Raw genomic sequence first — 72,089 nt, 5'->3', positions numbered from 1 at the left:
AGGAGAGGTCGCTTGCTGTTTTATCCCATGGTGATACATATTCACATATTCATAGTTAACCTGTAGGTCCCATAGAGCTCTGGTCAAAAGTGGTGCACTTTGTAGGGATTAGGGTTCCATTTGGGAAGCATACCAGTATTTACATGTTGACTTACAAGGATGGTGGGTATTTACAGAGGAGCATTTTAACATTCAATATTTATGAACATATGAACTACATCTATTAATAGGATAATGTATTAAAGTAAACCAGATTATGAGGAGTTTATATTTCTAAAGCCCAAACCCATCTCCCCTGGTCGGTGGCACTGTTCCGCTCTGACTGTCTGTGTCCAAAATGGACCCCTATTCTCTATTTATAGTGCAGTTCTACTAACTGGGGCTCATAGGGCTCTGGTCAAAAGTAGCACACGACACAGGGACTATAGTGTGCTATTTGGGTCGCAGACTGATTATACGACAAGACAACCAACAGCACATTGTCAATCTGATAGTGTGCGAGAGGTGTAGTGAAGACCTGGCTGTTCCCAGCGGGGTGTGGGTTCTCTCCTCTCTCATCTCTCCACTCTCTGTCAGTCCATTTGTGACGGGCTGATTTCCACACGCTATGAAGTGGTCCTCTATGACTCAGTTAGTAGAACAAGGCGTTTGCAACGGCACGGTTGTGTGTTCGATTACCGGTGGGGCTGAAACCGATATATAAAATGCACGTACACAATCTCTGTAAGTCGCATTGGATGAAAGCGGCTGCTAAATTCGATATATTACGCCCTGAATGCAGCCAGAGACAGACATCACGCTGCCTCATGATGATAGAAGTCTCTCCTCTGGTCTTTGAGAGCGTGAAGATGACTTGATGACGGCGTGTTCCATAGAATCAGAATAGAAAATAGATGGTATTGATCTATGATGGGGTGTTCTGTCGTCTCAAGGCCTCCTCTCATCTCAGACTTTCATCAATAGCTGCTGCTATCTCCTCAGAAAGATAATCTTTCGGATCAGGGACTTTCTCGACTACTTTCATAGGGTGTGTCCGAAATCGCATCCTATTCCCTATTTATATATTTGAGCCCTATGGGACATGGTTAAAAGTAGTGCACTATATAGGGAATAGGGTGCCACTTGGAATGCAGAAACACTCCCGTCACTGTGACAGTCAGGCTTTCATAGATAGTCCTATTAGCCTGATGTGGGAGTTCTGTTAAATTGGGTCAATCAGATCACACTCTGTGCACACAGCGCTGGTATTCATGATCCTCGAAGAGACCTCCTACAGAGCACAGAGTAGTCTCAGTGGAATTAAGGAGATTAAGAACACATGCCAAATGGTACCCTACTCTCTATATAGGGCCCGATAGTCCCCTTGGTCAAACATAGTGCACTCTGGGTAAAGAATGCCATTTGGGATGCGGGACTAAGCCTGTTCATGGTTCTCTACGGTGTTGTCACCAGGCTGTTTTCACACCAAGCCCTAAACGCTGGACTGAAGGTTCTTCTGAATCAGCATAATAAACGCTATAATCTGTTATTGCTGATATCCACTCTTGAGGTTTTTTTATTCTTCTGCATTGCTTTTGCCGTCTGTGAATAGTGTGAAATAATGGGATGGCTGACTGGGTGTTATAATGTAACATATTGTTAAACCCCCACCTTAAAACATATTACAATTTACTACATACTATAGAATTCTGCAGTACGCTGTAATATACTGTAGAATACTACACTACACACTGATATATTCCTCAATCATGTGTAGTACTTACTATAAAATGTTGCAGTATACTGTAGAATACTATAGTAAATACTACAGTAGTGTCTTTTTTTAAACTATAGTAAATCATACAGTAGTGTCTGCAAAAAGACATTACACTTTTTTTAACTATAGTAAATACCACAGTATTTAATATACATACAACCCTGCCCATTCCCTTCCCCCATAATGCAGTTTGTGCCATCCATAAGTGAGAAACCTACATGCCAAGTACAGACCATATAATGTGTTACCTACAGGTTTTAGTAAAGAACAGAATCTCTGACCTCTGCATTCAGACCCCAGTCCTGCCTACCTACAGGTTCTAGTAAAGAACAGAATCTCTGACCTCTGCATTCAGACCCCAGTCCTGCCTACCTACAGGTTCTAGTAAAGAACATCATCTCTGACCTCTCCATTCAGACCCCAGTCCTGCCTACCTACAGGTTCTAGTAAAGAACAGAATCTCTGACCTCTCCATTCAGACCCCAGTCCTGCCTACCTACAGGTTCTAGTAAAGAACATCATCTCTGACCTCTCCATTCAGACCCCAGTCCTGCCTACCTACAGGTTCTAGTAAAGAACATCATCTCTGACCTCTCCATTCAGACCCCAGTCCTGCCTACCTACAGGTTCTAGTAAAGAACAGAATCTCTGACCTCTCCATTCAGACCCCAGTCCTGCCTACCTACAGGTTCTAGTAAAGAACATCATCTCTGACCTCTCCATTCAGACCCCAGTCCTGCCTACCTACAGGTTCAAGTAAAGAACATAATCTCTGACCTCTCCATTCAGACCCCAGTCCTGCCTACCTACAGGTTCTAGTAAAGAACAGAATCTCTGACCTCTCCATTCAGACCCCAGTCCTGCCTACCTACAGGTTCTAGTAAAGAACAGAATCTCTGACCTCTCCATTCAGACCCCAGTCCTGCCTACCTACAGGTTCTAGTAAAGAACAGAATCTCTGACCTCTCCATTCAGACCCCAGTCCTGCCTACCTACAGGTTCTAGTAAAGAACAGAATCTCTGACCTCTCCATTCAGACCCCAGTCCTACCTACAGGTTCTAGTAAAGAACATAATCTCTGACCTCTCCATTCAGACCCCAGTCCTACCTACAGGTTCTAGTAAAGAACATAATCTCTGACCTCTCCATTCAGACCCGAGTCCTGCCTACAGGGTGAAACAAAACATTAGGCCAGTGTTCTTAATGTTTTTGTTACCCTCAGTGATAACGACACTATATATTGAATGGGGTATGTTTGACACTCAACCATTCCATTGAACGTACCGTTTCCCAGACCTTGAACGCATGGCTGTTGTATAACTATTGTGGGTTGATTGCTTAGCAGTCCACACACCAGCTTAAACAACTTTACAACATAGCTTAAACAACTTTACAACATTAGCAAACGTTGTACAGTTTAATGTTTTGATTGTTCCCATGAAGATGAAATATGTTGACTTTTGTGGAAACATGTTGTTTCTCCACATTGGCAATGTGTTTTTTGTTGTTGTTGTTGTTGATGATGTTGTTGCTGGGTTTTTGTAGCGATTGTTATAAAAATTCCTAATTTGCATTATACATGTCTGTTCCAGCCTTTTGACAACAGACAAAAAAGAAACAATATACATATTCATAAAGACAGGCAGACAGGCAGCTGGATTAACTGATCTTGGGTAATTTCCATCAACCCTTGGCTTATTCCAAACACAATTAACCTTTCCAAACAAACTGCACTTATCAGGGAGAATTCGCCAGGCAGACGGGAAGGGTGGAATATAAAAGAGACCACATGTTGCGTTTTGCAAAATGAGCCTGGAGCTGTGTTGACATTACTAAAATATATATATATCTGCTTTGAAAGAAACTCTGCAATCAATATGTTGTTGTTATTGTAAAAAATATATATATAATGTATTCTAAATGACTTGCTTGGTTAAATAAAGGCAAAATAAAACATGTACTGTCGATAATGGAGTTGATGTGACGTAAGTATGTTTAGTTATAATCGGTTATAAAGGTGAGTTAACTTTAAACGACATGAGTTGTCTCAACTTGACATACTGACGGGCTGCTTCCACGCTGTTTCTGATACAGTTTTGAACATGTTTGATTTGTATTTATTTGATGTATTATAATGGCCGTTATCTGACGCCTACGACAACAGCTCGTCTTACTGGGGACCGACACATCGACCAAAAGACATTACTAACAAAACACTTTGGAGTTGACATACATTTAAAAAACGTAGACGTCCACTGTGTGTGTGTGTGTGTGTGTGTGTGTGTGTGTGTGTGTGTGTGTGTGTGTGTGTGTGTGTGTGTGTGTGTGTGTGTGTGTGTGTGTGTGTGTGTGTGCATCTGTCTCAAACATAATGTCTGTTAACAAGGCAAATACCCTCTTCTACATAGATCCAGCCTGAATAGACCTGAGCCAGTAGATATGAACCAATAGATATGAGCCAGTACATTGAGCCAGTAGATCTGAACCAGTAAATATGAGCCAGTAGATATGAGCCAGTAGGTATGAACCAATATATATGAGCCAGTACATTGAGCCAGTAGATCTGAGCCAGTAGATATGAGCCAGTAGATATGAGCCAGTAGATATGAACCAATAGATATGAGCCAGTAGATATGAGCCAGTAGATATGAACCAGTAGATCTGAGCCAGTAGATATGAGCCAGTAGATATGAACCAATAGATATAGGCCAGTAGATATGAGCCAGTACATTGAGCCAGTAGATATGAACCAATAGATATGAGCCAGTACATTGAGCCAGTACATTGAGCCAGTAGATATGAGCCAGTAGATATGAACCAATAGATATGAGCCAGTAGATATGAGCCAGTACATTGAGCCAGTAGATCTGAGCCAGTAGATATGAGCCAGTAGATATGAGCCAGTAGATATGAACCAGTAGATATGAGCCAGTAGATATGAACCAGTAGATATGAGCCAGTAGATATGAACCAATAGATATGAGCCAGTAGATATGAGCCAGTAGATATGAACCAGTAGATATGAGCCAGTACATTGAGCCAATAGATATGAGCCAGTAGATCTGAGCCAGTAGATATGAGCGAGTAGATATGAGCCAGTACATTGAGCCAGTAGATATGAACCAGTAGATATGAACCAGTAGATATGAACCAGTAGATATGAGCCAATAGATCTGAACCAGTAGATATGAACCAGTGGATCTGAACCAGTAGATATGAGCCAATAGATCTGAACCAGTAGATATGAACCAGTAGATATGAGCCAATAGATCTGAACCAGTAGATATGGACCAGTGGATCTGAACCAGTAGATATGAGCCAATAGATCTGAACCAGTAGATATGAACCAGTAGATATGAACCAGTAGATATGAACCAGTAGATATGAGCCAGTAGATCTGAACCAGTAGATATGAACCAGTAGATATGAGCCAGTAGATATGAGCCAGTAGATATGAACCAGTAGATATGCACCAGTAGATCTGAACCAGTAGATATGAACCAGTAGATATGAACCAGTAGATATGAACCAGTAGATATCAGCCAGTAGCTGAAACACAAAGTGTGCATACCCTTTTCCCTTTGTACGCTGGTCTAAATTAGTGAACTACAGTATATAGGTATAAGGTGGTCTTTTGGATAAAACCCAGGGTGCTGAAGAGTTAACTGATGTGACCACCTCACCGTCTCTCCCAGGAGCCTCACACACAGTGCCGGACGACTGGGTTTCATGTAGTTGGGCTGCCTTTGTGCCGACTCACTGCCCAACCCCGTCCCTTACCAGTAGCCTGGTCCCAGATCTGTCTGTTTGTGTGTTTCTGTCTGGATAACTAAATGGTTATTGTCACGCTATGTACAACTGAGGATCCCGTTCCTCCTAGGGCCCAACCCTGCCCCTGTTTGACCTGCAGGATATGTCTGGTAACTTACCCTGTCCCTGTTTGACCTATAGGATATGTCTGGTAACTTACCCTGTCTCTGTTTGACCTACAGGATATGTCTGGTAACTTACCCTGTCTCTGTTTGACCTACAGGATATGTCTGGTAACTTACCCTGTCCCTGTTTGACCTACAGGATATGTCTGGTAACTTACCCTGTCCCTGTTTGACCTACAGGATATGTCTGGTAACTTACCCTGTCCCTGTTTGACCTATAGGATATGTCTGGTAACTTACCCTGTCTCTGTTTGACCTACAGGATATGTCTGGTAACTTACCCTGTCTCTGTTTGACCTACAGGATATGTCTGGTAACTTACCCTGTCCCTGTTTGACCTACAGGATATGTCTGGTAACTTACCCTGTCCCTGTTTGACCTACAGGATATGTCTGGTAACTTACCCTGTCCCTGTTGTATGACCTACAGGATATGTCTGGTAACTTACCCTGTCCCTGTTGTTTGACCTACAGGATATGTCTGGTAACTTACCCTGTCCCTGTTTGACCTACAGGATATGTCTGGTAACTTACCCTGTCCCTGTTGTATGACCTACAGGATATGTCTGGTAACTTACCCTGTCCCTGTTTGACCTACAGGATATGTCTGGTAACTTACCCTGTCCCTGTTTGACCTACAGGATATGTCTGGTAACTTACCCTGTCCCTGTTTGACCTACAGGATATGTCTGGTAACTTACCCTGTCCCTGTTGTATGACCTACAGGATATGTCTGGTAACTTACCCTGTCCCTGTTTGACCTACAGGATATGTCTGGTAACTTACCCTGTCCCTGTTTGACCTACAGAATAATCTGGTAACTTACCCTGTCCCTGTTTGACCTACAGGATATGTCTGGTAACTTACCCTGTCCCTGTTTGACCTACAGGATATGTCTGGTAACTTACCCTGTCCCTGTTTGACCTACAGGATATGTCTGGTAACTTACCCTGTCCCTGTTTGACCTACAGGATATGTCTGGTAACTTACCCTGTCCCTGTTTGACCTACAGGATATGTCTGGTAACTTACCCTGTCCCTGTTTGACCTACAGGATATGTCTGGTAACTTACCCTGTCCCTGTTTGACCTACAGGATATGTCTGGTAACTTACCCTGTCCCTGTTTGACCTACAGGATATGTCTGGTAACTTACCCTGTCCCTGTTTGACCTACAGGATATGTCTCGTAACTTACCCTGTCCCTGTTTGACCTACAGGATATGTCTGGTAACTTACCCTGTCCCTGTTTGACCTACAGGATATGTCTGGTAACTTACCCTGTCCCTGTTTGACCTACAGGATATGTCTGGTAACTTACCCTGTCCCTGTTTGACCTACAGGATATGTCTGGTAACTTACCCTGTCCCTGTTTGACCTACAGGATATGTCTCGTAACTTACCCTGTCCCTGTTTGACCTACAGGATATGTCTGGTAACTTACCCTGTCCCTGTTTGACCTACAGGATATGTCTGGTAACTTACCCTGTCCCTGTTTGACCTACAGGATATGTCTGGTAACTTACCCTGTCCCTGTTTGACCTACAGGATATGTCTGGTAACTTCCCTGTCCCTGTTTGACCTACAGGATATGTCTGGTAACTTACCCTGTCCCTGTTTGACCTACAGGATATGTCTGGTAACTTACCCTGTCCCTGTTTGACCTACAGGATATGTCTGGTAACTTACCCTGTCCCTGTTTGACCTACAGGATATGTCTGGTAACTTACCCTGTCCCTGTTTGACCTACAGGATATGTCTGGTAACTTACCCTGTCCCTGTTTGACCTACAGGATATGTCTGCTAACTTACCCTGTCCCTGTTTGACCTACAGGATATGTCTGGTAACTTACCCTGTCCCTGTTTGACCTACAGGATATGTCTGGTAACTTACTCTGTCCCTGTTTGACCTGCAGGATATGTCTGGTAACTTACTCTGTCCCTGTTTGACCTGCAGGATATGTCTGGTAACTCACCCTGTCCCTGTTTGACCTACAGGATATGTCTGGTAACGTACTCTGTCCCTGTTTGACCTACAGGATATGTCTGGTAACTTACCCTGTCCCTGTTTGACCTACAGGATATGTCTGGTAACTTACCCTGTCCCTGTTTGACCTGCAGGATATGTCTGGTAACTTACTCTGTCCCTGTTTGACCTACAGGATATGTCTGGTAACTTACTCTGTCCCTGTTTGACCTACAGGATATGTCTGGTAACTTACTCTGTCCCTGTTTGACCTACAGGATATGTCTGGTAACTTACCCTGTCCCTGTTTGACCTGCAGGATATGTCTGGTAACTTACTCTGTCCCTGTTTGACCTGCAGGTTATGTCTGGTAACTTACCCTGTCCCTGTTTGACCTACAGGATATGTCTGGTAACTTACCCTGTCCCTGTTTGACCTACAGGATATGTCTGGTAACTTACTCTGTCCCTGTTTGACCTACAGGATATGTCTGGTAACTTACCCTGTCCCTGTTTGACCTACAGGATATGTCTGGTAACTTACCCTGTCCCTGTTTGACCTACAGGATATGTCTGGTAACTTACCCTGTCCCTGTTTGACCTACAGGATATGTCTGGTAACTTACCCTGTTGTTTGACCTACAGGATATGTCTGGTAACTTACCCTGTCCCTGTTTGACCTACAGGATATGTCTGGTAACTTACCCTGTTGTTTGACCTACAGGATATGTCTGGTAACTTACCCTGTCCCTGTTTGACCTACAGGATATGTCTGGTAACTTACCCTGTTGTTTGACCTACAGGATATGTCTGGTAACTTACCCTGTTGTTTGACCTACAGGATATGTCTGGTAACTTACCCTGTTGTTTGACCTACAGGATATGTCTGGTAACTTACTCTGTCCCTGTTTGACCTACAGGATATGTCTGGTAACTTACTCTGTCCCTGTTTGACCTACAGGATATGTCTGGTAACTTACCCTGTCCCTGTTTGACCTACAGGATATGTCTGGTAACTTACCCTGTTGTTTGACCTACAGGATATGTCTGGTAACTTACTCTGTCCCTGTTTGACCTACAGGATATGTCTGGTAACTTACTCTGTCCCTGTTTGACCTACAGGATATGTCTGGTAACTTACTCTGTCCCTGTTTGACCTACAGGATATGTCTGGTAACTTACCCTGTCCCTGTTTGACCTACAGGATATGTCTGGTAACTTACCCTGTTGTTTGACCTACAGGATATGTCTGGTAACTTACTCTGTCCCTGTTTGACCTACAGGATATGTCTGGTAACTTACTCTGTCCCTGTTTGACCTACAGGATATGTCTGGTAACTTACCCTGTCCCTGTTTGACCTACAGGATATGTCTGGTAACTTACCCTGTCCCTGTTTGACCTACAGGATATGTCTGGTAACTTACTCTGTCCCTGTTCGACCTACAGGATATGTCTGGTAACTTACTCTGTCCCTGTTTGACCTACAGGATATGTCTGGTAACTTACCCTGTCCCTGTTTGACCTACAGGATATGTCTGGTAACTTACCCTGTTGTTTGACCTACAGGATATGTCTGGTAACTTACTCTGTCCCTGTTTGACCTACAGGATATGTCTGGTAACTTACTCTGTCCCTGTTTGACCTACAGGATATGTCTGGTAACTTACTCTGTCCCTGTTTGACCTACAGGATATGTCTGGTAACTTACCCTGTCCCTGTTTGACCTACAGGATATGTCTGGTAACTTACCCTGTTGTTTGACCTACAGGATATGTCTGGTAACTTACTCTGTCCCTGTTTGACCTACAGGATATGTCTGGTAACTTACTCTGTCCCTGTTTGACCTACAGGATATGTCTGGTAACTTACCCTGTCCCTGTTTGACCTACAGGATATGTCTGGTAACTTACCCTGTCCCTGTTTGACCTACAGGATATGTCTGGTAACTTACTCTGTCCCTGTTTGACCTACAGGATATGTCTGGTAACTTACTCTGTCCCTGTTTGACCTACAGGATATGTCTGGTAACTTACCCTGTCCCTGTTTGACCTACAGGATATGTCTGGTAACTTACCCTGTCCCTGTTTGACCTACAGGATATGTCTGGTAACTTACTCTGTCCCTGTTTGACCTACAGGATATGTCTGGTAACTCACCCTGTCCCTGTTTGACCTGCAGGATATGTCTGGTAACTTACCCTGTCCCTGTTTGACCTACAGGATATGTCTGTTAACTTACCCTGTCCCTGTTTGACCTACAGGATATGTCTGGTAACTTACCCTGTCCCTGTTTGACCTACAGGATATGTCTGGTAACTCACCCTGTCCCTGTTTGACCTACAGGATATGTCTGGTAACTTACCCTGTCCCTGTTTGACCTACAGGATATGTCTGGTAACTTACCCTGTCCCTGTTTGACCTACAGGATATGTCTGGTAACTTACCCTGTCCCTGTTTGACCTACAGGATATGTCTGGTAACTTACCCTGTCCCTGTTTGACCTACAGGATATGTCTGGTAACTTACCCTGTCCCTGTTTGACCTGCAGGATATGTCTGGTAACTTACCCTGCCCCTGTTTGACCTACAGGATATGTCTGGTAACTCACCCTGTCCCTGTTTGACCTACAGGATATGTCTGGTAACTTACCCTGTCCCTGTTTGACCTACAGGATATGTCTGGTAACTTACCCTGTCCCTGTTTGACCTACAGGATATGTCTGGTAACTCACCCTGTCCCTGTTTGACCTACAGGATATGTCTGGTAACTTACCCTGTCCCTGTTTGACCTACAGGATATGTCTGGTAACTTACCCTGTCCCTGTTTGACCTACAGGATATGTCTGGTAACTTACCCTGTCCCTGTTTGACCTACAGGATATGTCTGGTAACTTACCCTGTCCCTGTTTGACCTGCAGGATATGTCTGGTAACTTACCCTGTCCCTGTTTGACCTACAGGATATGTCTGGTAACTTACTCTGTCCCTGTTTGACCTACAGGATATGTCTGGTAACTTACCCTGTCCCTGTTTGACCTACAGGATATGTCTGGTAACTTACCCTGTCCCTGTTTGACCTGCAGGATATGTCTGGTAACTTACCCTGTCCCTGTTTGACCTACAGGATATGTCTGGTAACTTACCCTGTCCCTGTTTGACCTACAGGATATGTCTGGTAACTCACCCTGTCCCTGTTTGACCTACAGGATATGTCTGGTAACTTACCCTGTCCCTGTTTGACCTACAGGATATGTCTGGTAACTTACCCTGTCTCTGTTTGACCTGCAGGATATGTCTGGTAACTTACCCTGTCCCTGTTTGACCTACAGGATATGTCTGGTAACTCACCCTGTCCCTGTTTGACCTACAGGATATGTCTGGTAACTCACCCTGTCCCTGTTTGACCTACAGGATATGTCTGGTAACTTACCCTGTCCCTGTTTGACCTACAGGATATGTCTGGTAACTTACCCTGTCCCTGTTTGACCTACAGGATATGTCTGGTAACTCACCCTGTCCCTGTTTGACCTACAGGATATGTCTGGTAACTTACCCTGTCCCTGTTTGACCTACAGGATATGTCTGGTAACTTACCCTGTCCCTGTTTGACCTACAGGATATGTCTGGTAACTTACCCTGTCCCTGTTTGACCTACAGGATATGTCTGGTAACTTACCCTGTCCCTGTTTGACCTGCAGGATATGTCTGGTAACTTACCCTGTCCCTGTTTGACCTACAGGATATGTCTGGTAACGTACCCTGTCCCTGTTTGACCTGCAGGATCCGGTGCCACCTGGGAGGGCCTGATAGGACCCATGCTGCCAGCCCAGTTTGCTCGGGTGACATCACTGTCAGCGCCAGGTGTTGCTCTCATGACCGGAGACTGGAGACCCCACTCAACATCAGGTTTGGCCCTGTCAACCAATCAATCAATCAATCAATCAATTCATCAGGTTTGGCCATGTCAATCAATCAATCAATCAATCAATTCATCAGGGTTGGCACTGTCAATCAATCATTCAATAAATTCATCAGGTTTGGCCCTGTCAATCAATAAATCAATCAATCAATTCATCAGGTTTGGCCCTGTCAATCAATCAATCAATTAATCAATCAATTCATCAGGTTTGTCCCTGTCAATCAATCAATCAATCATTTTTGGCCTGTCAATCAATCAATTTATCACGTTGGATATGTCAGTCAATCACTATATCAATTAATACCCGGTTTCATGTTTTTGTACATACTGTATATTCATGTCTTTATGAAAATATTGTACTGCATAATACACTCGTAGAGGCCCCTTTTATATTTGTCAGACTGAATAGTTGGTGCTTGAAATAAGCATTTAGTCCTACACTCTGTGAAGAATATATTTGAACGTAAATAATGTCATCATGGTAAGAAGCGTTCCTCTTTCTTCCAGTAGGAGAACAGATCTAGTGAACCGTGGGCTTCGTAGGCCTTTATATCTCTGTTTTCGGGGAGGTTGTCATCTCCACATCAAATCATCAAATCAAATCAAATTTATTTATATAGCCCTTCGTACATCAGCTGATGTCTCAAAGTGCTGTACAGAAACCCAGCCTAAAACCCCAAACAGCAAGCAATGCAGGTGTAGATGCACGGTGGCTAGGAAAAACTCCCTAGAAAAGCCAAAACCTAGGAAGAAACCTAGAGAGGAACCAGGCTATGTGGGGTGGCCAGTCCTCTTCTGGCTGTGCCGGGTGGAGATTATAACAGAACATGGCCAAGATGTTCAAATGTCTTCTTTCATCCTTCCTCATGTCTGGATAACGGCTGAACCAATCTGTCCGTCATTGATTTACAGTGTCCCGTGTAAAGAGATGTATCACTGTGGTGAGACAGACAGCCCTCCTTCACTCCACTCTCAGTCCAGTAAACAGACAGTGGGGAGAACTAGTATTTGCTACACTGCCGATTTTGCAGGTTTTCCTACTTACAAAAGCATGTAGAGGTCTGTCATTTTTTTTAATCATAGTTACACTTCAACTGTGAGAGACGGAATCTAAAACAAAAATGCAGGAACTTGTTCTCCCCACTGTATCTCCTATGAGTACATGCATCTCCCATGAGTACTGTAGAAACAGACTGTGGTCCTGTGTGTGTGTGTGTGTGTGTGCGTGCGTGTGTGTGTGTGTGTGTGTGTGTGTGTGTGTGTGTGTGTGTGTGTGTGTGTGTGTGTGTGTGTGTGTGTGTGTGTGTGTGTGTGTGTGTGTGCAAGTGTGTGTGTATGTGTGTGTGTGTGTGTGTGTGTGTGTGTGTGTGTGTGTGTGTGTGTGTGTGTGTGTGTGTGTGTGTGTGTGTGTGTGTGTGTGCGTGCGTGCGTGCGTGCGTGCGTGTGTGTGTGTGTGTGTGTCTGTGTGTGCAAGTGTGTGTGTGTGTGTGTGCGTGTGTGTGTGTGCAAGTGTGTGTGTATGTGTGTGTGTGTGTGTGTGTGTGTGTGTGTGTGTGTGTGTGTGTGTGTGTGTGTGTGTGTGTGTGTGTGTGCAAGTGTGTGTGTGTGTGTGTGTGCAAGTGTGTGTGTATGTGTGTGTGTGTGTATGTGTGTGTGTGTGTGCGTGCGTGCGTGCGTGTGTGTGTGTGTGTGTCTCAGACTCTAGTAAGGTATCAGATCATCTCAGTATACATTATTACATCTGTTTGTTCATCATCTACAGTCCTTGAGTGCAACATCTTTACATTTTAACATGTTTGAGCAAGTGGAAAGTGCTGTAAAACATATTACCTCAATTACCTCGACTAACCAGTGCCCCTGCACATTGACTCTGTACAGGTACCCCTTGTATATCGTCTCGCTATTGTTATTTTACTGCTGCTCTTTAAATACTTGTTACTTTTATTTCTTAATCTTAGTTGATTAAAAAAATTTTAAACTGCATTGTTGGTTAGGGGCTCGTAAGTAAGCATTTCACTGTAAGGTCTGTTGTATTCAGCGTTTCACTGTAAGGTCTGTTGTATTCAGTGTTTCACTGTAAGGTCTGTTGTATTCAGCGTTTCACTGTAAGGTCTGTTGTAGTCAGCGTTTCACTGTAAGGTCTGTTGTATTCAGTGTTTCACTGTAAGGTCTGTTGTATTCAGCGTTTCACTGTAAGGTCTGTTGTATTCAGCGTTTCACTGTAAGGTCTGTTGTATTCAGCGTTTCACTGTAAGGTCTGTTGTATTCAGCGTTTCACTGTAAGGTCTGTTGTATTCAGCGTTTCACTGTAAGGTCTGTTGTATTCAGCTTTTCACTGTAAGGTCTGTTGTAGTCAGCGTTTCACTGTAAGGTCTGTTGTATTCAGCGTTTCACTGTAAGGTCTGTTGTATTCAGCGTTTCACTGTCAGGTCTGTTGTATTCAGCGTTTCACTGTAAGGTCTGTTGTATTCAGCGTTTCACTGTAAGGTCTGTTGTATTCAGCGTTTCACTGTAAGGTCTGTTGTATTCAGCATTTCACTGTAAGGTCTGTTGTAATTCAGCATTTCACTGTCAGGTCTGTTGTATTCAGCGTTTCACTGTACTGTCTGTTGTATTCAGCATTTCACTGTAAGGTCTGTTGTAGTCAGCGTTTCACTGTAAGGTCTGTTGTATTCAGCGTTTCACTGTAAGGTCTGTGGTATTCAGCGTTTCACTGTACGGTCTGTTGTAGTCAGCGTTTCACTGTACGGTCTGTTGTAGTCAGCGTTTCACTGTAAGGTCTGTTGTAGTCAGCGTTTCACTGTAAGGTCTGTTGTATTCAGCGTTTCACTGTAAGGTCTGTTGTATTCAGCGTTTCACTGTAAGGTCTGTTGTATTCAGCGTTTCACTGTAAGGTCTGTTGTAGTCAGCGTTTCACTGTAAGGTCTGTTGTATTCAGCGTTTCACTGTAAGTTCTGTTGTATTCAGCGTTTCACTGTAAGGTCTGTTGTATTCAGCGTTTCACTGTAAGGTCTGTTGTATTCAGCGTTTCACTGTAAGGTCTGTTGTATTCAGCGTTTCACTGTAAGGTCTGTTGTATTCAGCGTTTCACTGTAAGGTCTGTTGTATTCAGCGTTTCACTGTACGGTCTGTTGTAGTCAGCGTTTCACTGTAAGGTCTGTTGTAGTCAGCGTTTCACTGTAAGGTCTGTTGTATTCAGCGTTTCACTGTAAGGTCTGTTGTATTCAGCGTTTCACTGTAAGGTCTGTTGTAGTCAGCGTTTCACTGTAAGGTCTGTTGTATTCAGCGTTTCACTGTAAGGTCTGTTGTATTCAGCGTTTCACTGTAAGGTCTGTTGTATTCAGCGTTTCACTGTAAGGTCTGTTGTATTCAGCATTTCACTGTAAGATCTGTTGTATTCAGCGTTTCACTGTAAGGTCTGTTGTAGTCAGCGTTTCACTGTAAGGTCTGTTGTATTCAGCGTTTCACTGTAAGGTCTGTTGTATTCAGCGTTTCACTGTAAGGTCTGTTGTATTCAGTGTTTCACTGTAAGGTCTGTTGTATTCGGCACATTACATTTACATTTAAGTCATTTAGCAGACGCTCTTATCCAGAGCGACTTACAAATTGGTGAATTCACCTTCTGACATCCAGTGGAACAGCCACTTTACAATAGTGCATCTAAATCATTAAGGGGGGTGGTGAGAAGGATTACTTATCCTATCCTAGGTATTCCTTGAAGAGGTGGGGTTTCAGGTGTCTCCGGAAGGTGGTGATTGACTCCGCTGTCCTGGCGTCGTGAGGGAGTTTGTTCCACCATTGGGGGGCCAGAGCAGCGAACAGTTTTGACTGGGCTGAGCGGGAACTGTACTTCCTCAATGGTAGGGAGGCGAGCAGGCCAGAGGTGGATGAACGCAGTGCCCTTGCTTGGGTGTAGGGCCTGATCAGAGCCTGGAGGTACTGCGGTGCCGTTCCCCTCACAGCTCCGTAGGCAAGCACCATGGTCTTGTAGCGGATGCGAGCTTCAACTGGAAGCCAGTGGAGAGAGCGGAGGAGCGGGGTGACGTGAGAGAACTTGGGAAGGTTGAACACCAGACGGGCTGCGGCGTTCTGGATGAGTTGTAGGGGTTTAATGGCACAGGCAGGGAGCCCAGCCAACAGCGAGTTGCAGTAATCCAGACGGGAGATGACAAGTGCCTGGATTAGGACCTGCGCCGCTTCCTGTGTGAGGCAGGGTCGTACTCTGCGGATGTTGTAGAGCATGAACCTACAGGAACGGGCCACCGCCATGATGTTGGTTGAGAACGACAGGGTGTTGTCCAGGATCACGCCAAGGTTCTTAGCGCTCTGGGAGGAGGACACAATGGAGTTGTCAACCGTGATGGCGAGATCATGGAACGGGCAGTCCTTCCCCGGGAGGAAGAGCAGCTCCGTCTTGCCGAGGTTCAGCTTGAGGTGGTGATCCGTCATCCACACTGATATGTCTGCCAGACATGCAGAGATGCGATTCGCCACCTGGTCATCAGAAGGGGGAAAGGAGAAGATTAATTGTGTGTCGTCTGCATAGCAATGATAGGAGAGACCATGTGAGGTTATGACAGAGCCAAGTGACTTGGTGTATAGCGAGAATAGGAGAGGGCCTAGAACAGAGCCCTGGGGGACACCAGTGGTGAGAGCGCGTGGCGAGGAGACAGATTCTCGCCACGCCACCTGGTAGGAGCGACCTGTCAGGTAGGACGCAATCCAAGCGTGGGCCGCGCCGGAGATGCCCAACTCGGAGAGGGTGGAGAGGAGGATCTGATGGTTCACAGTATCGAAGGCAGCCGATAGGTCTAGAAGGATGAGAGCAGAGGAGAGAGAGTTAGCTTTAGCAGTGCGGAGCGCCTCCGTGATACAGAGAAGAGCAGTCTCAGTTGAATGACTAGTCTTGAAACCTGACTGATTTGGATCAAGAAGGTCATTCTGAGAGAGATAGCGGGAGAGCTGGCCAAGGACGGCACGTTCAAGAGTTTTGGAGAGAAAAGAAAGAAGGGATACTGGTCTGTAGTTGTTGACATCGGAGGGATCGAGTGTAGGTTTTTTCAGAAGGGGTGCAACTCTCGCTCTCTTGAAGACGGAAGGGACGTAGCCAGCGGTCAGGGATGAGTTGATGAGCGAGGTGAGGTAAGGGAGAAGGTCCCCGGAAATGGTCTGGAGGAGAGAGGAGGGGATAGGGTCGAGCGGGCAGGTTGTTGGGCGGCCGGCCGTCACAAGAAGCGAGATTTCATCTGGAGAGAGAGGGGAGAAAGAGGTCAGAGCACAGGGTAGGGCAGTGTGAGCAGAACCAGCGGTGTCGTTTGACTTAGCAAACGAGGATCGGATGTCGTCGACCTTCTTTTCAAAATGGTTGACGAAGTCATCTGCAGAGAGGGAGGAGGGGGGGGGGGGGAGGAGGATTCAGGAGGGAGGAGAAGGTGGCAAAGAGCTTCCTAGGGTTAGAGGCAGATGCTTGGAATTTAGAGTGGTAGAAAGTGGCTTTAGCAGCAGAGACAGAGGAGGAAAATGTAGAGAGGAGGGAGTGAAAGGATGCCAGGTCCGCAGGGAGGCGAGTTTTCCTCCATTTCCGCTCGGCTGCCCGGAGCTCTGTTCTGTGAGCTCGCAATGAGTCATCGAGCCACGGAGCGGGAGGGGAGGACCGAGCCGGCCTGGAGGATAGGGGACATAGAGAGTCAAAGGATGCAGAAAGGGAAGAGAGGAGGGTTGAGGAGGCAGAATCAGGAGAAAGGTTGGAGAAGGTATGAGCAGAGGGAAGAGATGATAGGATGGAAGAGGAGAGAGTAGCGGGGGAGAGAGAGCGAAGGTTGGGACGGCGCGATACCATCCGAGTCGGGGCAGTGTGGGAAGTGTTGGATGAGAGCGAGAGGGAAAAGGATACAAGGTAGTGGTCGGAGACTTGGAGGGGAGTTGCAATGAGGTTAGTGGAAGAACAGCATCTAGTAAAGATGAGGTCGAGCGTATTGCCTGCCTTGTGAGTAGGGGGAAGGTGAGCGGGTGAGGTCAAAAGAGGAGAGGAGTGGAAAGAAGGAGGCAGAGAGGAATGAGTCAAAGGTAGACGTGGGGAGGTTAAAGTCGCCCAGGACTGTGAGAGGTGAGCCGTCCTCAGGAAAGGAGCTTATCAAGGCATCAAGCTCATTGATGAACTCTCCGAGGGAACCTGGAGGGCGATAAATGATAAGGATGTTAAGCTTGAAAGGGCTGGTAACTGTGACAGCATGGAATTCAAAGGAGGCGATAGATAGATGGGTAAGGGGGAGAGAGAGAATGACCACTTGGGAGAGATGAGGATCCCGGTGCCACCACCCCGCTGACCAGAAGCTCTCGGGGTGTGCGAGAACACGTGGGCGGACGAAGAGAGAGCAGTAGGAGTAGCAGTGTTATCTGTGGTGATCCATGTTTCCGTCAGTGCCAGGAAGTCGAGGGACTGGAGGGAGGCATAGGCTGAGATGAACTCTGCCTTGTTGGCCGCAGATCGGCAGTTGCAGAGGCTACCGGAGACCAGGAACTCCACGTGGGTCGTGCGCGCTGGGACCACCAGATTAGGGTGGCCGCGGCCACGCGGTGTGGAGCGTTTGTATGGTCTGTGCAGAGAGGAGAGAATAGGGATAGATAGACACATAGTTGACAGGGTACAGAAGAGGCTACGCTAATGCAAAGGAGATTGGAATGACAAGTGGACTACACGTCTCGAATGTTCAGAAAGTTAAGCTTACGTAGCAAGAATCTTATTGACTAAAATGATTGAAATGATACAGTACTGCTGGAGTAGGCTAGCTGGTAGTGGCTGCGATGTTGACACTACACTAATCAAGTCGTTCCGTCGAGTGTAATAGTTTCTACAGTGCTGCTATTCGGGGGCTAGCTGGCTAGCTAGCAGGTTGATTGCGTTACGTTACCTTAAAAGAACGACAATAGCTGGCTAGCTAACCTAGAAAATCGCTCTAGGCTACACAATTGTCTTAGATACAAAGACGGCTATGTAGCTAGCTAGCTACGATCAAACAAAACAAACCGTTGTACTGTAATAGTTACTACAGTGCTGCTATTCGGGGGGCTAGCTGGCTAGCTACGTTAAAAGAACGACAATAGCTGGCCAGCTAACCTAGAAAATCGCTCTAGGCTACACAATTGTCTTAGATACAAAGACGGCTATGTAGCTAGCTAGCTACGATCAAACAAAACAAACCGTTGTACTGTAATAGTTACTACAGTGCTGCTATTCGGGGGCTAGCTGGCTAGCTACGTTAAAAGAACGACAATAGCTGGCCAGCTAACCTAGAAAATCGCTCTAGACTACACAATTGTCTTAGATACAAAGACGGCTATGTAGCTGGCTAGCTACGATCAAACAAATCAAACCGTTGTACTGTAATGAAGTGAAATGAAAATGTGATACTACCTGTGGAGCGACGTGGAATGTTGACCGGGTAGTTGGAGTTCAATTCGGGAGAGGTTGGCTAGCTGTTGGCTAGCTAGCTAGCAGCATTTCCTACGTTAAGGACGACAAATAGCTGGCTAGCTAACCTCGGTAAATTAAGATAATCACTTTAAGTCTACACACTCTAAACTGCACAATTATCTTGGATACGAAGACAGCGAAGACAACTATGTAGCTAGCTGACACTACGCTAATCGAGTCGTTCAGTTGAGTGTAATAGTTTCTACAGTGCTAGTGGACAGTGGATGTTAGCTAGCTGCTTAGCTAGCTGCTGGGCAGATACGTTAGGACGACGAAATACGATAATTATGCAATTGTCGTTGATACAAAGACGGCTATGTAGCTAGCTAAGAAGAAATTGCTAAGATTGCACATGTGACTCATAACATTTGATTTGATTCAGCCAACTTGACACAACTGAGGGAAGCATTGGAGTCATCACGGGCCAACATCCCTGTGGAACGCTTTAGACACCTTGTAGAGTCCATGTGCCGATGAATTGAGGATGTTCTGAGGACAAAAGGGGGTGCAACTCAATATCAGGAAGGTGTCCCTAATATTTTGTCCACTCAGTGTGTACCTCTATGCTCTTACCATATACATCCTTTTTTTCATTTTTTTTGTTGCATATCTGTATGCTCGTACTATAGATCACTCTATACTGCGTATTTCTATGCTCGTACTATAGATAACTCTATACTGCATATATCTATGCTCATACTATAGATAACTCTATACTGCATATTTCTATGCTCATACTATAGATAACTCTATACTGCATATATCTATGCTCGTACTATAGATAACTCTAAGCTGCATATATCTATGCTCGTACTATAGATAACTATATACTGCATATATCTATGCTCGTACTGTAGATAACTCTATACTGCATATTTCTATGCTCGTACTATAGATAACTCTAAGCTGCATATTAATTTGTTAGTCTCATTCCTTACTATGTTTAGTGTTTAGTAAATATTGACACAACAGGAACATGGGTAGTGGCAGAATCCAATTTGTTCACCTTTTAGACTACCCATGGTGTATTGTCCTTCATTATAGCTCTCCTCTGTGTGTGTGTGTGTGTGTGTGTGTGTGTGTGTGTGTGTGTGTGTGTGTGTGTGTGTGTGTGTGTGTGTGTGTGTGTGTATGCGTGTGTGTGTGTGTATGCGTGTGCGTGTGTGTGTGTGTGTGTGTGTGTGTGTGTGTGTATGCGTGTGTGTGTGTATGCGTGTGCGTGTGCGTGTGTGTGTGTGCGTGTGCGTGCGTGCGAATGTGTGTGTGTGTGTGACTCCTAATTAGATTGCAGAGAACTAGTATTGATTTTGCTATTGTGCTCCATCAATATTCACACCGCCATCAGGCTGCAATAAATATCCCTGATTTGTTATGTCCCAGCTGGAATACATTCAATAACATACCTGTGGAAGATATTAAAATCAGTTCAACATTACTGCTGTATCCCTGAAAGGAATGTAGAAGATACTAAAATCAGGACATTGTACTGTATACCTGACAGGAATGTAGAAGATATTAAAATCAGTTCAACATTGTACTGTATACCTGACAGGAATGTAGAAGATATTAAAATCAGTTCAACATTGTACTGTATAACTGACAGGAATGTAGAAGATATTAAAATCAGTTCAACATTGTACGGTATACCTGACAGGAATGTAGAAGATATTAACATCAGTGTGTGTGTGTGTGCGTGTTAGCAAACCTGGAGGGTTTAAAATGAAAGCTTTGACACAGACAGTAATGTAGAACATTTAACACAGACAGTAATGTAGAACATTTAACACAGACAGTAATGTAAAACATTTAACACAGACAGTAATGTAGAACATTTAACACAGACAGTAATGTAGAACATTTAACACAGACAGTAATGTAGAACATTTAACACAGACAGTAATGTAGAACATTTAACACAGACAGTAATGTAGAACATTTGACACAGACAGTAGTGTAGAACATTTAACACAGACAGTAATGCTGAACATTTAACACAGACAGTAATGTTGAACATTTAACACAGACAGTAATGTAGAACATTTGACACAGACAGTAATGTAGAACATTTAACACAGACAGTAATGTAGAACATTTAACACAAACAGTAATGTAGAACATTTAACACAGACAGTAATGTAGAACATTTAACACAGACAGTAATGTAGAACATTTAACACAGACAGTAATGTAGAACATTTAACACAGACAGTAATGTAGAACATTTAACACAGACAGTAATGTAGAACATTTAACACAGACAGTAATGTAGAACATTTAACACAGACAGTAATGTAGAACATTTAACACAGACAGTAATGTAGAACATTTAACACAGACAGTAATGTAGAACATTTAACACAGACAGTAATGTAGAACATTTAACACAGACAGTAATGTAGAACGTTTAACACAGACAGTAATGTAGAACATTTACACAGACAGTAATGTAGAACATTTAACACAGACAGTAATTTAGAACATTTAACACAGACAGTAATGTAGAACATTTAACACAGACAGTAATGTAGAACATTTAACACAGACAGTAATGTAGAACATTTAACACAGACAGTAATGTAGAACATTTAACACAGACAGTAATGTAGAACATGTAACACAGACCGTAATGTAGAACATTAAACACAGACAGTAATGTAGAACATTTAACACAGACAGTAATGTAGAACATTTAACACAGACAGTAATGTTGAACATGTAACACCGACAGTAATGTAGAACATTTGACACAGACAGTAATGTAGAACATTTGACACAGACAGTAATGTAGAACATTTAACACATACAGTAATGTAGAACATTTAACACAGACAGTAATGTTGAACATGTAACACAGACAGTAATGTAGAACATTTGACACAGACAGTAATGTAGAACATTTAACACAGACAGTAATGTAGAACATTTAACACAGACAGTAATGTAGAACATTTAACACAGACAGTAATGTAGAACATTTAACACAGACAGTAATGTAGAACATTTAACACAGACAGTAATGTAGAACATTTAACACAGACAGTAATGTAGAACATGTAACACAGACCGTAATGTAGAACATTAAACACAGACAGTAATGTAGAACATTTAACACAGACAGTAATGTAGAACATTTAACACAAACAGTAATGTAGAACATTTAACACAGACAGTAATGTAGAACATTTACACAGACAGTAATGTTGAACATTTAACACAGGCAGTAATGTAGAACATTTAACGCAGACAGTAATGTAGAACATTAAACACAGACAGTAATGTAGAACATTTAACACAGACAGTAATGTAGAACATTTAACACAAACAGTAATGTAGAACATTTAACACAGACAGTAATGTAGAACATTTACACAGACAGTAATGTTGAACATTTAACACAGGCAGTAATGTAGAAACACAGACAGTAATGTTGAACATTTAACGCAGACAGTAATGTAGAACATTTAACACAGACAGTAATGTAGAACATTTAACACAGACAGTAATGTTGAACATTTAACACAGACAGTAATGTAGAACAGTTAACACAGACAGTAATGTAGAACATTTGAGTGTTCAATTGAATCTGAATAATCTTTGGCCGCTGTTCCACTAACCGTTGTCTCCTATCATCACCACCCAGTACGTGTGTCCGTCTGTCTGCTTGGTCTTCTTGTGTTCTACACTCCTCTCAACCTCTAGCTGTAAAGACCTGCCTGAGAGGACAGGACAAGTCATCCACAGCTAGATTGATGTGATGTACCTCAGCACATTGACTGTGTACCGAAACCCGCCTGTTTAAATTGTTTGTTTTTTCCCAATGCTCCTCTTTAATTGCTTGTTACTTTTATCTTTTATTTCTTATCTGTATTTTTTGTTGTTGTTTAAACTGTGCTGTCGGTTAGGGACTCGTAAATCAGCATTTCACTGTAAGGTCTCCTCCACCTGTTGTATTCGGCGCATGTGATCAATAACATTTGATTTGATGTGATGTGGATCCTGAACATATCATTTGAGTTGATTAGATCAGCTGCAAATTCCATTGAGATAGATTTGCAATTTTATCATCATATTAAACCAACAACAACAACAATAACAACAAAATCCAGTCCACAAGCTAATTCGCTGTCTCTCTCTCTTTACTCTTGCAGAGAAGCGGTTGTCCAGGAGAAGAGCGTCATGCGCTGCGACATTGGTGCTGCATACATTGCAGGAAACAACCCAGGAGAAACACACAGAGGTAGGTAGGTGGTCGTGTTAGACCTCTAACAGCACCCTATTCCCTATGTAGTGCACTACTTTTAACCAGAGCGCTATGGGCCCAGGTCAAACGTAGTGCACTAGGTTTATAAGGAAAGAGGGGGTTTCATTTGGGACGTACAATGTTCATTAACTTACACTGAAGCTGTGGCATAACGACATCGACCAGATCTAGGCCATATCCAACCACCCCAGCTGATATCAAGGTTTTAGTGCTGTGTGCCGTAGTGAGACATGACAAATGGATCCGATGGAACAGAGGAAGAGTTCTACTTTGATAATCGATATCAGATGATGAGCAGTGGTATCATGTATTTTTTACTCCATACAAGTTCCTTGACACCCAACAGTACTCGTTACATTTTAAATCCTTAGCAGGACATGAAAAATTGAATAATTCAAGCACTTATCAAGAGAACATCCCTGGTCATCCCTACAGCCTCTGATTTGCCAGACTCACTAAACAGAGAACATCCCTGGTCTGGCAGACTCACTAAACAGAGAACATCCCTGGTCATCCCTACTGCCTCTGATCTGGAGGACTCAATAAACAGGGAACATCCCTGGTCGTCCCTACTGCCTCTGATTTGGAGGACTCACTAAAAAGAGAACATCCCTGGTCGTCCCTACTGCCTCTGATCTGGAGGACTCACTAAACAGAGAACATCCCTGGTCGTCCCTACTGCCTCCGATCTGGAGGACTCACTAATCAGAGAATCTCCCTGGTCGTCCCTACTGCCTCTGATCTGGTGGACTTACTACACAGAGAACATCCCTGGTCGTCTCTACTGTCTCTGATCTGGTGGACTCTGGTCCCTACTGCCTCTGGTCTGGTGGACTCTGATCCCTACTGTCTCTGATCTGGTGGACTCACTAAACAGAAAACATCCCTGGTCGTCCCTACTGCCTCTGATCTGGTGGACTCACTAAACAGAAAACATCCCTGGTCGTCCCTACTGCCTCTGACCTGGTGTACTCACTAAACAGAGAACATCCCTGGTCGTCCCTACAGCCTCTGATCTACCAGACTCACTAAACAGAGAACATCCTTGGTCATCCCTACTGACTCTGATCTGGAGGACTCACTAAACAGAGAACATCCCTGGTAGTCCCTACTGTCTCTGATCTGGTGGACTCACTACACAGAGAACATCCCTGGTCGTCCCTACTGCCTCTGATCTGGAGGACTCACTAAACAGAGAACATCCCTGGTCGTCCCTACTGCCTCCGATCTGGAGGACTCACTAATCAGAGAATCTCCCTGGTCGTCCCTACTGCCTCTGATCTGGTGGACTTACTACACAGAGAACATCCCTGGTCGTCTCTACTGTCTCTGATCTGGTGGACTCTGGTCCCTACTGCCTCTGGTCTGGTGGACTCTGATCCCTACTGTCTCTGATCTGGTGGACTCACTAAACAGAAAACATCCCTGGTCGTCCCTACTGCCTCTGATCTGGTGGACTCACTAAACAGAAAACATCCCTGGTCGTCCCTACTGCCTCTGACCTGGTGTACTCACTAAACAGAGAACATCCCTGGTCGTCCCTACTGCCTCTGACCTGGTGTACTCACTAAACAGAGAACATCCCTGGTCGTCCCTACAGCCTCTGATCTACCAGACTCACTAAACAGAGAACATCCTTGGTCATCCCTACTGACTCTGATCTGGAGGACTCACTAAACAGAGAACATCCCTGGTAGTCCCTACTGCCTCTGATCTGGAGGACTCACTAAACAGAAAACATCCCTGGTTGTCCCTACTGTCTCTGATCTGGTGGACTCACTACACAGAGAACATCCCTGGTCATCCCTACTGTCTCTGATCTGGTGGACTCACTACACAGAGAACATCCCTGGTCGTCCCTACTGTCTCTGATCTGGTGGACTCTGATCCCTACTGCCTCTGATCTGGTGTACTCACTAAACAGAAAACATCCCTGGTCGTCCCTACTGCCTCTGATCTGGTGGACTCACTAAACAGAAAACATCCCTGGTCATCCAGCCTCTGATATGGAGGACTCACTAAACAGAAAACATCCCTGGTCGTCCCTACTGTCTCTGATCTGGTGGACTCACTACACAGAGAACATCCCTGGTCATCCCTACTGTCTCTGATCTGGTGGACTCACTACACAGAGAACATCCCTGGTCGTCCCTACTGTCTCTGATCTGGTGGACTCTGATCCCTACTGCCTCTGATCTGGTGTACTCACTAAACAGAAAACATCCCTGGTCGTCCCTACTGCCTCTGATCTGGTGGACTCACTAAACAGAAAACATCCCTGGTCATCCAGCCTCTGATATGGAGGACTCACTAAACAGAAAACATCCCTGGTCGTCCCTACTGCCTCTGATCTTGTGGACTCACTAAACAGAGAACATCCCTGGTCGTCCCTACTGCCTCTGATCTGGAGGACTCACTAAACAGAGAACATCCCTGGTCGTCCCTACTGCCTCTGATCTGGTGGACTCACTAAACACATGCTTCGTTTGTAAATGATGTCTGAGTGTTGGAGCGTGCCCCTGGCTATCCGTAAATTAAACAAAACAAGAAAATGATGCCGTCTGGTTTTCTTAAAATAAGGAATTTGAAATGATTTATACTTTTACTTTTACCTTACCATACTGTAAGTATATTTTATCAATCATATTTACTTTTAAGTACATTTAAAACCAAATACTTTTAGACTTTTATTCAAGTCATATTTCACCGGGTGACTTTCACTTTTACATTAAGGTGTCTATACTTTTACTCAAGTATGAGAATTGGTGTCCTTTTTTCCAACACTGATAATGAGAAATCTCTCGTCGTCACAGCTGAGTAGCTGATCTGCTCCTGGCTGCTGAGATAAGCGGTTGGATCTTCCTGTTTGGAAGATTTTGGTTGATGCTGCTTTGTTCACTCTAGCTACCAGCATAAAAATGATTCCTGCTCGCCAAATTAGATGTTGGAAAGGGCACCAGGACAGAGTCGGTAAGATTTAGGGTCCAAATACCACTGCTTCATCTTGGCTCTGATAGGAAGAGAGGTCAATTTAAGTCCTCCGCCGGTAATTGTTTGCAAAATCCTCCCAGCTGTATTAATTAGTAAAACTCCCCCAGAAGGAGAGGATGTGTAAATGATTAAGTTGAATGAAGGCTGTGGGGGCGGTTCGTCTACAGTCTCTGCTGCTGCTGTTCTCGGCACACCAGCCTCTTCATTAGTCCCAAATGGATCCCTATTCCCTTTATAGTACACTACTTTTGACCTGGGCTCTGGTCAAAAGTAGTGCACTACATAGGGGAAATAGGGTGCCATTTGGGACCAATCGTCTCCCCCTCTGTGAAGGGGTTCAGTAATCGAAGGGGTTGGTCATGCGTTGCCTTGGTAATTGAACGGATCTGGCTGTATCTGGGACGGTGTTGTGGACATCACAAAGGAAAAGCATTGGTCACACTATAATCAAAACCCGTTATTTCACTATTAACCCAGGATAGAAAAAAGAAGTGAAATTAATTTAATGTTCATCTCAGTATGAATAAACAAAACTGGATGTTTTTTTTACCTTTATTTAACAAGACAGTTAAGAACAAATTCTTACTTTCAATGACGGCCTAGGAACGGTGGGTTAACTGCCTGTTCAGGGGCAGAACGACAGATTTGTACCTTGTCAGCTCGGGGGTTTGAACTTGCAACCTTCCGGTTACTAGTCCAACACTCTAACCACTAGGCTACCCTGCCGTCCCTACACTCAAACCACTAGGCTACCTGCCGTCCCTACACTCTAACCATTAGGCTACCTGCCGTCCCTACACTCTAACCACTAGGCTACCTGCAGTCCCTACACTCAAACCACTAGGCTACCTGCCGTCCCTACACTCTAACCACTAGACTACCTGCCGTCCCTACACTCTAACCAGTAGGCTACCTGCCGTCCCTACACTCTAACCACTAGGATACCTTGCCGTCCCTACACTCTAACCACTAGGCTACCTGCCGTCCCTACACTCTAACAACTAGGCTACCCTGCCGTCCCTACACTCTAACCACTAGACTACCTGCCGTCCCTACACTCTAACCACTAGGCTACCCTGCCGCCCCTACACTCTAACCACTAGGCTACCTGCCGTCCCTACACTCTAACCACTAGGTTACCCTGCCGTCCCTACGCTCTAACCACTAGGCTACCCTGCCGCCCCTGCACTCTAACCACTAGGCTACCTGCCGTCCCTACACTCTAACCACTAGGCTACCCTGCCGTCCATACAGTCTAACCACTAGGCTACCCTGCCGTCCCTACACGCTAACCACTAGGCTACCTGCCGTCCCTACACTCTAACCACTAGGCTACCCTGCCGTCCCTACACTCTAAAGCCACTAGGCTACCCTGCCGTCCCTACACTCTAACCACTAGGTTACCCTGCCGTCCCTACACTCTAACCACTAGGCTACCCTGCCGCCCCTACACTCTAACCACTAGGCTACCTGCCGTCCCTACACTCTAACCACTAGGCTACCCTGCCGCCCCTACACTCTAACCACTAGGCTACCCTGCCGTCCCTACACTCTAACCACTAGGTTACCCTGCCGTCCCTACACTCTAACCACTAGGTTACCCTGCCGTCCCTACACTCTAACCACTAAGCTACCTGTAAAGACACACTGGGTTATACATAGAAAGGATTGCGTTTGGTGTTTTAAATCATTCAGAACATTGTCCTTCCAGCGCTGCAGTTTTGCTATTCAGCTTTTGTTGATTTGTCCATATCGTTGACATTGTTGTCATACTACATTGTTGCAAATTATGCAATTCACTTTTTAATGAGATTTTCGAAAACACTTAATCTCCTCCAAAACCCCAACCCATCTCAGGCCAGACAGAGGTTTGAGACATGCAATCATCACAGTACATTAATGTAATTCAATATCTATTACAATACAGACCAATCCTACCATGTGTTCAGTGGGCTCATTGTACCATTCACTAAGAACACCTTCTCAATCAATGTGTTGTCCGAATCCAGAATAGATACAGAGATATGCACCATCATTTCCACTGCAGCTCTGACTGGTTCCCAAATCACACCCTATTCCCTATCTGGTGCACTACTATTGTCCAAGGCCCATGGGGCCCATAGGGCTCTGGTCAAAGTAGTGCACTATTTCGGGAATATGGTGCCATTTGGGATGCACATCTATATCTACACGCTGAAATCAGACCAATTTGATTTCAGGTTATTCTGTTTTGGATGCACAGATAGCAGACAGAGAGAGATACCGGACAGAGACAGAGACAGATAGCGGCAGAGATACCGGACAGAGACAGGTAGCAGACAGAGACAGACAGAGACAGGTAGCAGACAGAGACAGATAGCAGACAGAGGCAGGTAGCAGACAGAGACAGGTAGCAGACAGAGGCAGGTAGCAGACAGAGACATATAGCAGATAGCTGCAGATAGCAGAAAGAGACAGACAGAGACAGGTAGCAGACAGACACAGATAGCAGACAGAGGCAGGTAGCAGACAGAGACAGGTAGCAGACAGAGACATATAGCAGACAGAGGCAGGTAGCAGACAGAAACAGAGACAGGTAGCAGACAGATACAGGAAGTAGATAGAGACAGGTAGCAGACAGAGACAGGTAGCAGACAGAGACAGGTAGTAGACAGAGACAGGTAGCAGACAGAGACATATAGCAGACAGAGGCAGGTAGCAGACAGAGACAGGTAGCAGACAGAGACAGGTAGTAGACAGAGACAGGTAGCAGACAGATACAGGAAGTAGATAGAGACAGGTAGCAGACAGAGACAGGTAGCAGACAGAGACAGGAAGCAGACAGAGACATATAGCAGACAGAGGCAGATAGCAGACAGAGGCAGGTAGCAGACAGAGACATATAGCAGACAGAGGCAGGTAGCAGACAGAGACAGGTAGCAGACTGACACAGATAGCAGACAGAGGCAGGTAGGAGACAGAGACAGGTAGCAGACAGAAACAGAGACAGGTAGCAGACAGATACAGGAAGTAGATAGAGACAGGTAGCAGACAGAGACAGGTAGCAGACAGAGACAGGTAGTAGACAGAGACAGGTAGCAGACAGAAATAGGTAGCAGACAGAGACAGGTAGCAGACAGATACAGGAAGTAGATAGAGACAGGTAGCAGACAGAGACAGGTAGCAGACAGAGACAGGGAGTAGACAGAGACAGGTAGCAGACAGAGACCGGTAGCAGACAGAGACAGGTAGCAGACAGAGACAGGTAGTAGACAGAGACAGGTAGAAGACAGACAGATAGCAGACAGAGAGAGGTAGCAGACAGAAACAGGTAGCAGACAGAGAAAGAGACAGGTAGCAGACAGAGACAGGTAGTAGACAGAGAAAGAGACAGGTAGCAGACAGAAACAGGTAGCAGACAGAGAAAGAGAAAGGTAGCAGACAGAGACAGGTAGTAGACAGAGACAGGTAGTAGACATAGAGAGATAGCAGACAGATACAGGTAGCAGACAGAGACAGATAGCAGACAGAGACCGGTAGCAGACAGAGACAGGTAGCAGACAGAGACAGGTAGCAGACAGAGACAGAGACAGGTAGCAGACAGCGACAGGTAGCAGACAGAGACAGGTAGCAGACAGAGACAGGTAGCAGACAAAGACAGGTAGCAGACAGAGACAGGTAGCAGACAGAGACAGGTAGCAGACAGAGACAGGTAGCAGACAGATACAGGTAGTAGACAGAGACAGGTAGCAGACAGAGACAGGTAGCAGACAGAAACAGGTAGCAGACAGAGAAAGAGACAGGTAGCAGACAGAGACAGGTAGCAGACAGAGACAGAGACAGGTAGCAGACAGAGAAAGAGACAGGTAGCAGACAGAGACAGAGACAGGTAGCAGACAGAGACAGGTAGCAGACAGAGAAAGAGACAGGTAGCAGACAGAGACAGAGACAGGTAGCAGACAGAGACAGGTAGCAGACAGAGACAGGTAGCAGACAGAGACAGGTAGCAGACAGAGACAGGTAGCAGACAGAGAAAGAGACAGGTAGCAGACAGAGACAGGTAGCAGACAGAGACAGGTAGCAGACAGAGACAGGTAGCAGACAGAGACAGGTAGCAGACAGAGACAGGTAGCAGACAGAGACAGGTAGCAGACAGAGACAGAGACAGGTAGCAGACAGAGACAGGTAGCAGACAGAGACAGGTAGCAGACAGAGACAGGTAGCAGACAGAGACAGGTAGCAGACAGAGACAGATAGCAGACAGAGACAGATAGCAGACAGAGACAGGTAGCAGACAGAGAAAGAGACAGGTAGCAGACAGAGACAGAGACAGGTAGCAGACAGAGACAGGTAGCAGACAGAGACAGGTAGCAGACAGAGACAGGTAGCAGACAGAGACAGAGACAGGTAGCAGACAGAGAAAGAGACAGTTAGCAGACAGAGACAGAGACAGGTAGCAGACAGAGACAGGTAGCAGACAGAGAAAGAGACAGGTAGCAGACAGAGACAGAGACAGGTAGCAGACAGAGACAGGTAGCAGACAGAGACAGGTAGCAGACAGAGACAGGTAGCAGACAGAGACAGGTAGCAGACAGAGAAAGAGACAGGTAGCAGACAGAGACAGGTAGCAGACAGAGACAGGTAGCAGACAGAGACAGGTAGCAGACAGAGACAGGTAGCAGACAGAGACAGGTAGCAGACAGAGACAGGTAGCAGACAGAGACAGAGACAGGTAGCAGACAGAGACAGAGACAGGTAGCAGACAGAGACAGGTAGCAGATAGAGACAGGTAGCAGACAGAGACAGGTAGCAGACAGAGACAGGTAGCAGACAGAGACAGGTAGCAGACAGAGACAGATAGCAGACAGAGACAGGTACCAGACAGAGACAGGTAGTGGACAGAGACAGGTAGCAGACAGAGACACGTAGCAGACAGAGACAGGTAGCAGACAGAGACAGGTAGCAGACAGAGACAGATAGCAGACAGAGACACGTAGCAGACAGAGACAGGTAGCAGACAGAGACAGAGGCACATCAAGCCACACCTCTCTGTACTGAGCTGACCTGGTAACACATCAAGCCACACCTCTCTGTACTGAGCTGACCTGGTAACACATCAAGCCACACCTCTCTGTACTGAGCTGACCTGGTAACACATCAAGCCACACCTCTCTGTACTGAGCTGACCTGGTAACAAATCAAGCCACACCTCTCTGTACTGAGCTTACCTGGTAACACATTAAGCCACACCTCTCTGTACTGAGCTGACCTGGTAACACATCAAGCCACACCTCTCTGTACTGAGCTGACCTGGTAACACATCAAGCCACACCTCTCTGTACTGAGCTGACCTGGTAACAAATCAAGCCACACCTCTCTGTACTGAGCTTACCTGGTAACACATTAAGCCACACCTCTCTGTACTGAGCTTACCTGGTAACACATTAAGCCACACCTCTCTGTACTGAGCTGACCTGGTAACAAATCAAGCCACACCTCTCTGTACTAAGCTTGCCTGGTAACACATTAAGCCACACCTCTCTGTACTGAGCTGACCTGGTAACACATCAAGCCACACCTCTCTGACCAAGCACAGAACGGTTTATAATGGCTCCACAGTGTGAAAATGGTATCTGCATGGTGCGTTGTGTTAATCCTGCCCTCTGACCTATGTGTGTTTGTGTGTGTGTGTGTGCATGTGTGTTTTGCTCTCTCTCTGTGTGTGTGTGTGTGTGTGTGTGTGTGTGTGTGTGTGTGTGTGTGTGTGTGTGTGTGTGTGTGTGTGTGTGTGCGTGTGCGTGTGTGTGTGCGTGTGCCTGTGCGCGTGTGTGTGTGTGTGCGTGTTGTAGCAGGAGATGGTAGAGGTCCCCATGGAGGAAGAGGATGTTGACCCTAAAGACAAGCGTCCTGTAGCTTCCACCCCTGTTCCCGGATCTCCATGGTAACGTTCTCTTGCCAGGATTGGTCAATGTTTGAATAAACATGTCAGAACATTTCAGCTCTTTAGGAATCTGTCCCATTCCAGTCATCACTGAACACCAAACATGAAAAAGACGTTTGGCTAAAGGTCAGAAAAGATTATCTGCTATAAATGTTAAAGTGGAATCATGCCTCTACTTTCTTCATTTTTTCTTGAAAAACATATTTTATATCTGGTTATTGTTTCTGATCTCATAATTCTTGAAAGTCTCAGGAAAGCACTGTAATCATGGTCTTCATAACGTGAGGAATAATCAATCGCTCGCAGTATGTAAAAACACTTTTCAAAACAACAGAAAAAACGACACCTTTGATAGAAAAAGAATATCAGTCCCGACAAGGAATAACTGATATCAGGGACAATAGTTTAATGAACCAAGCTATGTCTTTCTGCAGAGTAGTGCAATCTGTTGTTTAAAATGGACTTGCTTTGTTGTTCTCCACATGTAATATCCTTTTGATCTGTCAGCGTGTGTTGATGCTGAGAGCAGACTTTAAACGCACTACATGAAACCTGTAATTTACAACACTTTCTCAGCTCAGCACCTAAACGGCATGTTCATTTTTTAAACCACGTTAAACCTTTTCCATTCATCAGCTTTTATTTTATGACAACTAGATTAAAATACTTTTTTTTAACAAAGCATATTGTAAAAAAAAAAAAAAGATAAAAAAATAAAATAAAGATTTGATAAACAAATCAAATCCAACCTATTTTGTTTGATGATTCTGATATTGAAAAGTCTCACAGTGACATATTATCCAGATATTGAAACACATTTCTGCTGTGTGAATATCATGTCATGGCTGAGAGATAGCGAGCCATACCAATGAAATATGATATCATATAACAGGACGAGTCACCACCAGATACTACCAGGAAGTAAAGCTTCACACTTCATTTGATATGGTTGAGCGTGAAGACGTATTGAATTATCCCAGGGATTCATAGACTGTAGCAGCTGTTTATACTCCTCCTGTGTCTTCAAATACATAACGTCTTTAAAGAGAAAGAGCTCTGAAGTGATGCACGACGACAACAGGAACAACTCTGCCTCAGAAACCATCAACTGAAAACACATCAACTGTTAGATTCTAGCACTTTCTATAGCGTCTTATGTCAGACTAAGTGACAGATAACTACAGTGGTTATACCCCTATTACTACATAGAGCATATATTCATCAACGTATATCTTATTTACATTATGTCACTGTATAATATACAGGTATATAATCATATATGCCATTTCAAACACACTTTTATTCAAAGTGACTTACAGTAGCGCGTTCGTACTTGTTCTTATGGGTAGGTCCAGCTGGTAGTCCCAGCTGGTAAGTCCAGTGGGTTGGTCCAGCTGGTAGTCCCAGTGGGTAGTCCCAGCTGGTAGGTCCAGAGGGTAGGTCCTGCTGGTAGGTCCAACAAATAGGTTGGATCATTTCCTGTAATACTGTTGTTTATCATGTCATAGAATACTACTGGTTCTGCCCTCCTCCCCAGATCATTTCCTGTAATACTGTTGTTTATCATGTCATAGAATACTACTGGTTCTGCCCTCCTCCTCCCCAGATCATTTCCTGTAACACTGTTGTTTATCATGTCATAGAATACTACTGGTTCTGCCCTCCTCCTCCCCAGATCATTTCCTGTAACACTGTTGTTTATCATGTCATAGAATACTTCTGGTTCTGCCCTCCTTCTCCCCAGATCATTTCCTGTAACACTGTTGTTTATCATGTCATAGAATACTTCTGGTTCTGCCCTCCTCCCCAGATCATTTCCTGTAATACTGTTGTTTATCATGTCATAGAATACTTCTGGTTCTGCCCTCCTTCTCCCCAGATCATTTCCTGTAACACTGTTGTTTATCATGTCATAGAATACTACTGGTTCTGCCCTCCTCCCCAGATCATTTCCTGTAATACTGTTGTTTATAATGTCATAGAATACTACTGGTTCTGCCCTCCTCCTCCCCAGATCATTTCCTGTAACACTGTGTTTATAATGTCATAGAATACTTCTGGTTCTGCCCTCCTTCTCCCCAGATCATTTCCTGTAATACTGTTGTTTATCATGTCATAGAATACTTCTGGTTCTGCCCTCCTTCTCCCCAGATCATTTCCTGTAACACTGTTGTTTATCATGTCATAGAATACTTCTGGTTCTGCCCGCCTTCTCCCCAGATCATTTCCTGTAACACTGTTGTTTATCATGTCATAGAATACTACTGGTTCTGCCCTCCTCCTCCCCAGATCATTTCCTGTAACACTGTTGTTTATCATGTCATAGAATACTACTGGTTCTGCCCTCCTCCTCCCCAGATCATTTCCTGTAACACTGTTGTTTATCATGTCATAGAATACTTCTGGTTCTGCCCTCCTTCTCCCCAGATCATTTCCTGTAACACTGTTGTTTATCATGTCATAGAATACTTCTGGTTCTGCCCTCCTCCCCAGATCATTTCCTGTAATACTGTTGTTTATCATGTCATAGAATACTTCTGGTTCTGCCCTCCTTCTCCCCAGATCATTTCCTGTAACACTGTTGTTTATCATGTCATAGAATACTACTGGTTCTGCCCTCCTCCCCAGATCATTTCCTGTAATACTGTTGTTTATAATGTCATAGAATACTACTGGTTCTGCCCTCCTCCTCCCCAGATCATTTCCTGTAACACTGTGTTTATAATGTCATAGAATACTTCTGGTTCTGCCCTCCTTCTCCCCAGATCATTTCCTGTAATACTGTTGTTTATCATGTCATAGAATACTTCTGGTTCTGCCCTCCTTCTCCCCAGATCATTTCCTGTAACACTGTTGTTTATCATGTCATAGAATACTTCTGGTTCTGCCCGCCTTCTCCCCAGATCATTTCCTGTAACACTGTTGTTTATCATGTCATAGAATACTACTGGTTCTGCCCTCCTTCTCCCCAGATCATTTCCTGTAACACTGTTGTTTATCATGTCATAGAATACTTCTGGTTCTGCCCTCCTCCTCCCCAGATCATTTCCTGTAACACTGTTGTTTATCATGTCATAGAATACTTCTGGTTCTGCCCTCCTTCTCCCCAGATCATTTCCTGTAACACTGTTGTTTATCATGTCATAGAATACTTCTGGTTCTGCCCTCCTTCTCCCCAGATCATTTCCTGTAACACTGTTGTTTATCATGTCATAGAATACTTCTGGTTCTGCCCTCCTCCCCAGATCATTTCCTGTAACACTGTGTTTATCATGTCATAGAATACTTCTGGTTCTGCCCTCCTTCTCCCCAGATCATTTCCTGTAACATTGTTGTTTATCATGTTATAGAATACTTCTGGTTCTGCCCTCCTTCTCCCCAGATCATTTCCTGTAACACTGTTGTTTATCATGTCATAGAATACTTCTGGTTCTGCCCTCCTCCCCAGATCATTTCCTGTAACACTGTGTTTATCATGTCATAGAATACTTCTGGTTCTGCCCTCCTTCTCCCCAGATCATTTCCTGTAACACTGTTGTTTATCATGTTATAGAATACTTCTGGTTCTGCCCTCCTTCTCCCCAGATCATTTCCTGTAACACTGTTGTTTATCATGTCATAGAATACTTCTGGTTCTGCCCTCCTTCTCCCCAGATCATTTCCTGTAACACTGTGTTTATCATGTCATAGAATACTTCTGGTTCTGCCCTCCTTCTCCCCAGATCATTTCCTGTAACACTGTTGTTTATCATGTTATAGAATACTTCTGGTTCTGCCCTCCTCCCCAGATCATTTCCTGTAACACTGTGTTTATCATGTCATAGAATACTTCTGGTTCTACCCTCCTTCTCCCCAGATCATTTCCTGTAACACTGTTGTTTATCATGTTATAGAATACTTCTGGTTCTGCCCTCCTTCTCCCCAGATCATTTCCTGTAATACTGTTGTTTATCATGTCATAGAATACTTCTGGTTCTACCCTCCTCCCCAGATCATTTCCTGTAACACTGTTGTTTATCATGTCATAGAATACTTCTGGTTCTACCCTCCTTCTCCCCAGATCATTTCCTGTAACACTGTTGTTTATCATGTCATAGAATACTTCTGGTTCTGCCCTCCTTCTCCCCAGATCATTTCCTGTAATACTGTTGTTTATCATGTCATAGAATACTTCTGGTTCTGCCCTCCTCCCCAGATCATTTCCTGTAACACTGTGTTTATCATGTCATAGAATACTTCTGGTTCTGCCCTCCTTCTCCCCAGATCATTTCCTGTAACACTGTTGTTTATCATGTCATAGAATACTTCTGGTTCTGCCCTCCTTCTCCCCAGATCATTTCCTGTAACACTGTTGTTTATCATGTCATAGAATACTACTGGTTCTGCCCTCCTCCCCAGATCATTTCCTGTAACACTGTTGTTTATCATGTCATAGAATACTACTGGTTCTGCCCTCCTCCCCAGATCATTTCCTGTAACACTGTTGTTTATCATGTCATAGAATACTTCTGGTTTTGCCCTCCTTCTCCCCAGATCATTTCCTGTAACACTGTTGTTTATCATGTCATAGAATACTTCTGGTTCTGCCCTCCTTCTCCCCAGATCATTTCCTGTAACACTGTTGTTTATCATGTCATAGAATACTACTGGTTCTGCCCTCCTTCTCCCCAGATCATTTCCTGTAACACTGTTGTTTATCATGTCATAGAATACTTCTGGTTCTGCCCTCCTTCTCCCCAGATCATTTCCTGTAACACTGTGTTTATCATGTCATAGAATACTTCTGGTTCTGCCCGCCTTCTCCCCAGATCATTTCCTGTAACACTGTTGTTTATCATGTCATAGAATACTACTGGTTCTGCCCTCCTCCTCCCCAGATCATTTCCTGTAACACTGTTGTTTATCATGTCATAGAATACTACTGGTTCTGCCCTCCTCCTCCCCAGATCATTTCCTGTAACACTGTTGTTTATCATGTCATAGAATACTTCTGGTTCTGCCCTCCTTCTCCCCAGATCATTTCCTGTAACACTGTTGTTTATCATGTCATAGAATACTTCTGGTTCTGCCCTCCTCCCCAGATCATTTCCTGTAATACTGTTGTTTATCATGTCATAGAATACTTCTGGTTCTGCCCTCCTTCTCCCCAGATCATTTCCTGTAACACTGTTGTTTATCATGTCATAGAATACTACTGGTTCTGCCCTCCTCCCCAGATCATTTCCTGTAATACTGTTGTTTATAATGTCATAGAATACTACTGGTTCTGCCCTCCTCCTCCCCAGATCATTTCCTGTAACACTGTGTTTATAATGTCATAGAATACTTCTGGTTCTGCCCTCCTTCTCCCCAGATCATTTCCTGTAATACTGTTGTTTATCATGTCATAGAATACTTCTGGTTCTGCCCTCCTTCTCCCCAGATCATTTCCTGTAACACTGTTGTTTATCATGTCATAGAATACTTCTGGTTCTGCCCGCCTTCTCCCCAGATCATTTCCTGTAACACTGTTGTTTATCATGTCATAGAATACTACTGGTTCTGCCCTCCTTCTCCCCAGATCATTTCCTGTAACACTGTTGTTTATCATGTCATAGAATACTTCTGGTTCTGCCCTCCTCCTCCCCAGATCATTTCCTGTAACACTGTTGTTTATCATGTCATAGAATACTTCTGGTTCTGCCCTCCTTCTCCCCAGATCATTTCCTGTAACACTGTTGTTTATCATGTCATAGAATACTTCTGGTTCTGCCCTCCTTCTCCCCAGATCATTTCCTGTAACACTGTTGTTTATCATGTCATAGAATACTTCTGGTTCTGCCCTCCTCCCCAGATCATTTCCTGTAACACTGTGTTTATCATGTCATAGAATACTTCTGGTTCTGCCCTCCTTCTCCCCAGATCATTTCCTGTAACACTGTTGTTTATCATGTTATAGAATACTTCTGGTTCTGCCCTCCTTCTCCCCAGATCATTTCCTGTAACACTGTTGTTTATCATGTCATAGAATACTTCTGGTTCTGCCCTCCTTCTCCCCAGATCATTTCCTGTAACACTGTGTTTATCATGTCATAGAATACTTCTGGTTCTGCCCTCCTTCTCCCCAGATCATTTCCTGTAACACTGTTGTTTATCATGTTATAGAATACTTCTGGTTCTGCCCTCCTCCCCAGATCATTTCCTGTAACACTGTGTTTATCATGTCATAGAATACTTCTGGTTCTACCCTCCTTCTCCCCAGATCATTTCCTGTAACACTGTTGTTTATCATGTCATAGAATACTTCTGGTTCTGCCCTCCTTCTCCCCAGATCATTTCCTGTAATACTGTTGTTTATCATGTCATAGAATACTTCTGGTTCTGCCCTCCTCCCCAGATCATTTCCTGTAACACTGTGTTTATCATGTCATAGAATACTACTGGTTCTGCCCTCCTTCTCCCCAGATCATTTCCTGTAACACTGTTGTTTATCATGTCATAGAATACTTCTGGTTCTGCCCTCCTTCTCCCCAGATCATTTCCTGTAACACTGTGTTTATCATGTCATAGAATACTTCTGGTTCTGCCCGCCTTCTCCCCAGATCATTTCCTGTAACACTGTTGTTTATCATGTCATAGAATACTACTGGTTCTGCCCTCCTCCTCCCCAGATCATTTCCTGTAACACTGTTGTTTATCATGTCATAGAATACTACTGGTTCTGCCCTCCTCCTCCCCAGATCATTTCCTGTAACACTGTTGTTTATCATGTCATAGAATACTTCTGGTTCTGCCCTCCTTCTCCCCAGATCATTTCCTGTAACACTGTTGTTTATCATGTCATAGAATACTTCTGGTTCTGCCCTCCTCCCCAGATCATTTCCTGTAATACTGTTGTTTATCATGTCATAGAATACTTCTGGTTCTGCCCTCCTTCTCCCCAGATCATTTCCTGTAACACTGTTGTTTATCATGTCATAGAATACTACTGGTTCTGCCCTCCTCCCCAGATCATTTCCTGTAATACTGTTGTTTATAATGTCATAGAATACTACTGGTTCTGCCCTCCTCCTCCCCAGATCATTTCCTGTAACACTGTGTTTATAATGTCATAGAATACTTCTGGTTCTGCCCTCCTTCTCCCCAGATCATTTCCTGTAATACTGTTGTTTATCATGTCATAGAATACTTCTGGTTCTGCCCTCCTTCTCCCCAGATCATTTCCTGTAACACTGTTGTTTATCATGTCATAGAATACTTCTGGTTCTGCCCGCCTTCTCCCCAGATCATTTCCTGTAACACTGTTGTTTATCATGTCATAGAATACTTCTGGTTCTGCCCGCCTTCTCCCCAGATCATTTCCTGTAACACTGTTGTTTATCATGTCATAGAATACTACTGGTTCTGCCCTCCTTCTCCCCAGATCATTTCCTGTAACACTGTTGTTTATCATGTCATAGAATACTTCTGGTTCTGCCCTCCTCCTCCCCAGATCATTTCCTGTAACACTGTTGTTTATCATGTCATAGAATACTTCTGGTTCTGCCCTCCTTCTCCCCAGATCATTTCCTGTAACACTGTTGTTTATCATGTCATAGAATACTTCTGGTTCTGCCCTCCTTCTCCCCAGATCATTTCCTGTAACACTGTTGTTTATCATGTCATAGAATACTTCTGGTTCTGCCCTCCTCCCCAGATCATTTCCTGTAACACTGTGTTTATCATGTCATAGAATACTTCTGGTTCTGCCCTCCTTCTCCCCAGATCATTTCCTGTAACACTGTTGTTTATCATGTTATAGAATACTTCTGGTTCTGCCCTCCTTCTCCCCAGATCATTTCCTGTAACACTGTTGTTTATCATGTCATAGAATACTTCTGGTTCTGCCCTCCTTCTCCCCAGATCATTTCCTGTAACACTGTGTTTATCATGTCATAGAATACTTCAGGTTCTGCCCTCCTTCTCCCCAGATCATTTCCTGTAACACTGTTGTTTATCATGTTATAGAATACTTCTGGTTCTGCCCTCCTCCCCAGATCATTTCCTGTAACACTGTGTTTATCATGTCATAGAATACTTCTGGTTCTACCCTCCTTCTCCCCAGATCATTTCCTGTAACACTGTTGTTTATCATGTTATAGAATACTTCTGGTTCTGCCCTCCTTCTCCCCAGATCATTTCCTGTAATACTGTTGTTTATCATGTCATAGAATACTTCTGGTTCTACCCTCCTCCCCAGATCATTTCCTGTAACACTGTTGTTTATCATGTCATAGAATACTTCTGGTTCTACCCTCCTTCTCCCCAGATCATTTCCTGTAACACTGTTGTTTATCATGTCATAGAATACTTCTGGTTCTGCCCTCCTTCTCCCCAGATCATTTCCTGTAATACTGTTGTTTATCATGTCATAGAATACTTCTGGTTCTGCCCTCCTCCCCAGATCATTTCCTGTAACACTGTGTTTATCATGTCATAGAATACTTCTGGTTCTGCCCTCCTCCCCAGATCATTTCCTGTAACACTTTTGTTTATCATGTCATAGAATACTTCTGGTTCTGCCCTCCTTCTCCCCAGATCATTTCCTGTAACACTGTTGTTTATCATGTCATAGAATACTTCTGGTTCTGCCCTCCTTCTCCCCAGATCATTTCCTGTAACACTGTTGTTTATCATGTCATAGAATACTACTGGTTCTGCCCTCCTCCCCAGATCATTTCCTGTTACACTGTTGTTTATCATGTCATAGAATACTACTGGTTCTGCCCTCCTCCCCAGATCATTTCCTGTAACACTGTTGTTTATCATGTCATAGAATACTTCTGGTTCTGCCCTCCTTCTCCCCAGATCATTTCCTGTAACACTGTTGTTTATCATGTCATAGAATACTTCTGGTTCTGCCCTCCTTCTCCCCAGATCATTTCCTGTAACACTGTTGTTTATCATGTCATAGAATACTACTGGTTCTGCCCTCCTTCTCCCCAGATCATTTCCTGTAACACTGTTGTTTATCATGTCATAGAATACTTCTGGTTCTGCCCTCCTTCTCCCCAGATCATTTCCTGTAACACTGTGTTTATCATGTCATAGAATACTTCTGGTTCTGCCCGCCTTCTCCCCAGATCATTTCCTGTAACACTGTTGTTTATCATGTCATAGAATACTTCTGGTTCTGCCCTCCTCCTCCCCAGATCATTTCCTGTAACACTGTTGTTTATCATGTCATAGAATACTTCTGGTTCTGCCCTCCTTCTCCCCAGATCATTTCCTGTAATACTGTTGTTTATCATGTCATAGAATACTACTGGTTCTGCCCTCCTTCTCCCCAGATCATTTCCTGTAATACTGTTGTTTATCATGTCATAGAATACTACTGGTTCTGCCCTCCTTCTCCCCAGATCATTTCCTGTAACACTGTGTTTATCATGTCATAGAATACTACTGGTTCTGCCCGCCTTCTCCCCAGATCATTTCCTGTAACACTGTGTTTATCATATCATAGAATACTACTGGTTCTGCCCTCCTCCTCCCCAGATCATTTCCTGTAACACTGTTGTTTATCATGTCATAGAATACTTCTGGTTCTGCCCTCCTTCTCCCCAGATCATTTCCTGTAACACTGTTGTTTATCATGTCATAGAATACTTCTGGTTCTACCCTCCTTCTCCCCAGATCATTTCCTGTAACACTGTTGTTTATCATGTCATAGAATACTACTGGTTCTACCCTCCTCCCCAGATCATTTCCTGTAACACTGTGTTTATCATGTCATAGAATACTTCTGGTTCTGCCCTCCTTCTCCCCAGATCATTTCCTGTAATACTGTGTTTATCATGTCATAGAATACTTCTGGTTCTGCCCTCCTTCTCCCCAGATCATTTCCTGTAATACTGTTGTTTATCATGTCATAGAATACTTCTGGTTCTGCCCTCCTTCTCCCCAGATCATTTCCTGTAATACTGTTGTTTATCATGTCATAGAATACTTCTGGTTCTGCCCTCCTTCTCCCCAGATCATTTCCTGTAACACCGTGTTTATCATGTCATAGAATACTTCTGGTTCTGCCCTCCTTCTCCCCAGATCATTTCCTGTAACACTGTTGTTTATCATGTCATAGAATACTACTGGTTCTGCCCTCCTCCTCCCCAGATCATTTCCTGTAACACTGTTGTTTATCATGTCATAGAATACTACTGGTTCTGCCCTCCTTCTCCCCAGATCATTTCCTGTAATACTGTTGTTTATCATATCATAGAATACTTCTGGTTCTGCCCGCCTTCTCCCCAGATCATTTCCTGTAACACTGTTGTTTATCATGTCATAGAATACTTCTGGTTCTGCCCTCCTCCTCCCCAGATCATTTCCTGTAACACTGTTGTTTATCATGTCATAGAATACTTCTGGTTCTGCCCTCCTTCTCCCCAGATCATTTCCTGTAATACTGTTGTTTATCATGTCATAGAATACTACTGGTTCTGCCCTCCTTCTCCCCAGATCATTTCCTGTAATACTGTTGTTTATCATGTCATAGAATACTACTGGTTCTGCCCTCCTTCTCCCCAGATCATTTCCTGTAACACTGTGTTTATCATGTCATAGAATACTACTGGTTCTGCCCGCCTTCTCCCCAGATCATTTCCTGTAACACTGTGTTTATCATATCATAGAATACTACTGGTTCTGCCCTCCTCCTCCCCAGATCATTTCCTGTAACACTGTTGTTTATCATGTCATAGAATACTTCTGGTTCTGCCCTCCTTCTCCCCAGATCATTTCCTGTAACACTGTTGTTTATCATGTCATAGAATACTTCTGGTTCTACCCTCCTTCTCCCCAGATCATTTCCTGTAACACTGTTGTTTATCATGTCATAGAATACTACTGGTTCTACCCTCCTCCCCAGATCATTTCCTGTAACACTGTGTTTATCATGTCATAGAATACTTCTGGTTCTGCCCTCCTTCTCCCCAGATCATTTCCTGTAATACTGTGTTTATCATGTCATAGAATACTTCTGGTTCTGCCCTCCTTCTCCCCAGATCATTTCCTGTAATACTGTTGTTTATCATGTCATAGAATACTTCTGGTTCTGCCCTCCTTCTCCCCAGATCATTTCCTGTAATACTGTTGTTTATCATGTCATAGAATACTTCTGGTTCTGCCCTCCTTCTCCCCAGATCATTTCCTGTAACACCGTGTTTATCATGTCATAGAATACTTCTGGTTCTGCCCTCCTTCTCCCCAGATCATTTCCTGTAACACTGTTGTTTATCATGTCATAGAATACTACTGGTTCTGCCCTCCTCCTCCCCAGATCATTTCCTGTAACACTGTTGTTTATCATGTCATAGAATACTACTGGTTCTGCCCTCCTTCTCCCCAGATCATTTCCTGTAATACTGTTGTTTATCATATCATAGAATACTTCTGGTTCTGCCCTCCTTCTCCCCAGATCATTTCCTGTAACACTGTGTTTATCATGTCATAGAATACTTCTGGTTCTGCCCTCCTTCTCCCCAGATAATTTCCTGTAATACTGTTGTTTATAATGTCATAGAATACTTCTGGTTCTGCCCTCCTTCTCCCCAGATAATTTCCTGTAATACTGTTGTTTATAATGTCATAGAATACTTCTGGTTCTGCCCTCCTTCTCCCCAGATCATTTCCTGTAACACTGTTGTTTATCATGTCATAGAATACTTCTGGTTCTACCCTCCTTCTCCCCAGATGTGTGTTTAGAATGTTATTATTATTGCAGTGTGATGTTTGAAGGGTTCAGAAAGTGGAGCATCAACTTTAAAAGGAAAGTTAAGTCCTGACAGAGGCAGCATACTGGCTCTCTAGTCTACAAAACACACGTTTATTCTTGACATGCAAACACCATCTCAGCTTTCTTGCGTTGACACACACCAGTAGGGAACAGGACAGGCATGACTAATTCAACTCTCACCCTTACATTATTATGATCGTTTCTCCTCAGGTGTGTGGTGTGGACGGGGGACGACAGAGTATTTTTCTTCAACCCAACGATACAGCTCTCTGTTTGGGATCAGCCAGTAGATCTGAAGGACCGCGGAGAGGATCTCAACAGGATTATAGAAGATCCTCCACATAAACGCAAAAAGGATTCTTCGTCCAGTAAGTGTGTGGTAATTCTTCCCCGTTGGCTTGTCTTCATCCCGCCGTTTAGTTGGGCCTCGTTAGGACTCTTCTTCATGTTAAAGCGGGTTTTTCACCAGGCCATGGCTTTAGGTGGAACCGAGAAGCTCATTATCAGTCCGCTGTTTAGTTGGGCCTCGTTAGGACTCTTCTTCATGTTAAAGCGGGTTTTTACCAGGCCATGGCTTTAGATGGAACCGAGAAGCTCATTATCAGTCCGCTGTTTAGTTGGGCCTCGTTAGGACTCTTCTTCATGTTAAAGCGTGTTTTTACCAGGCCATGGCTTTAGATGGAACCGAGAAGCTCATTATCAGTCCGCTGTTTAGTTGGGCCTCGTTAGGACTCTTCTTCATGTTAAAGCGGGTTTTTACCAGGCCATGGCTTTAGATGGAACCGAGAAGCTCATTATCAGTCCGCTGTTTAGTTGGGCCTCGTTAGGACTCTTCTTCATGTTAAAGCGTAGACTCTTCTTCATGTTAAAGCTGTTTTTACCAGGCCATGGCTTTAGATGGAACCGAGAAGCTCATTATCAGTCCGCTGTTTAGTTGGGCCTCGTTAGGACTCTTCTTCATGTTAAAGCGGGTTTTTCACCAGGCCATGGCTTTAGGTGGAACCGAGAAGCTCATTATCAGTCCGCTGTTTAGTTGGGCCTCGTTAGGACTCTTCTTCATGTTAAAGCGTGTTTTTACCAGGCCATGGCTTTAGATGGAACCGAGAAGCTCATTATCAGTCCGCTGTTTAGTTGGGCCTCGTTAGGACTCTTCTTCATGTTAAAGCGTGTTTTTACCAGGCCATGGCTTTAGATGGAACCGAGAAGCTCATTATCAGTCCGCTGTTTAGTTGGGCCTTGTTAGGACTCTTCTTCATGTTAAAGCGGGTTTTTACCAGGCCATGGCTTTAGATGGAACCGAGAAGCTCATTATCAGTCCGCTGTTTAGTTGGGCCTCGTTAGGACTCTTCTTCATGTTAAAGCGTGTTTTTACCAGGCCATGGCTTTAGGTGGAACCGAACCGAGAAGCTCATTATCAGTCCGCTGTTTAGTTGGGCCTCGTTAGGACTCTTCTTCATGTTAAAGCGTGTTTTTACCAGGCCATGGCTTTAGATGGAACCGAGAAGCTCATTATCAGTCCGCTGTTTAGTTGGGCCTCGTTAGGACTCTTCTTCATGTTAAAGCGGGTTTTTACCAGGCCATGGCTTTAGATGGAACCGAGAAGCTCATTATCAGTCCGCTGTTTAGTTGGGCCTCGTTAGGACTCTTCTTCATGTTAAAGCGGTTTTTACCAGGCCATGGCTTTAGATGGAACCGAGAAGCTCATTATCAGTCCGCTGTTTAGTTGGGCCTCGTTAGGACTCTTCTTCATGTTAAAGCGGGTTTTTACCAGGCCATGGCTTTAGATGGAACCGAGAAGCTCATTATCAGTCCGCTGGTTTTCTAATGATGTTAATAAACATGTTATTTTAATGATCTGATCATACGGAGGCCAATGAAATGTCCTGATACACTAGTTCCTATATACAGTGTGTCAGGCCCGTTGACTCTTCTTCGATCCCAGACGACCAGAGGATCAGGATGTCTCTGTTCATTGAAGGAGATGATCACGAATGGAACGCGGAACCTTTAGGATGTCAAACCATCTCATGGTTGCATTTTAAATGGCGCACTATTCCCTATGGGCCCTGGTCCAATGGCGCACTATTCCCTATGGGCCCTGGTCCAATGGCATGATATTTCCTATGGGCCCTGGTCCAATGGCATACTATTCCCTATGGGCCTGGCCCAATGGCATGCTATTTCCTATGGGCCCTGGTCCAATGGCATGCTATTTCCTATGGGTCCTGGTCCAATGGCACCCTATTCCCTATGGGGCCTGGTCCAATGGCATACTATTCCCTATGGGCCTGGCCCAATGGCATGCTATTTCCTATGGGCCCTGGTCCAATGGCATGCTATTTCCTATGGGTCCTGGTCCAATGGCACCCTATTCATGGTTGCATTTTAAATGGCACCCTATTCCCTATGGGGCCTGGTCCAATGGCATACTATTCCCCATGGGCCTGGCCCAATGGCATGCTATTTCCTATGGGCCCTGGTCCAATGGCATGCTATTTCCTATGGGTCCTGGTCCAATGGCACCCTATTCCCTATGGGACCTGGTCCAATGGCACCCTATTCCCTATGGGCCCTGGTCCAATGGCACCCTATTCCCTATGGGCCCTGGTCCAATGGCATGCTATTCCCTTTGGGCCCTGGTCCAATGACACACAATTCCGTATGGGTCCTGGTCCAATGGCACCCTATTCCCTATGGGCCCTGGTACAATGGCATACTATTCCCCATGGGCCTGGCCCAATGGCATGCTATTTCCTATGGGCCCTGGTCCAATGGCATGCTATTTCCTATGGGTCCTGGTCCAATGGCACCCTATTCCCTATGGGACCTGGTCCAATGGCACCCTATTCCCTATGGGCCCTGGTCCAATGGCACCCTATTCCCTATGGGCCCTGGTCCAATGGCATGCTATTCCCTATGGGCCCTGGTCCAATGACACACAATTCCCTATGGGTCCTGGTCCAATGGCACCCTATTCCCTATGGGCCCTGGTACAATGCCACCCTATTCCCTATGGGCCCTGGTCCAATGACACACAATTCCCTATGGGCCCTGGTCCAATGCCATGCTATTCCCTATGTGCCCTGGTCCAATGGCATGCTATTCCCTATGGGCCCTGGTCCAATGACACCCTATTCCCTGTGGGCCCTGGTCCAATGGCATGCTATTCCCTATGGGCCCTGGTCCAATGACACCCTATTCCCTGTGGGCCCTGGTCCAATAGCACCCTATTCCCTATGTGCCCTGGTCCAATGGTATGCTATTTCCTATGGGCCCTGGTCCAATGACACACTATTCCCTACGGGTCCTGGTCCAATGACACACTATTCCCTATGGGCCCTGGTCCAATGACACACTATTACCTGTGGGCCCTGGTCCAATGGCACCCTATTCCCTATGGGCCCTGGTCCAATGACACACTATTCCCTACGGGTCCTGGTCCAATGACACACTATTCCCTATGGGCCCTGGTCCAATGACACACTATTCCCTATGTGCCCTGGTCCAATGACATGATATTCCCTATGGACCTGGTTCAATGACACACTATTTCCTATGTGCCCTGGTCCAATGACATGATATTCCCTATGGACCTGGTCCAATGACACACTATTCCCTATGGGCCTTGGTCCAATGGCATGCTATTACCTATGGGCCCTGGTCCAACGACATGCTATATTCCCTATGGGCCCTGGTCCAATAGCACACTATTCCCTATGGGCCCTGGTCCAAAGGCACCCTGTTCCCTATGGTCCCCGGTCCAAAGAAGTGCACTATGTAGGTATTAGGGTCCCATTTGGGATGCACGCCATCTCTTTTGTGTTCTACTAGCATAGATCATATGGAAGTCCTGTGTGTGGCTGGCTCTGTAAATATTGGATTACATTGGATCTTGTCAGCGATGATATCTCCCCGGACTAGATTTCCCAGAGGTCGGGTTGTCTTTATTGATTTAGCCTTATTGCAGTTACCAGCTGATTATGTATCGATGACCTTATACCTGAACCTCACTGTTCCAACAAAGCATGTCTGGCAAATTAACTTTGGTAAATATGTGGACAACCCCGATGAACTGAACATTGACTCATGGCTGATAAGATGCTCCTCTCGTCTGATTGGTTCTCTCACAGTGGTTTTTAATGACCAATTATATGAAGACGGAGTCCATTGAAAAAGGATGTTTGTTACAATATGCGTCTGTTGGAAGTCCACTCGGAAAAAAAGGATGTGTGCTACGCTTCTGTCTGTGTGTCCGTTATCTCAGCAGAGGACGGTTCTAACTCTCCGTCTGCTGATGACGATGATGCTGATGATGAAGATGAACATTATTCAAAAACCAAGAGGAACAAGTGAGTGTCAAAGTCCCCCCCCCCATCTTAACCATACTCATAGTTTAAAATTACAATGATACTTCTCTACAGAATAACAATCTCATTTTGAAGTATTTTTTTGTAAAAAAAAATAAAAAAATAAACAATATGTACTGTACAAATACCACTGTACAGTACAGTACCCTAGTTTTGACCAAAGCCTTTTGGGCCCTGGTCAAGAGGGGATCACTATCTAGGGAATAGGGTTTTCATTTGAGATGCATCCTAGAACTGATTGTATGTTTCTGTCCTCCTCAGACTGGAGGAACCTGCGGATGGTAATGAGGACCTGAGAGAGAGGGCAGGCGCAGAGACATGTGACTCCCCCCCCCATCGGACTGTTCTACCCTTAGGGCTCCGCATCACACACTTCAGGGACATGCTCCTTGAAAGAGGGGTAAAGGCATATTGAACGGAATACAAAAATCAAATGCACTTAGGCTGCGTTTAGACAGGCAGCCCGAATTCTGATATTTATTTTCCACTGATTGGTCTTTTGACCAATCACGTCAGATGTTTTTCAGAAGTGATCTGATTGGTCAAAAGATCAATTGGTGAGAAGCAAAAAAAAATGCACGATTTGGGCTGACTTAAATCCCTCTAAATGCAGACGGACCTAGATTCTAACAGTTTTCCATGAGGAAGGAATTTAAATATACTTTTCAAGGTGGCAATATGGGGACTCAAATCCCTGGATTGCAACTAATCATCAAGAGACACAGGGACCAGCAACTGGAAAGGCAGCAAAAAACACAAAATGATGGAGAGACCTACATCATGTCATGTAACAGGTTGGATGAATGATGGAAAGACCTACATCATGTAGCAGGTTGGATGAATGATGGAAAGACCTACATCATGTAACAGGTTGGATGAATGATGGAAAGACCTACATCATGTAACAGGTTGGATGAATGATGGAAAGACCTACATTATGTAACAGGTTGGGTGAATGATGGAAAGACCTACATCATGTAACAGGTTGGATGAATGATGGAGAGACCTACATCATGTAGCAGGTTGGATGAATGATGGAGAGACCTACATCATGTAACAGGTTGGGTGAATGATGGAAAGACCTACATCATGTAACAGGTTGGGTGAATGATGGAAAGACCTACATTATGTAACAGGTTGGGTGAATGATGGAAATACCTACATCATGTAACAGGTTGGATGAATGATGGAAAGACCTACATCATTATGTAACAGGTTGGGTGAATCATGGAAATATCTACATCATGTAACAGGTTGGATGAATGATGGAAAGACCTACATCATGTAACAGGTTGGGTGAATGATGAAAGACCTACATCATGTAACAGGTTGGGTGAATGATGAAAGACCTTCATCATGTAACAGGTTGGATGAATGATGGAAAGACCTACATCATGTAACAGGTTGGATGAATGATGGAAAGACCTACATTATGTAACAGGTTGGGTGAATCATGGAAATATCTACATCATGTAACAGGTTGAATGTACTGAATGTTTTCTTAAACATGTTTTCTCTTCTCTTCAGGTTTCAGCGTTTTCCACATGGGAGAAAGAACTGCACAAGATCGTGTTTGATCCACGGTATCTTCTGCTAAACTCCGCAGAGGAGAGGAAACAGGTGAACTCTGCTGGTTGTCCTCCTTTATTGGTCATGATTGATTTATCGGTTGGTCATGATTGGTTAATTGGTCATGATTGATTTATTGGTTGGTCATAATTGGTTAATTGGTCATGATTGATTTATTGGTTGGTCATAATTGGTTAATTGGTCATGATTGATTTATTGGTTGGTCATAATTGGTTAATTGGTCATGATTGATTTATTGGTTGGTCATAATTGGTTAATTGGTCATGATTGGTTTATTTTTTTCACCATTAGTTAATAATTTGCTGTGATTAAATAATTACTAATGATTGATAAATTGGTCATGATTGACAGATTGTGAATGAGGTTGAAAGTACAAGACAGCATGGACATTAGGGGTGTGCCTCGAAGTAAGACAATACGAACAGCTAACGGGCAAGTGTCCTGATACGATTATGATCCGAGTATTTTTGTAATTATCCATGACCCCCTCCCCCAAAAAACGTGGGATGGTAGTGCGCATCCTTCAATCAAGTGCAAGGTGCTATGTGGTCTAAATAAGTCAATTGGCTAGTTTGCTTGTCTGTAAAGAGAAGGAGGGTGGAATGTATGTTGATCCTGCCTTCTGATTGGATAGAGGGAAGCTGTGCTTCTCTGTCTACTGCTTTGCTTCATAATTTCAGCCAATCACTTCTCTTCCTCCCATGTTTGGGTCTGATCGTTTTAGATTGCTGCTGCCTCCTGTTTGTCTGCTACTGTGAAAAATCACAATGGCGAGGACATTTGCTAGCTAGCAAGCTATCAATGTGCATAATATATAGCAAGCTATCAATGTGCATGATATATAGCAAGCCATCAATGTGCATAATATATAGCAAGCCATCAATGTGCATAATATATAGAAAGCTATCAATGTGCATAATATATAGCCAGCTATCAATGTGCATAATATATAGCAAACCATCAATGTGCATAATATATAGCAAGCTATCAATGTGCATAATATATAGCAAGCTATCAATGTGCATAATATATAGCAACCTATCAATGTGCATAATTTATAGCAAGCTATCAATGTGCATAATATATAGCAAGCTATCAATGTGCATAATATATAGCAAGCTATCAATGTGCATAATATATAGCAAGCTATCAATGTGCATAATATATAGCAAGCTATCAATGTGCATAATATATAGCAAGCTACCAATGTGCATAATATATAGCAAGCTATCAATGTGCATGATATATAGCAAGCCATCAATGTGCATAATATATAGCAAGCCATCAATGTGCATAATATATAGCAAGCTATCACTGTGCATATTACATAGCAAGCCATCAATGTGCATATTACATAGCAAGCTATCAATGTGCATAATATCTAGCAAACTATCAATGTGAATAATATATAGCAAGCCATCAATGTGCATAATATCTAACAAGCTATCAATGTGCATAATATCTAACAAGCTATCAATGTGCATAATATCTATCAAGCTATCAATGTGCATAATATATAGCAAGCTATCAATGTGCATAATATCTAGCAAACTATCAATATGAATAATATATAGCAAGCCATCAATGTGCATAATATCTAACAAGCTATCAATGTGCATAATATCTATCAAGCTATCAATGTGCATAATACATAGCAAGCTATCAATGTGCATAATATCTAACACGCTATCAATGTGCATAATATATAGCAAGCTATCAATGTGCATAATATATAGCAAGCTATCAATGTGCATAATATATAGCAAGCTATCAATGTGCATAATATATAGCAACCTATCAATGTGCATAATTTATAGCAAGCTATCAATGTGCATAATATATAGCAAGCTATCAATGTGCATAATATATAGCAAGCTACCAATGTGCATAATATATAGCAAGCTACCAATGTGCATAATATATAGCAACCTATCAATGTGCATGATATATAGCAAGCCATCAATGTGCATAATATATAGCAAGCCATCAATGTGCATAATATATAGCAAGCTATCAATGTGCATAATATATAGCAAGCTATCACTGTGCATGATATATAGCAAGCTATCAATGTGCATAATATCTAGCAAACTATCAATGTGAATAATATATAGCAAGCCATCAATGTGCATAATATCTAACAAGCTATCAATGTGCATAATATCTAACAAGCCATCAATGTGCATAATATCTATCAAGCTATCAATGTGCATAATATATAGCAAGCTATCACTGTGCATATTACATAGCAAGCTATCAATGTGCATAATATCTAGCAAACTATCAATGTGAATAATATATAGCAAGCCATCAATGTGCATAATATCTAACAAGCTATCAATGTGCATAATATATAGCAAGCTATCAATGTGCATAATATATAGCAAGCTATCAATGTGCATAATATATAGCAAGCTATCAATGTGCATAATATATAGCAACCTATCAATGTGCATGATATATAGCAAGCCATCAATGTGCATAATATATAGCAAGCCATCAATGTGCATAATATATAGCAAGCCATCAATGTGCATAATATATAGCAAGCTATCAATGTGCATAATATATAGCAAGCTATCACTGTGCATAATATATAGCAAGCTATCAATGTGGATAATATATAGCAAGCCATCAATGTGCATAATATCTAACAAGCTATCAATGTGCATAATATCTAACAAGCTATCAATGTGCATAATATCTATCAAGCTATCAATGTGCATAATATATAGCAAGCTATCAATGTGCATAATATCTAACAAACTATCAATGTGCATAATATCTAACAAACTATCAATGTGCATAATATCTAACAAGCTATCAATGTGCATAATATATAGCAAGCTTTGGGATGAATTGTTGAGGTTTTTTGTCATGTTGCATTTTACCTTTAATTAACTAGGCAAGTCAGTTTATAAGAACACATTCTTATTTACTATGACAGCCTCGGAACAGTGGGGTTGTTCATGGGCAGAATGACAGATTTTTAGCTTGTCAACTTGGGGATTTGATCTTGCAACCTCTTGGTTACTAGGTCAACGCTCTAACCACTAGGCTACCTGACGCATTGCCTTATATACATAGACATGGAACACTGGTCACTTTAATAATGTTTACATACTGTTGAACCCATTTCATATGTATATACTGTATTCTAGTCAAGTCCATCCTATTCAACTATTGCTGTACATATAGTATCCTTTCCAAGTATACTTCAGATATACAGCATGTTATATCCACATACTGTCCCTAATGTCTATATATATACACACACACACACACACACACTCCGGACTCTGACATTGCTTGTACTAATATTTATATATTTCTTAATTCCATTATTTTACTTTTATATGTCTGTGTATTGTTGTGAATTATTAGATATTACTGCAATGTTGGAGCTAGAAATGCAGGCATTTCGCTGCACCCGCAATAACATCTGAAAAGATGTGTATGCGACCAATAGGATTTGGTTGATCCTGTCAGGGAACGTGAGAGAAGTTAAGTCGACAGTAAAGAGGAAACAGCCGTCGTCTTTGTCTTGAAAATCATCTTCAAAGTCCTTTTTCTCGTGCCAATCATGACTGTGTTCCTCATCTCCAGGTGTTTGAGCAGTTTGTCAAAGTGAGGATGAAGGAAGAACACAAGGAGAAACAGAGCAAACTGCTGCAAGCAAAAGACCAGTATAGAAAACTTCTAGAAGAGTCAAAAATCACATCCAGGTAAAACCTGAAGCTAACTGTGTAATAGATTTTGCAAGTACAGTAGGGGACTTAACTATTCAACTAAGCTTCATAATAGCTTCATACAAAATAGCTTCATACTAAAAGTTTGGACGAACCTACTCGTTGGTTTTTCTTTATTTGCACTATTTTCTACATTGTGGAATAATAGTGAAGACGTCACAACTATGAAATAGCACATATGGAATCATGTACACTGTAGTAACCAAATGAAAATATATTTTATATTTTAAATTCTTCAAAGGAGACACCCGTTGACTTGATGACAGCTTTGCACACTCTTGGAATTCTCTCAACCAGCTTCACCTGGAATTCTTTTCCAACCTTCTTGAAGGAGTTTCCACATATGCTGAGCACTTGTTGACTGCTTTTCATTCACTCTGCGGCCCAACTCATCCCAAAACCATCTCAATTGGGTTTTGGTTGGGGGATTGTGAAGGCCAGGTCACCTGATGCAGCATTCCATCACTCTCCTTGGTCAAATAGCCCTTACATAGACTGGAGGTGTGTTGGGTCATTGTCCTGGAAAACAAATGATTGTCCCACTAAGCTCAAACCAGATGGGATGGCGTATCGCTGCAGAATGTTGTGGTAGCCATGCTGGTTAAGTGTGCCTTGAATTCTAAATAAATCACTGAGAGTGTCACCAGCAAAGCACCCCCACACCATCACACCTCCTCTTCCATGCTTTATGGTGGGATCCACACATGCGGCGATCATCCGTTCACCTACTCAGCGTCTCACAAAGACAAGGTGAACAGATTTCCACCGGTCTAATGTCCATTGCCAAGAGTGTGCAAAGCTGTTATCAAGGCAAAGGGTGACTATGTTGAAGAATCTCAAATCTCAAATATATTTTGATTTGTTTAACACTTTTTTGGTTACTACATGATTCCATATGTGTTATTTCATAGTTTTGATGTCTTCACTATTATTCTACAATGTAGAAAATAGTAAAACAAAATAAAGGAAATCCCTTGAATGAGTAGGTGTGTCCAAACCTTTGACTGGTCCTGTTTATAATCCAATATTAACTTGTAACATCTTCATATCCCAACACTAGTTAAATCGAACGTGTATAGATGAGCAATGCATTACGAATGGTTTTTACATCAAGCTAAAGAAAACAAATAACAACGCTAAATTCACAACATTGATCAAATTAGTCTGAGAAGAGTAAAATATTAAGTGTCGACTTCGGGTACGAGGAAAAGCGATTTTAATTCTTCCTCAAGACTATATCATTTAAAACTGAAATAAGCTGCTGGATCAGAGGATTTGTTAATCAAAGAAAAAACAAGATTGCTTGTTGTCAGCGTGTTGTAGCTTGTCATTTAGCTTTCCCCTTTAATCAACCACAGTGATGATGACAAAGAGTGTTCTATCTTCATGACCTTACTTCTTCTACACCTGACTACCTCTCTCTTTATGTGATGACTGCTGTAACCCCGCGGACAGAGTTCTCTGTATTCTATGGCTTCATTTAACTTTTCATAACTCTTGCTTATTCCTTTTCATAACTGTTGTTAATAACTGATTATATATTTAAAAAAACAAACAATTTCAGAGCTTCTCTAAAATATTAACTACAGTTATGCATGTTTGCGTGTGTCAAAACCACAATTGTCTAACAATTTCAAAAATTATAAAACCGAGTAGCTCTAGTCTTTACTACATTTAAACCTGTGAAGACATCCCTCCCTCCCTCCCTCCCTCCCTCCCTCCCTCCCTCCCTCCCTCCCTCCCTCCCTCCCCCTCCCCCTCCCTCCCCCTCCCTCCCAAACCTTTCTCTAGGATGATCTCTTCTTTTCTCTATTTCCAGGTCAACTTTCAAAGACTTTTCTGTTAAGTACGGCCGTGACCAGCGCTTCAAGCAAGTGCTGAAGAAGAAAGACCAAGAGCACTTCTTCAACCAATTCATTAATGGGTTAAAGAAGAGAGATAAAGAGAACCGCATGAGGCTGAGGAAGATGAGATGAGGAGGTATGAGGCTGAGGAAGAGGAGATGAGGAGGCATGAGGCTGAGGAAGATGAGATGAGGAGGTATGAGGCTGAGGAAGATGAGATGAGGAGGCATGAGGCTGAGGAAGATGAGATGAGGAGGCATGAGGCTGAGGAAGTTGTGATGAGGAGGTATGAGGCTGAGGAAGATGAGATGAGGAGGTATGAGGCTGAGGAAGATGAGATGAGGAGGTATGAGGCTGAGGAAGATGAGATGAGGAGGATGAGATGAGGAGGTATGAGGCTGAGGAAGATGAGATGAGGAGGTACAGTATGAGGCTGAGGAAGATGAGATGAGGAGGCATGAGGCTGAGGAAGATGAGAAGAGGAGGTATGAGACTGAGGAAGATGAGATGAGGAGGTATGTGACTGAGGAGGATGAGATGAGGAGGTATGAGGCTGAGGAAGATGAGATGAGGAGGATGAGAAGAGGAGGTATGAGGCTGAGGAAGATGAGATGAGGAGGTATGAGGCTGAGGAAGATGAGATGAGGAGGTATGAGGCTGAGGAAGATGAGATGAGGAGGTATGAGGCTGAGGAAGATGAGATGAGGAGGTATGAGGCTGAGGAAGATGAGATGAGGAGGTATGAGGCTGAGGAAGATGAGATGAGGAGGGATGAGGCTGAGGAAGTTGTGGATGAGGAGGTATGAGGCTGAGGAAGATGAGATGAGGAGGTATGAGGCTGAGGAAGATGAGATGAGGAGGTATGAGGCTGAGGAAGATGAGATGAGGAGGTATGAGGCTGAGGAAGATGAGATGAGGAGGTATGAGGCTGAGGAAGATGAGATGAGGAGGTATGAGGCTGAGGAAGATGAGATGAGGAGGTATGAGGCTGAGGAAGATGGGATGAGGAGGTATGAGGCTGAGGAAGATGAGATGAGGAGGTGATGAGATGAGGAGGTATGAGGCTGAGGAAGATGAGATGAGGAGGTATGAGGCTGAGGAAGGTGAGATGAGGAGGATGAGGCTGAGGAAGATGAGATGAGGAGGATGAGAAGAGGATGTATGAGGCTGAGGAAGATGAGATGAGGAGGTATGAGGCTGAGGAAGATGAGAAGAGGAGGTATGAGGCTGAGGAAGGTGAGATGAGGAGGTATGAGGATGAGGAAGATGAGATGAGGAGGATGAGAAGAGGAGGAGATGAGGCTGAGGAAGATGAGATGAGGAGGTATGAGGATGAGGAAGATGAGATGAGGAGGATGAGAAGAGGAGGTATGAGGCTGAGGAAGATGAGATGAGGAGGATGAGAAGAGGAGGTATGAGGCTGAGGAAGATGAGATGAGGAGGCGTCAGGCTGTGAAATAGGCCTCTCAGAATACAGAATACCGTGAATGGATAGATAGAGCTGTCTGATAAATGAGACGGCAGTTTCATGGGGAACATAAAGAAACAAAGGAACCGGATCCCTGTGGAATCAGTCTAAAAGGGGAGAAAGCAGTCAGTCATTTGCCTCCAGATTTATATTCAGCTGGGTCAGAGATGGCTTGGCTCCACATGCTAAGCAGGTAATCCAGCTAACTCTCAGAAATAGAATACTGTTTCATATTGAAGCTACTGTATATATTGAAATTCAACATTTCACATGTTTTGAGTCACAGTGACAAACATGAATTGAGCACCATTTCTGTATTTATTTTGTGTTTTCACATGACCTGTATGTAGATATCAATGTGTGTACACAATCACACAGCCCACTGCACAATTATAAAAGACATCATGTGAGGAGGTACATATACAGAAAACAATCCTGCTAAGCAATTGGTATTTTCTAACTATTTCAAACAAGGTTCTCCACAGCATCTGTGAGAATCAATGGATGGTAATTGTGTATTGATGGATTTTGTAAATGCCCCCACCCCCCCCCCCAAAAAAAGTTATGTTGTGTTTATTATGATGTGGGTTCTTCTTATGATGTAAAAGGATAAGTTAAAGTTGCTTATTTGTCATTTAAACCGTCGTTAATGTGAAAGTCATACGTAGTGCATTCTCTGTAACAGGTCGAAGACGTTGTGTGAAGATTCTAAAGGACTGTTCATCTGGTTCTGAACATTGGGATTTTACAGATAATATAGTTTACTGTACAAAACAGTGTCTTAAAATGTGTGTTATATGTTGTTTTTTCTCATTTATTTATTTTAATTTAAACATGCAATGTTTGTGGGATTGTGAGTTTGATTAATTAAAACCTTCAAAAATGGACCTTTTCGGTCAGGTGGGTTCTTCTGAATGATACAATAGCTTTCATAGTTAGATGGAGAACAAGATCTTTTGGGGTCCTCCCATAGCATCTTCATAACCACAATATGCATGGATGTAGAAGTAGTAGAATGGAGTTTGAAGATTGACAATACATATCACATATAATCTAAGGATGGACCCTAGAAGTGTATCTCTAACTCTGTTTATACCTGGTGCTAACATGTGGTTGTCATTATCCCATCGAGATGATCGAAATCACTGTCCGATCAAGATTTATCACGTCTATGCTTGCCGTTAAAATGCATGTTTTATGGTCCAAAGTAGTGTGTTTGAGAGTACATCTCTCTATAGAGTAGTTTACATCTATCTATAGAGTACATCTATCAATAGAATACATCTATCTATAGTTTACATCTATCTATAGTTTACATATATCTATAGAGTACATCTATCTATAGTTTACATCTATTTATAGTTTACATATATCTATAGAGTAGTTTACATCTATCTATAGAGTACATCTATCTATAGTTTACATCTATCTATAGAGTACATCTATCTATAGAGTAGTTTACATCTATCTATAGAGTAGTTTACATCTATCTATAGAGTACATTTATCTATAGTTTACATCTAAATATAGTTTACATCTATCTATAGTTTACATCTATCTATAGAGTAGTTTACATCTATCTATAGAGTAGTTTACATCTATCTATAGTTTACATCTATCTATAGAGTAGTTTACATCTATCTATAGTTTACATATATCTATAGAGTAGTTTACATCTATCTATAGTTTACATCTATCTATAGAGTAGTTTACATATATCTATAGAGTACATCTATCTATAGTTTACATCTATCTATAGAGTACATCTATCTATAGAGTAGTTTACATATATCTATAGAGTACATCTATCTATAGTTTACATCTATCTATAGAGTACATCTATCTATAGAGTAGTTTACATCTATCTATAGAGTAGTTTACATCTATCTATAGAGTACATTTATCTATAGTTTACATCTAAATATAGTTTACATCTATCTATAGTTTACATCTATCTATAGAGTAGTTTACATCTATCTATAGAGTAGTTTACATCTATCTATAGTTTACATCTATCTATAGAGTAGTTTACATCTATCTATAGTTTACATATATCTATAGAGTAGTTTACATCTATCTATAGTTTACATCTATCTATAGAGTAGTTTACATATATCTATAGAGTACATCTATCTATAGTTTACATCTATCTATAGAGTACATCTATCTATAGAGTAGTTTACATATATCTATAGAGTACATCTATCTATAGTTTACATCTATCTATAGTTTACATCTATCTATAGAGTAGTTTACATCTATCTATAGTTTACATCTATCTATAGTTTACATCTATCTATAGTTTACATATATCTATAGAGTAGTTTACATCTATCTATAGAGTAGTTTACATCTATCTATAGTTTACATCTATCTATAGTTTACATCTATCTATAGTTTACATCTATCTATAGTTTACATATATCTATAGAGTAGTTTACATCTATCTATAGTTTACATCTATCTATAGAGTAGTTTACATATATCTATAGAGTACATCTATCTATAGTTTACATCTATCTATAGAGTAGTTTACATCTATCTATAGTTTACATCTATCTATAGAGTAGTTTACATCTATCTATAGAGTAGTTTACATCTATCTATAGTTTACATCTATCTATAGTTTACATCTATCTATAGTTTACATCTATCTATAGTTTACATCTATCTATAGTTTACATCTATCTATTGTTTACATCTATCTATTGTTTACATATGTCTATACTTTTATTTATTTTACCTTTATTTAACCAGGCAAGTCAGTTTAAGAACAAATTCTTATTTTCAATGACGGCCTAGGAACAGGGGTTAACTGCCTGTTCAGGGGCAGAACGACAGATCTGTACCTTGTCAGCTCGGGGTTTGAGCTTGCAACCTACCGGTTACTAGTCCAACGCTCTAACCACTAGGCTACCCTGCCGCCCCATCTAGAGTACATCTATCTATATAATTTGTGGGCAGAACTGAAAAAGTGTGTGCGAGGAAGCAGGCCACAAACCTGACTCAGCTACACCAGCTCTGCCAGGAGGAATGGCCCACAACTCACCCAACCCACCGTGGGAAGCCTGTGGAAGGACACCCAAAACGCTTGACCCAAGCCAAACAAATCAAAGGCAATGTTACCAAATACCAACTGAGCGCATGTAAACCTCTGACCCACTGGGAATGCGATGAAAGCAACAAAAGCCGATCAAGTCATTCTCTCCCCTATTATTCTGACATTCCACATTCCCAAAACAAAGCCGTGATTCCATCCGACCCAAGACAGGAAATCTGCAGTCGGCCTAACGTCAGGAACTGTGAAAAACTGAGTTCAAATGCATTTGGCCAAGGTGCATGCAAACCTCCGACCTCAACTCTATACTTTATACTAATACGAATGCTCAGAGTGGTAATAATTAATAATAATTATAAAATAAAAATAATTAAAAAGTTGGGTCCAAATTATTGCCAGCCGTTTTTAATAGTTCAGTAAGGATAATGACACAGAGACTTTTTCTAAAATGTTTTATGAGATTGGAGAACAAACACATTGGGATGAGATCTTAGACCAGTCCTCCATACAGAATCTTTCCACATCCTTGATATAGATGAGCAGTACATTAGGGGGGGGGTGTTAGACCAGTCCTCCATACAGAATCTTTACACATCCTTGATATAGATGAGCAGTACATTGGGGGGGGGGGGTGTTAGACCAGTCCTCCATACAGAATCGGTAGAGCATGGCGCTTGCAACGCCAAGCGTCGTGGGTTCGATCTTTACACATCCCGCTGGGGCCACCCATATGTAAAAGTAGTGGCCCCAGCCGACTTGTAAGTCGCTTTGGACAAAAGCGTCTGCTAAATGGGATATATTATTATTATTATATATTATCTTTACACATCCTTGATATAGATGAGCAGTACATAGGGGGGCGGGTGTTAGACCAGTCCTCCATACAGAATCTTTACACATCCTTGATATCCTTCATCTGCTCTTATGGACTGCCCTCTTCAATTCAAACCACAGCTTTTCAATAGCATGGCAGCAACACATGACAACACAGCATGGTAGCGACACAACATGACAACATCGTAGCAACACAACATGACAACAACATCGTAGCAACACAACATGGCAGCAGCACACCATGGTAGCAGCACAAAACAAGGTAAAAAACTGCAGCAAGCGACTGGAACGAGCTGCAACAAACATTCAAACTGGACAGTTCTCTAACTCTCTTCATTCAAAAACTCAATCATGGACACTTACTGACAGTTGTGGTGTCACGTTCTGACCTTTATTTCCTTTGTTTTGTCATTATTTAATATGGTCAGGGCGTGAGTTGGGGCGGGCAGTCTATGTTTGTTTTTCTATGATTTGGGTATTTCTATGTTTCGGCCTAGTATGGTTCTCAATCAGAGGCAGGTGTCATTAGTTGTCTCTGACTGAGAATCATACTTAGGTAGCCTGGGTTTCACTGTGTGTTTGTGGGTGATTGTTCCTGTCTCTGTACCAGATAGGGCTGTTTTGGTTCTTTCACATTTCTTGTTTTGTTATTTTATTCATGTATAGTGTCTTTTTAAATGAAACATGAATAACCACCACGCTGCGTTTTGCTCCACCTCTCCTTCAGGTAAAGAAAGACGTTACATGTGGCTGCTTTGCGTGATGTATTGTTGTCTCTACCTTCTTACCCTTTTCTGTTGTCTGTGCCCAATAATGTTTCTGACTAATTCACCCACATTTTTAACACAAAGTTCACAACTTCTGTCGTTACGGAGTTTGTGAAAAGAATGTAATCAAAAGATTACCTAAGAAATTATCACTTTGAAAAAACCATTTGACATGTCCCCAAACCGTAACTAAACTGCTCAACGTCTCTTTGACCCATCAACTTGAAACTGATTGGCTTACAGGACACCAAAATAAGGTCTAACACAACACGTGTTGATATTGCCAAAAACATGGAAACAGGAAGCAATTCAGTTGTGAACCTAAACACTGTTTGCATTTATGCTAAGACCTCTCAAGCATAGGTTGACAAAAAATGATAAGAAATGCAATATATGCAGAAAACCCAAGATGTTGTTATGAGTCGCCACTATCTGGGGAAGTGGCAACGTCATTAACCCTGCCCATTTTGACCATTTTTCTTCTTAAAATCTCATTTTAAACCTAATCCTAAATCTTACCTTAACCACAATGCTAACCTTATGCCTAACCCAAACCTTAAATTGAAGACCAAAATGCTCATTTTTATTTTAGAAAATGTTAACGATATAGCTAATTTTGAATTTGCCGCTCGCCCATCTAGTGGCATCCTTTAATTATGGAGCCAAACTTCGAACTGAATGGCCCACAGGCCACTACAATAAACACCTACATTTAAAAGGTCAGTCCTGCAACTCTTTTGATGTATAGCTACTAGGGTAAATAAAGTCCTGTTCACAATTTTGTTTTTCAAATCGGTTTTGGAATACTGACTGTCCAAACAGCAAGTTACAAGTGAACAAATCAGATATGACTGTAGTCATTTACTGACACTCCTACGCTAGTTGTCATGGTAACGGCGAGTGTGTGTGCAGTAGGGGTGTAATGGACCGTAGTTGATCCGTACAGATCACCCCCACTGTTCGGCAGACATGTTTAACCGTCACAGTGTCAAATACAGTTTCACTGACACTGTTACCTTTTAAAAGGACCTGTCGTTGCAACACCAATCTAATCTAAGCCAGATGTGGCCGTACACAAGCCACAATTAAGTCAGGAAGATAATGGTGGCGCACGGCCAAGGGGGGGTCTATCATCTACATAGGAAGGAGGGAACATGTCTGGTGGAAATGTATACATACTGATGTCCTGAACAAGAAGGGCAGTTCTTCCATGGAGTTGCTCGGCTTGGTTACTTTCTGTAATAAAGAAGTCTGTTTGAATTCACAAGCTCCGGTATCTGAGAAATATTTGATTCAATGTTTACCATTATTCTATCTATAGAATACATGCATTTATTGTGTCAGTCTGTCTGAACACAATATTCAGGACATGCATTAAGGATGAGGCAACCCATAAAGGGACTGACAATGACATGCTACCACTAGGGATATGAGTCTGGCTGGGATGCATGGTCGGTGCTTGGAACATATTCTTTAACCTGATCAATGAGAGAGAGAGGGAGAGAGAGAGGGGGAGGGGAGAAGGTGTTGATGAGATTTAAACAGGGGAGCTGGAGCATAGGCTCTACTTCAAAGCCCCAAAATACGACTTCATAGGAACTAATAAATATAGAAATGGGGTGAAGAGAAGGAGGGAAATATATCTGGTGGAAGATATCAATCAATATATCACTCACTGGGGGAAGTATATCACTCACTGGGGGAAATATATCACTCACTGGGGGAAGTATATCACTCACTGGGGGAAATATATCACTCACTGGGGGAAGTATATCACTCACTGGGGGAAATATATCACTCACTGGGGGAAGTATATCACTTACTGGGGGAAGATAAAATGATCGCATCCCAAATGCCACCCGATTCCCTTTGTCGTGCCCCATAGGGCTCTGGTCAAAAGTAGTACACTATATAGGGAATAGATTGGTATTTGGGACACAACCAATAACTTCAATTCAGATTGTTACCCTCATTTTGCCACTTACAATAATGATACATTGTCAGAGGTATTAAGCATATGTTATTGCTGTATACAGTAGTTAGAATGTAATGTATGACAGTAGTCTGTGACCTGCATTAACAACACAATTTACTGACCATTAAATGAGAGAGAGAGAGAGTGGCCATTATAAGTCCTTTTTGTTTTGAAACTTCTGTATGTGTGATGTCTACTGTTAATTTTTATTGTTTATTTCACTTTATATATTATCTACCTTACTTGCTTTGGCAATGTTAACACATGTTTCCCATGCCAATAAAGCCCCTTGAATTGAATTGAGACCATTATAAGTCCTTTCAGAAAGAGAGGCCATTATAGGTCCATAGAGAGAGAGGCCATTATAGGTCCATAGAGAGAGAGGCCATTATAGGTCCATAGAGAGAGAGGCCATTATAGGTCCATAGAGAGAGGCCATTATAGGTCCATAGAGAGAGGCCATTATAGGTCCATAGAGAGAGGCCATTATAGGTCCATAGAGAGAGAGGCCATTATAGGTCCATAGAGAGAGAGGCCATTATAGGTCCATAGAGAGAGAGGCCATTATAGGTCCTTAGAGAGAGAGACCATTATAGGTCCATAGAGAGAGACCATTATAGGTCCATAGAGAGAGAGAGACCATTATAGGTCCATAGAGAGAGAGAGGCCATTATAGGTCCATAGAGAGAGAGAGGCCATTATAGGTCCATAGAGAGAGAGACCATTATAGGTCCATAGAGAGAGAGGCCATTATAGGTCCATAGAGAGAGAGAGGCCATTATAGGTCCATAGAGAGAGAGAGGCCATTATAGGTCCACAGAGAGAGAGAGGCCATTATAGGTCCATAGAGAGAGAGAGGCCATTATAGGTCCATAGAGAGAGAGAGGCCATTATAGGTCCATAGAGAGAGAGAGGCCATTATAGGTCCATAGAGAGAGAGAGGCCATTATAGGTCCATAGAGAGAGAGAGGCCATTATAGGTCCATAGAGAGAGCGAGACCATTATAAGTCCATAGAGAGAGGCCATTATAGGTCCATAGAGAGAGAGAGGCCATTATAGGTCCATAGAGAGAGAGAGAGACCATTATAGGTCCATAGAGAGAGAGAGACACCATTATAGGTCCATAGAGAGAGAGAGACACCATTATAGGTCCATAGAGAGAGAGAGACACCATTATAGGTCCATAGAGATAGAGAGACACCATTATAGGTCCATAGAGATAGAGAGACACCATTATAGGTCCATAGAGATAGAGAGACACCATTATAGGTCCATAGAGAGAGAGAGGCCATTATAGGTCCATAGAGAGAGAGAGAGACCATTATAAGTCCATAGAGAGAGAGGCCATTATAGGTCCATAGAGAGAGCGAGGCCATTATAAGTCCATAGAGAGAGAGGCCATCATAAGTCCATAGAGAGAGAGGCCATTATAAGTCCATATAGAGAGAGGCCATTATGGGTCCATAGAGAGAGAGACCATTATAAGTCCATATAGAGAGAGAGAGAAAGAGACCATTATAAGTCCATATAGATAGAGAGAGACCATTATAGGTCCATAGAGAGAGAGAGAGACCATTATAGGTCCTTAGAGAGAGAGACCATTATAAGTCATTAGAGAGAGACCATTATACTTCCAGAGAGAGAGAGACCATTATAGGTCCATAGAGAGAGAGAGGCCATTATAGGTCCTTAGAGAGAGAGAGACCATTATAGGTCCATAGAGAGAGAGATCGAGAGACCATTATAAGTCCATACAGAGAGACAATTATAAGTCCATAGAGTCATTGTAGAATAATAGTGAAGACAACAAACTGTGAAATAACACATACTGTATGAAATCATGTAATAACCAAAAATGTTAAACAAATAGAAATATATTTGAGATTCTTCACCTGTCGTGTATTTGGCTATGCCGGATGAAGTGATATGACATGCTATTCGATAAAATAATTCATCCATAATTAAAATCACCTGATTGAGCTAATCATGTAAATGTAACTAACTAGAGAGTCGGGCAACACAAAATAATATTTATTGAGCTGTTATCTTCCGAATAAACTCTTAAAGACCAAGTAATATTTTACATCAATAGCAGTCAACATTACTCTTCATCTCACTTCAGTCTCATATGAAAGTTGTAAATTCTTGGTTATCTGCAAGAACCCTGGCTAACAATTTGAATCAGCAATGCAAAATTGGGTTTATTTATTTACTAAATAGCTAACTAATCACACAGAATTTCACCTTTATTTTATTTAACCAGGTAGGCTAGTTGAGAACAAGTTCTCATTTGCAACTGCGACCTGGCCAAGATAAAGCATAGCAGTGTGAACAGACAACACAGAGTTACACATGGAGTAAACAATTACCAAGTCAATAACACAGTAGAAAAAAAGGGGAGTCTATATACATTGTGTGCAAAAGGCATGAGGAGGTAGGCGAATAATTACAATTTTGCAGATTAACACTAGGGTGATAAATTATAAGATGTTCATGTAGAGATATTGGTGTGCAAAAGAGCAGACAAGTAAATAAATAAAAACAGTATGGGGATGAGGTAGGTGAACATGGGTGGGCTATTTACCAATAGACCATGTACAGCTGCAGCGATCGGTTAGCTGCTCAGATAGTAGATGTTTGAAGTTGGTGAGGGAGATAAAAGTCTCCAACCTCAGGGATTTTTGCAATTCGTTCCAGTCACAGGCAGCAGAGTACTGGAACGAAAGGCGGGCAAATGAGGTGTGGCTTTAGGGATGATCAGTGAGATACACCTGCTGGAGCGCGTGCTACGGATGGGTGTTGCCATCGTGACCAGTGAACTGAGATAAGGCGGAGCTTTACCTAGCATGGACTTGTAGATGACCTGGAGCCAGTGGGTCTGGCGACGAATATGTAGCGAGGGCCAGCCGACTAGAGCATACAAGTCGCAGTGGTGGGTGGTATAAGGTGCTTTAGTGACAAAACGGATGGCACTGTGATAAACTGCATCCAGTTTGCTGAGTAGAGTTTTTGGAAGCAATTTTGTAGATGACATCGCTGAAGTCGAGGATCGGTAGGATAGTCAGTTTTACTAGGATAACTTTGGCGGCGTGAGTGAAGGAGGCTTTGTTGCGGAATAGAAAGCCGACTCTTGATTTGATTTTCGATTGGAGATGTTTGATATGAGTCTGGAAGGAGAGTTTACAGTCTAGCCAGACACCTAGGTACTTATAGATGTCCACATATTCAAGGTCGGAACCATCCAGGGTGGTGATGCTAGTCGGGCATGCGGGTGCAGGGAGCAATCGGTTGAAAAGCATGCATTTGGTTTTACTAGCGTTTAAGAGCAGTTGGAGGCCACGGAAGGAGTGTTGTATGGCATTGAAGCTCGTTTGGAGGTTAGATAGCACAGTGTCCAAGGACGGGCCGGAAGTAAATAGAATGGTGTCGTCTGCGTAGAGGTGGATCAGGGATTCGCCCCGCAGCAAGAGCAACATCATTGATATATACAGAGAAAAGAGTCGGCCCGAGAATTGAACCCTGTGGCACCCCCATAGAGACTGCCAGAGGACCGGACAGCATGCCCTCCGATTTGACACACTGAACTCTGTCTGCAAAGTAATTGGTGATCCAGGCAAGGCAGTTATCCGAAAAACCGAGGCTACTGAGTCTGCCGACAAGAATATGGTGATTGACAGAGTCGAAAGCCTTGGCAAGGTCGATGAAGACGGCTGCACAGTACTGTCTTTTATCGATGGCGGTTATGATATCGTTTAGTACCTTGAGTGTGGCTGAGGTGCACCCGTGACCGGCTCGGAAACCAGATTGCACAGCGGAGAAGGTACGGTGGGATTCGAGATGGTCAGTGACCTGTTTGTTGACTTGGCTTTCGAAGACCTTAGATAGGCAGGGCAGGATGGATATAGGTCTGTAACAGTTTGGGTCCAGGGTGTCTCCCCATTTGAAGAGGGGGATGACTGCGGCAGCTTTCCAATCCTTGGGGATCTCAGACGATATGAAAGAAAGGTTGAACAGGCTGGTAATAGGGGTTGCGACACTGGCGGCGGATAGTTTCAGAAATAGAGGGTCCAGATTGTCAAGCCCAGCTGATTTGTACGGGTCCAGGTTTTGCAGCTCTTTCAGAACATCTGCTATCTGGATTTGGGTAAAGGAGAACCTGGAGAGGCTTGGGGGCGAGGAGCTGCGGGGGGGGGGCGAGCTTTTGGCCGAGGTTGGAGTAGCCAGGCGGAAGGCATGGCCAGCCGTTGAGAAATGCTTGTTGAAGTTTTCGATAATCATGGATTTATCGGTGGTGACCGTGTTCCCTAGCCTCAGTGCAGTGAGCAGCTGGGAGGAGGTGCTCTTGTTCTCCATGGACTTCACAGTGTCCCAGAACTTTTTGGAGTTGGAGCTACAGGATGCAAACTTCTGCCTGAAGAAGCTGGCCTTAGCTTTCCTGACTGACTGCGTGTATTGGTTCCTGACTTCCCTGAACAGTTGCATATCGCGAATTACACATACACATAATTAAATCATAACTTGATTACAAATGACGTCATAAAGGAAAACGTCCCTCGCGGGCGGAACAGATATGACAGCTTGTTACACAAAGGAAAAGGGTCTGGGTTTGAGTGAAAGAGCGGGAGACTGAGGAACAAAGGTTGGTAGGTTGGTGGTAGATGGAAGACCATGTTGCCAAACCGAGTCCTTTGTCCTTTGAAGAATGTCTCTGTTGGTCAATTGGATACGTTGTAGTAACGTCGTTGTGTGATAGATGGGATACTCTGTCTGTTCCTTACAAACCTGCATTTGCAGCTGCTGTTGCTAACTCAACGGCTAGGAGGTATCACTTCTGTAGTGAATAAGAGTTCAAAGTTCATTCCATTTGCAACCAAAGCTCACGCTGATGTTTGGTTTGTTCTGTAGTTATTATCTGAACCATTCTGACATAGGACCGTCGTCCCCACATCTTCGGAACAGGAAGTTCTGTTGTCATCAAGGCTTTATATAGGAAGGGAGAAGAGGGCGTGTTTGAAAAGTTTTATAGCCAATTACCCTTCACAGAGGCGGGCCACTGAGTGAGCAGCCCTAACTTATGAAAACCCACATCTCACATTTTAGAAGCTAAAATCACATTTCATCCCATCACAAATAATTTCATATTCAAACATTTAAATTGAACAACAATTCCATGTGAATCCGATAACTCTAATGTGTAGACTTCCCACTGTAGAGTTTATGTCATCTTATCATTGATGAGAATGCCTCAGATGACGACCAAACTGACAACATATTCAGTAAGTACCACCTCATATGTTCAATTGTTCGGATTACCAAAATATAGTTCATTTCCCCCCACCTACTGATGTTCCCAGAATCTCTTTCTTAACCAAGGGCTTTTTAAATGTAACCTCAGTAGGTTAGAGAGAGGAAAAAGGGGGGGAAGAGGTATTTATGACTGTCATAAACCTATACCCCAGGCCAACGTCATGACACACCCTTTGCCTTGATGACAGCTTTGCACACTCTTGGCATTCTCTCAACCAGCTTCACCTGGAATGCTTGCATCTTCTGCTTGCATTTTCTTGCTTCATCTTCTGCACATCCTACTATTCCAGTGTTTAATTGCTATATTGTAATTACTTCATCACCCTGGCCTATGTATTGCCTTACCTCTCTTATCCTAACTCATTTGCAAATGCTGTATATCGATTTTTCTACTGTATTATTTATTGTATGTTTGTTTATACCGTAACTCTGTTGTTGTATGTGTCAAACTGCGTTGCTTTGTCTTGGCCAGGTCGCAGTCGCAAATGAGAACTTGTTCTCAACTGGCCTACCTGGTTAAATAAAGGTGAAATAAAAAATATAAAAAAGATGCTTTCCAACAATCTTGAAGAAGTTCCCACATATGTTGAGCACTTGTTGGCTGCTTTTCCTTCACTCTGTGGTCAGACTCATCCCAAACCATCTCAATTGGGTTGAGGTTGGGTAATTGTGGAGGCCAGGTCATCTGATGCAGCACTCCATCCATCCTTCTTGGACAAATAACCCTTACACAGCCCGGAGGTGTGTTGGGTTAATGTCCTGTTGAATCACAAATGATAGTCCAAAACCAGATGGGATGACATATCGGTGCAAATTGTTGTGGTAGCCATGCTGGTTATGTGTGCCTTGAATTCTGAATGAATCACAGTGTGTCACCAGCAATGCATCCCAACAACTTCACACCTCCTCTTCCATGCTTCACGGTGGGAACCACACATGCCACGATCATCCGTTCACCTACTCTGCGTCTCATAAAGACAAGGAGGTTGGAACCAAAAATCAAACATTTGGACTCATCAGACCAAAGGACAGATGTCCACCGGTCTAATGTCAATTGCACGTGTTTCTTTTCCCAAACAAGTCTATTCTTCTTATCGGTGTCCTTCAGCAGTGGTTTCTTTGCAGCAATTCGACCATGAAGGCCTGATACACGTAGTCTCCTCTGAGCAGTTGATGTTGAGATGTGTCTGTTACTTGAAGATTTTATTTGGGCAGCAATTTCTGAGGCTGGTAACTCTAAGGAACTTATCCTCTGCAGCAGAGGTAACTTTGAGTCTTCCTTTCCTGTGGCGGTCCTCATGAGAGCCAGTTTCATAATATCACTTGATGTTTTTTGCAACTACACTTGAAGAAACTTTAAAAGTTCTTGAAATTTTCCGGATTGACTGACCTTCATGTTTCTCATTGCATATTTGAGCTGTTGTTGCCATAATGTGGACTTGGTCTTTAACCAAATAGGGCTATCTTTCTGTATACCACCCTTACCTTGTCACAACACAACTGAATGGCACAAATTAACCTTTAACAAGGCACACCTGTTTATTGAAATGCATTCCAGGTGACTACCTCATGAAGCTTGTTAAGAGAATGCCAAGAGTGTGAAAAGCTGTTATCAAAGCAAAGGGTGTCTATGAAGAATCTCAAATGTACAATATATTTTGAATTTGTTTAACTTTTTTGATTACTATATGATTCCATATGTGTTATTTCATAGTTTTGATGTCTTCACTATTATTCTACAATGTAAAAAAAATAAAAATAAACCTTTTAATGAGTAGGTGTGTCCAAATTTTTGACTGGTAATGTCACACCATGACCATAGAGAGCTTTGTTCTCTCTATGTTGGTTAGATGTGTTAGATGTGTGATTTAAGGATGGATTATCTAGGTGAATTATATTTCTATGTTGGCCTAGTATGGTTCCCATTCAGGGGCAGCTGTTTATCGTTGTCTCTGATTAGGGATCATATTTAGGTAGCCATTTTTCCCATTGTGCTTTGTGGGATTTTGTCTATGTATAGTGGCCAGTGAGCATTATATTAGCGGCACGGTTCAGTTTGTTCTTTAAAGTTTTTCTATTCCAAAATAAATGATGGAAACATACCACGCTGCATCTTGGTCCACTCCTTATAACGATCGTGACAGAAGATCCCACCACAAACGGACCAAGCAGCATGGCCAGGAGAAGACATCCTGGACATGGGAGGAGACAATGGCAGGAGACGAAAGCCTTCCATGGAAGCAGACGAGGCGGATCAACGGCGACTCCAAGTTCACTACCATACCTTAAGGGAACATTTCGACAATCACCGTATGGTTAGTGAGAAAGTCCCTATTGGAACTGTACGGTCCCTTACTAGACGTCCGAAAACATTTTAGAAATTCGGGGACGGCGTCGGGCCGAGCGGTAGGGCCAGACCTACCGGGAAGTCATCAAATGAACTTTGTCGGACATTCGGTTTTCGTTTAATAAAATAAACAAATTTTAGCCCATTTTTGCGCTATGCCGGAATATCCCACAAGAGGGCATAAGCAATCATATTGCTATTGGACAAAACATCCCGAATCACGACGTGCCATATCTCGAAAACTGAAAATATTTCGAAGCCGAAACTTGGTGAGCGTAGGTTTGGCATTATGGGAAGATGGCCCCGAACAAGATGGCGTCTAGGCCTCAACGGTTTTTGAGTTATGGCCATATTTCTGGGATTAAAGGTCCAAAATGAAAATAGAGAAAAGATTTTTTCACTTCACGTCAAAGTCAAGGAGCCTCCGGTGTCAATAAAAAAAAAATCGGCCATTTATCTATCGTCATTTACGAGAAATCGTACGGTGACCAGATCGTGATGTTCAGATATAGGTGGGGTTTTTTTTCAACGGTTACAGATCCAGTTGCAGGGTGTTCATACGAGTATTTTTAAAATGTGCTGCGGAGCTCTGCGACATTTCTGTGATTTTCTATGATTTTCTGAAATAACACACACTCACTAAACCCTCCGTAAATAACTCAGTTCTTAACGTAAAGACTTAAAACTCAGGATTCTGTAAAGGCATACCCCAATGAGGATATGAGTTTATTTATAGCTTCCTGTGCCAACCGGAAGTGCCATAATTGGTGTCTCAGGGGCTGTTTGGAAGGGTTAAAAAAATCAGATCTGTCCAAAAC

At 43.0% G+C, this 72,089-nt stretch overlaps 1 protein-coding gene across 1 annotated transcript; it reads left to right on the top strand.

Moving 5' to 3' along the window:
• Nucleotides 1–11,351: 11,351 nt before the first annotated feature.
• LOC135513370 (transcription elongation regulator 1-like protein) lies at nucleotides 11,352–55,646 on the top strand. Its single transcript, XM_064936296.1, has 10 exons — nucleotides 11,352–11,358; nucleotides 11,431–11,556; nucleotides 23,192–23,280; nucleotides 32,124–32,215; nucleotides 44,175–44,332; nucleotides 48,229–48,313; nucleotides 48,593–48,731; nucleotides 49,859–49,951; nucleotides 53,528–53,646; nucleotides 55,490–55,646. The coding sequence occupies exons 1-10, from the start codon at nucleotides 11,352–11,354 to the stop codon at nucleotides 55,644–55,646; spliced, it is 1,065 nt and encodes a 354-aa protein (XP_064792368.1).
• Nucleotides 55,647–72,089: the final 16,443 nt, after the last annotated feature.

This window comes from Oncorhynchus masou, chromosome 24 (assembly GCF_036934945.1).
Source record: "Oncorhynchus masou masou isolate Uvic2021 chromosome 24, UVic_Omas_1.1, whole genome shotgun sequence".
Lineage (NCBI taxonomy): Eukaryota > Metazoa > Chordata > Actinopteri > Salmoniformes > Salmonidae > Oncorhynchus > Oncorhynchus masou.
The sequence above is the reverse complement of the archived record's forward strand: the minus strand, read 5'-3'. Positions and strand labels throughout refer to the sequence as shown.

Bases quoted from the DNA above. Each gene is read 5' to 3' on its own strand.
- LOC135513370 (XM_064936296.1), top strand. The intron at 11,557-23,191 runs GTTTGGCCCTGT...TTACTCTTGCAG, and splicing joins GAGACCCCACTCAACATCAG to AGAAGCGGTTGTCCAGGAGA. The intron at 48,732-49,858 runs GTAAAGGCATAT...TCTTCTCTTCAG, and splicing joins ACATGCTCCTTGAAAGAGGG to GTTTCAGCGTTTTCCACATG.